The sequence below is a fragment of the Mastigoproctus giganteus genome, chromosome 12, assembly GCF_048544385.1.
Source record: "Mastigoproctus giganteus isolate SK-2022 chromosome 12, ASM4854438v1, whole genome shotgun sequence".
Lineage (NCBI taxonomy): Eukaryota > Metazoa > Arthropoda > Arachnida > Uropygi > Thelyphonidae > Mastigoproctus > Mastigoproctus giganteus.
This window is the reverse complement of record NC_143586.1, coordinates 20,889,442-20,961,530: the sequence shown is the minus strand read 5'-3', so window position 1 is coordinate 20,961,530 and position 72,089 is coordinate 20,889,442. Positions and strand designations below refer to the sequence as shown.

Below are 72,089 nucleotides of genomic sequence, written 5' to 3'. Positions count from 1 at the left end.
CTCTCTCTCTGCTATATTCTTTGTATTGTGACCTATTCCCTGGAATATATTAACTAAAATAGTTATTTTAGTTGGTGTATGTTTTATTGGTAATTTTATATAAATTGTGTAACATTTTATTAAACCCAAAACTATTTGCCATTAGCAACAAAAAATACAAAGAAATTTCTAAAGTTCAAACAAACAGTATAAGAGAAGAAAAAAGTCTACTTAGTGAAATATGCAATGCATTATACAAGCAAGGCACTGTTATGATCTTTCTTCTCAGCTTAATGAATTTTAATGCAAGACTACTGTAATAGTCTGTCTAAAGTTAATGTCCACATTAAACTAAGAAATCCTGATATGAAGACAGTATTGCACAAATGAAAATTAATATCAAAACAATAAAGAATGTTTTAGGAGTTTAAAAAAATAGTAATCTTATTACAAAATGACATCATAATATAACTCTTAAAATCTCAGATGCAACAAAATTAAAATTAAATAACTGTACACAAATTAAAAGACAATGAAACAAGCACTGCAAATCTCTAATATCTAAGCCAACAATTCTGTACATATAAATTCTTAATGATCTTCAATATAGAAAATAAATAATTCAAATTGCCTGAACTGCTGTTAAACAATGTTATATACATACATATAAAAAGTGAAGGCCAAATTAGCACTTATTTGATCAGGATATTATCAAAATGATTCTACAAAGCAAAAATTTTACTCAGTATAATATTGTACCATTCTTACAGTAATTAGATTTGTCTAGAAGATTTTTTGTTTGGGGTACTGTATGATTTGTGATATAGCCAGGAGGAAGATGAGATAAGTTTACACATGAAAAATTAGAATTAGACTGTGGTTGTGGAGGTGGGTTATGATTTGATTTCTTACAACCAGAATGTGAAGAATCTGATTTTTCATTCTGCAAAATTATCTCCAGCTCTTGGAAGTCAAGTAAACGGTGAATATCTTTGTCTTTCCTCAGAATGGTATTGGGTAGCTTCCTCAACTTTATTACCTATAAAAGAAATCATGAAAACAATCAATTGTTCTAACTTTTAGTCATTATTTATTCTGAATATGTAAAATAAAGGAAAATTTAAAACAGAAGGAACATTAAAATTTCTACTTATTTCTTGAATGTTAACTTGAATATTAGACAACCACCTGGCACCAAACAGATACTTATCCACATCATTACCTCTCTATATAGGTCACAATGCAAAGGAGATTCAGGAAGATTCAGTGGGAGTAAAATTAATTGTTATACCACAAAAATATACAACAAACATTCTTGAATGAACCGATGGAGAAATCATTACATAAGGAAATGCCTTTCTTACTTTGTTCCATGAGGAATAAAGTTGGAAAAGTACAATATAATTCCTTAAACCTCTATCATTATGTCCAAAATTTTGGGAAAGAAGGCATGTGGTACATTTTGCATAGCAGCCAACTTTTTACTTTAAAAAAACTTCAGACATTTGTAAGCAGGAAGAAAACAGTTTTTTTTTTTTTTGAAAAAAGTAGGTGGATTTTTAAAGGCCACACACAGCACTAGAAATTAAATTTCATGGACAATATACACATCTTATATTCAAATTCAGCCATAGGACTGTTTACTCAAATACAGCATGCTTTTAAACATTAGCTTACCTAACATTTTTTCTGTTTGTGGATTTCTGTTTGGATATTCTATTAGACATCAAGTGACTCTGACTGCAGACTTTGACCTCTTAAAAAATGTCAAATCAATATTTTGTTCATAACAATGGCCCCCTGTCTAGACTTGGGTGTCAGGAGCATTTCCAAAGCTTCACCAAAAAGAGATGTGAACTCTGCTTTTTGTTTTTCTAACCTGGCTGAATATTCTCTCACATTCAGCACTGCAATAGGCAATTGTTAAAATGCCAAGCATGACTTCAGTTAACTTGTTATATTTCAAGCTTACTTGTGCACTTGTCAGTTCCCTACAAAGGACCACTGTATGTTTATGCACCTTGGCAATGTCTAAGTCAGAATCATCCTTCTGGTTCTGCTGTGATAATCAGTTTCCAAAATGGAAGTGGGAGATTTGAAAAAGATTGGTAAAATAAATTTGTGCATAACATTCTTCAACGTGTCTATGAGTAGTGTTCTTAGTAAATGGCTGTGAGCAGTGGCGGATTCAGGGTAGTGGCATGTGCCCCCCTGTCATTTTTCAGAGAATGTACACCAATCGTTTAAATTCACTTCAGCTACAAAAAAAAAATTTTTTTTTTTTTCTTCATTGTTAACATAGGATTTTATCTATTTTTGTATTGTGACTCAGCTATTTTCAAGTGGCTATAGTTGGCAACACTGATGCCATTCTAGTTTGAGGTGTCATGGAGTTTGGTCGTGTGTAATGTTTACTTCAAAGTAATTCAGCCTATTGCTGCCAATCACGTTATGTTTGAGTGTCATATTTGTTTTGTTCTGTGCATTATTTTGTGCCTTGTTTGTATACAAACAAGGCACAAAATGGTGGCCCCCCCCATAATGGAGCAATCATTTAGGGTTCTACTTTTAAGTAAAAAATTTGTTAATTAAAAACTACTTCATTAATTACCAGCACTCAGAACTGCTCACCTTTTTTGGATCCACCTGTAGTTCATCACAACAAATCTTCAGAAGGCTGGAAAATGTCAACTCTTTATAAGGAACTTCAACCTCAATAAAATCAGGATCAGGATTCTGGGCAACACGTACCTTTACTACCAGTTCTGTTATTCAAATAAGTATGAACAAATAATTTAAAATCAAACAGAATAAAAGCAATATTCTGGGATATAAACAGAAATCAGTAATAACAGATTTGTATCATATCTCAATTCTTTGTCTTGCAGTATTAATTTCTTTAAAGGAAACTGGTTTTTACTAATCACTAGTCATTCATCAATTTCATTTTAATTTATGGTATTCTCTCATAATAAGAAATTTCAAAGGAGCAAGGGGATTAATAAACACACACACAATTATCATTAAGTACCACTTCACGAGACCAACAGAGCAAAAATGCATGTGCCTAATAGGAGTAGCTACCCAGCTTAAATTCTGATATGGGCATTTTATTAACTCTGGAATGTTTGCACCTAGTATATATGCACAAGCAAATAGCCCCGAATACTGTTAGGACTATTTGCTTGTGCCTTCTTTAACTGTAGTTCTAGAGAACCTTAAATTAATTTAACTCTCAAAAATTTACCAATTTTGGAATACATTTATAAAACAGTAAGAAAGAATTTGGGGACATGCATATACTCATACGTTGCGTTATTCTCATTATTATTTATTGTAATCAGTTATTATGTATACAATCATTTACATATAAAAATTAAAAAAATCTCCATATCAAGGAGGATATGAAGTTATATTCACTGGATGTGACTTCACTATACACTAATGTAAATGTACCTTACGCCTTAGACATAGTCTGGGCCTACTTAAACGATGATAATATAAAAATTAATAACACCAGACTCCCCAAAGACAGAATATTCGAACTAACAAAACTATTAGTAAATGCAAATTACATTCTCTTTCAAGAAAAAATATACAGACAGATTTTCGGCCTCCCAATGGGCCTAAACATCAGTGGACTCATTGCCGAACTATACTTAGACAAATTAGAAAAGATCCATCTTGATCCATTTATACCACAGATCACATATTACGGAAGATATCTGGATGACGTCCTAATTATCACAGATCATTTGACCATAAACAATATTCTTCAGGTTTTCAATAACATCCATCAGAGATTAAAATTTGAATTAGAAATTGAAGCAGAAACCCACTCCATAAACTTCCTTAATTTTACTATACACAGATTAGAACAAAAACTAAATTTCAGCATATATAGAAAACCTACTAATAAGGGGATGCTTTTGCATTTCCACAGTTATCCACCTAATAAGGGGATGCAGTTTGCATTTCCACCCAAATTTCTCTAACCACTGAAATAAATGAATTAACTACAAGATTCTCAAACAGGGGTTACCCGCTAACCTATATAAACAAAATCAAAACAATAGCCCGTGATAAAATAAATAACAACAACCTGGCAACAAACATTGCACAAAAATCTGACGAGACCAAAATACATTTCATCACAATTCCATATGTCGCGCACTGGTACAATAAACTTAATCAAATATGCAAGGGAACCGACATGAAAATCACAGCAAAACCCATGAACAAATTATACACATTCTTCAGAAATCGACCTTCAAACACCACATTCCAATCACAGCATGACCTCGTATACAGCATCCCATGCAAAAATTGCAATGCTGTCTATGTAGGATCTACCATGGGAGTGGCACAGCTTGGAGCAAAACAACACAAAGCTTCTGTGCGGGCGGGTCGTTCAAATGCATCGGAACTTTCGTTCCACGCAATAAATGAACGACATTCATTCAGCTTTAATGAAACAAAAATTATAAATATTCAACACAACTATCACAAACTACTTATTGCAGAAACCTTAGAGATGAAACTACATGAAACTTCAATCAATATCCGTAGGCCATTCCTATTGTCCGACGATTGGTCACTTATACGCATGCGTGAAGGACAAACACTACAACATAAGACAAAAGTTTCGAATTAATTGCGAGTTGCTCCGTTCCTGTGAACACGACGCCCGAAAAGTTCTAGTCCGACTTAAGGAATGTAGAGAATAATCCCCCCCCCCCCCATATCCAATTTTATTAGAACCCTAAATCAAACTCTCAAGTCCGTTATAGGACCGAAAGAAATAAATCGGTCTATATTTATTAAACAGTTTAGACCTCAAAATCTAATTTTATGCCAATCCAAGTAATGGTTTCCATGCTGCCAGAAGTATGGTGTTTGTAGACAGCAGCCATGAGCGCTCATTGTTGAGACCGCATGGTTTGAACACTATGGTTCTGACAGTGGGGAAGATGTCCCACCTACTTAAAAAAAATAGATATCGCCATCCTCAAGAATTATTAGTGAGTTGGACTAGGAGAGTTGGAAAAGAAGCTTCCTATATCTAAAATAAAGGTAATCCCTGTTGATTTATAATATAAAAATTAGGGATAATGAAAATTGGCCACCTGTCTATCTTGTATAAAGTTAACATTATTGTGACATTATTTGCTTATACATCTCTAACATTACTTACAAACCAGAGACTCACTAAATTGTATAAACAAATGGGAGAGTTCCTTGTTATAGCTTTAAATCTGTTTAAACATCTCAGCAAATCTGTGACATAAGGTATGCAGAAGTTTATGTGCACATCAGTATGCTTAATCCTTTCATGAGTATATTTGTTGATTTATGTTTGCATGTGTGAGCTCCACAGAGTACATATGCAAATTACGTTTTGAAGTTGCTTAAAACTGTGTCCATTAATGTCTTGAAATTTTTCTTTTTTTCATGAAAATTTTCCAGCTGCCAACGCTTATCTGTATTTCCAGATAATTTTGGACACAGTTCAAAATAGGTGGCAACAAGAAAACAGCTTTGAAAATCAAAGGAGGAGATAGCACCTATTAACCTCAGTTGTACAAATGGGCTAACAAAAGCCAAAATTCTCTGGAATTCAGAGCAGAAGTTAATGATAGGAGTATCAAGTATGCACGTAAAAAATCTGGAAAAGCACCTTTCGGGTGCTTTTCAAGAAAATGCTATGGAAAGTCTATGAGATGTAAAGGTATATAGTTATTAGAATCAAGTGTAGGATAATCTTATTGTATAAATATGTGCAGTAGTTATGTATAGCCAGAAAAAGGCTGTTGATGAATAAAGCAGTGCTTTTCTCAAAGTTTTTCTATCAGTTATTTATTTTTTTTTACTTTTATAAATATTACTTTGAATTTTACTTTATACACTAGTAGCAATGTATATAGTTATAGCTCTAATTATGTATCCAATATGGAGAACCCATACATCAAATGTATCTGTCTTTCTCCACATGAGATTTAAAGTCACAAAGAAACTTTCTAAATAATTTATTAAAGTAAATTAATAAATAGTAGCAATAGCTTAATTTTGTCATCAAAATAAACTAAATTATTTAGTTTATTTTGATGACATATTGATTTTATGTTAATTGGTAACAGTACTTACTAAACCAGTATGACGACCAGATGACATACTGGATTTATAATCAGTATTATAAAGCATACCCAAACATGTAATATGACTACAAGGTAATTGTTTTTTTTAAATGGAATTAATTTTAAAAATTAAGTTTCCAAATTAAAAATATTTTATTATCAGAAACATTTAATTAGTAATTCCAACTGAAACTATTATTTCAGTTCACAAAGTGATATAGAGTCCACACAGTCATGAGGATTTGAAAATTAAAGAATTAAAGGAAGCCCTTGAGAAAATTGACCAAACACTTGAGTATTTTTGTGAGAATGACCCTCTGCATGATCATGCAGCAAAAGTTAAGTGTGAAGTTAAAGACATAACTAAATACTAAGACGATTTTATCTGAAAAAATACTGCAAAAAAAAAAAAAAAAAAAAAAAACACTATATTTATTCTTTATTCATAAAACTGAAAAATAGCGTACCTTCAATAAACTTTACTTAACCTTACATTGTTCAATATATTATAATAAAAAATTTCTAATAAAATAACTGTCTCATTTTTCAATTCCTTCAATCCATTTTTTTACTATGTAAAAGTACATAATACACATTACAAAATTTTGGTCCCTGTTTTAAGTGGATCCTGTTTAAGTGGAATTTTCTGAATCCAATTATCCTCAGATAATGAGGACTCTCCCCTGGATATTATATTTTCAAACAGGATTTCTACTCAGTTAAAATATTGAACATTTATGTGGGATGTTACAAATTTCAATAACAAAAAACTTCTATCACTTACCATGGTCCTGAAAGCTTTGTCTAAGAGCAGAATATTGCCTTAACTCAGGATAGCGATAATCACAAGAGCCATTATCTCCAGCATCCACTCTATAACCTAATGGAGGATGAGCTAAATAGTGAGGAGTTATGGGTAAATTAGATGAATTACACTCACTACCTGGTGATGGACCTAAAAAGATAATTTGGGATGCAACAAATATTTGTACACAGAATGAAAAATTTATCTTAATAATACTATAACACAATAGTTACTTGACTAAATTACTTGAATATCAGACTGATAATTTAATTCAATTAGGTAAAAAATAATATATAAAAAATAAACTTTAATATTAACTAGGATTATAACGACTTGTTTCTTCAGAGAAGGAAATGAATGAATTTATCTCGTTCTACTTGCTCTTGCAATCCAAATAATGCCAGACTTACCACTAGTTGTGTCCAATCTAATGACAAAACAAAGGTGGATAATTATTTCTGTTAATTTAGATTTTAATCAAAACTAAAGAAACAAAAATAAAATTACAGCACTGGGCAAATAATGGAAAATTAATGGGTGGTGGGTGAGCAGTATTCTGAAAAGATAAGTAATTATTGCTTTTGACTGTTTATAAAAACTAAATTTTTGCTCCTAAAATTAAATTTAAGTTAAATTCAAGTGCAAAATAAAATTATAAAAACGTTTTTTACAAAGTGTTATTCATTGTGCTGTATAGCCCATCAACAGTATCATAATGAGAAGTCAAGGAACTGATGCTGTTTTGATAACACTTGGAGATAGAAATCCTGCATCCATTCTGTTATCACCTCTTATAGCTTTTTCTCTCACGCACATGCACACACAATACTGGAATATAATCTTTAATAATTATAAATTTTAGCTCTATGCTGATAATCTTTATTATCTACAAGGCCTTCAAAGTAATATGCTTTAATTATAACCAACCCACATATGTGGGAGAAATAGATAAATTATGAAGCTAAGAGTTTTTTTTTTCCCCCCATTAAATAACGGATGCTACATAAATTCAAACTGAGGAAGGATGGTTGCAGAAGTTTGCTTTCGGCCAGCAGGTGGTTGATTGTTGGAACTTCCATCTGTTGTTGTGGAAGTTGATAGCTTAAATATATTCAAGGAAGAACTAGACAAAATATTGGAGGGAATGAATAGGTGAAAAGGGAAGTGTGTGTTTTTTTTTTTTTTGCTAGTGTTATATAAGCTTGCTTTTTAGCATCATTTGCAACTATAATTCTATATAAGCTTTGCTTCTTTGTATCAGTCTGATACTAAAGTTTATAGCAGATAATTTTGAGTGCACTGTTCACATGACCTATATGAAATTTCAGTTGTTTAATATCAACTGCTGCTGAGATATTTAAATTTGCCCTGCCAATGTTTTAATACTTCTTTTCTAATGCAGTAATAAAAGGGAAAAAATAAATAAGTGTAGAATGCTCAAATGATGCATTCCATAATAAATCCCACAATCTCTTCTATTTTTTTTCTCTCTCTTTTCCTCATAAGACACACACGTAGACTTAGATCCATTTTTAATTCTTTACTTCCTTGCCAATGTTTGATACTTCCTTTATCTTTAAATAATGTATAATACAATAACAAAAAAAAAAAGTAGTGCATAATGCTCAAATGATACATTCTACAGTAAACATTTCACAACTTCCTCACAGTTTGCTCTCTCTCTCTCATAAGACACACATGCAGACTTAGATCCATTTTTAATTCTTTATAGAAATAATAATAATAAAAAGATATATATATATACCTCCCAACATCTTCAAGATATCTTCATTTTCTGCTAGTGTTGCTGGTGTTTCTCCTCTTGCTGAAGTTAGCATTTTATCTGCACCGTGATTCAAAAGATACTTTACAATGTTAGGGTGCCCCCTTTTGGCAGCCCAGTGAAGAGCAGTCCTGGAAATTAAAAATAAATAAATCATGCTCCATAAACTAGTTGGGCACAGTTTGTGAAAATAATGCTACACTGAATTATGCATCTCTGGCATCTAGTATGCATGTTGCAAGATCAAGCCCATATGTTGCCCACTGTTAACCATGGTGATAGTATACTGGCTGTCAAATACAGCTACAGTGAAGATGTCAGCTCCTGTAGCTGGCTTAGTAGTTATTAGGGGTCAAGTATGGTCCAGTGTTGTGTGGGCACATCAGCTGTAATACAGCAGTTATGATAAAGTCGGAAATGCCTTTGGTCTCTTGGGGGTCATAGTGGAGGATAAATGGATTTTTTTTTTTTTTTTAATTAGGATAAATGAGATGGGCAGCAGTCATGAACACACACACAGTTAACATTCTGTTTAGAAATAATGATGCTTAGAAGATTCTAGAGAGAAATGGACATCGATGAGTTAAGAACAGAGACTTTATATGTTTGTGAAATGAATATGCATGAAGTGAATTAAGCATATAACAAATCTGATAAAAAAAAAATATATATACCTCTAATATATATTCATTGTTTTTGTGTCAAGGCAACTATGGTGTCAATACACAGCATCTGTAAATTGCATATATTCTATTGTCAGTTTTTCCTGGTTTCTGAGAGCATCCTGAATTCAGAGGAGCTTCCTATAGAATGTAAGTGTGCAAATGTCTCCCCTATTCACAAGGTGGAGAGGGGATCAATGGGTGAGCAATTATAGAAGTGTAAGCTTGACTTTCTGTTCCAGGGAAAATAATGGAATCATTGTTTAACACATTCGCTGCCCAAATGCAAAATTGTTGCATTTGGGCAGCGAATCAGTGTGCTGAGCAATATCAGCACACTGATTGAACCATGAACTAGTACATTACAGCTGAGATTTTGCTTAGCATAAATCGCACTGTTCAGAGAACGTTATAAAAATTATATACTTGGTTAACAGTTTCATATCATGCTTATGTTGAAGTTATTTTATCTAGTTTAGTATTTTCCACAAGAAGAAAAAGGAAAATATTTTGACGATTATGCTTGCTGAATTTTAATTCTTTAGTTTCAGAAAAACAAAACATCATCCACAGTGTGTCTATTGATAAAATTTGTGTAAAAAGTATTTTCCTATAAAATTTTACCCTAAAGTGTTGTGTTGTTATAATGAATCCACAGCCTGGGACATCAGGACTGAAAAGGAACAGGGATGGACAGTATGTTGAAGCTGATGACATTGAATCAGCTCTTTATAATATGACATCTGATACTGAAAAAGAATTCTATTCAAGTGATGCAGATTCAAAATCTCATTCAACTGCATCTGTTGATGTTAGCAGTGCCTACTTGTTCCAGCGCCCAAGAGGGGCGCGCGCGCACACACACACGCGGCAGCAAACATGTTAAAGGAGTATTGGGGGGAACTTTATGCAAATCATTTCGATATTATATACACTGCCCTACCATTAATATCTGGACACCCTTCCACTGATAGTTAGTCACATATCTTAGGGCTTATTAGGGGCCAAGCTCTAAAATAGCTTAGAGCTTGGCCCCTTAGAAATATAAAATGCTCATATACCTTTGAGGAGACAGTAGTACGATTACAAATGCAAAATTCCATGATCCACAGAGTCAGACTTGTAGCAGGAAATTATAATAGAGTGCCACATAAGCAATTGGCATCTTCAACTTCAATGGTAATGAAGATACCTAGGATTGAGACAAATATCAACACTTATACAATGTGCAGGAGATTGAATAACGCGGCTTATCATGGTCATGCAGCTGTCCACAAGCCACTAATCACCTTCACAATGCCAGACACTGTGGTGAAAGACCTGCCATTCTTCGACCACAAATTAGTGCAAAGCTGTGCTTCGGAATGATTAATCACGGTCTACATGGTCTACTAGTCTGGTGTTCATGCCCTGGCATGGTAGATGCCTGGACAAAGCTATTTGCTGAATCATATGATGAAGTTTGGTAGAGCATAATGGTCTAGGGCTGATTTTCATGGTTTGGTCCGAGACCATTGCTTCTTTTGGATAAAACCACAAATGCTAAGGTCTGTCTAGGCATCCTGGACAATAATGCTTTACCTATGTTGTGGCAGTATTGTCGGGGAAGGCCTAAATCTGTATTGGCTGGACAATGTGCTCACATGCTGACAGACTTGTTTGAGGACATGAGTATTGAACAGTTGGACTGGTGAGCTCAGAGCTCAATCCTATAAAGAACCTTGGGATGAATTGAATTGTCAGGTGCATGTGAGGGGAGAGTGCCCCTCCACCAAAAAAACTGAGCTGGTCACTGCTTTGAAGGCTGAAAATATCACAGAACATTTACAAAAACTGGTGGAGTTCCACAGAGACTAGAGGATGTAATAAAGGCTAAAGGTTTCAGGATATATTTTCTTGTAAATACAGGATATTTGTAAATATGCAGGTGTGAAGATATTAATGGTTAGGTAGCGTATTCAGATTTGAGTAAAGCTTTGAACACTATTGCACGTGAAAGACTGCTGCAAATATTGGAGCAGAGTGGCATTAGGAGCAAGTTACTGCTAGGGATAAAGAGATAATCGTGGGGTACAAGACAGAGAGGGTGGTTTTAAATGGACACTGCTCTTCTTGGATTAAGTGTCTACTAATTAGCATTAGTAGAGGCACATGATGCAAGAAAGCAAGCTTATGAAGTATCAGCCAAAAAAAAAAAAAAAACCACTCCCATTGCACCCCTCCGTTCGTTCCAAATACCTGTCCAGCTCAGCCTTAAATTTATTTAGGCTATCAACTTCCACAACAAAGGATGGAAGTCTGTTCCACCAACCAACTACCCGCTGGCTAAAGGCAAACTTCAACACATCCATCCTACATCTGTCTTTCCTCAATTTGAATTTATGCCCTCTCAGATGATTATTCTGAGCAAGAGGTAGAATCCCATCAGCATTGAGCATGCCCAAACCATTCAAGGCTTTATTCACCACAATCAGATCACCTCGCAAGTGCCTAGTCTCCAGACACTGTAATTCGCAAATTTAAGCCTTTCTTCGTAAGAGCAACCCTTTGTTCCATTTACTAATCTTGTAGCCCTTCTCTGTACTCGTTCCAACAGCTCTATATCCTTCTTAAAATGAGGCCTCCAGACCTGTATACAGTATTCAAGGTGTGGCCTGACCATCGCCTTATGCAAGGGGATAATTACCTCCTTATCCCTGCTAGAAAAATTCCTGTATATCATTGACAAGACACTATGAGCTACTCTTGTAGACCGTCTGCACTGCTCAGAAAACTTCATATCTGCCTGCACAATTACCCTCAGGTCCTTTTTGTTCTCTACCACTGTCAGTGTAGTACCACAGAGTTGATAGTCACTCTGGGGTTACTGCTTCCGTATGTAGTACTTTACATTTGTCGATGTTAAACTTCATTTGCCACCTCTCGGCCCATCTGCTCAACTTTTCTAGATCCTGTTGCAGCAGCATACTGTCATTAGTGTCCTTAACAACCCTGCAACCTTCATATCGTCTACAAACTTGGACATTAAGCTTGATATACCATCATCAGTATCATTTATAAATACAGAAAACAACAATGGACCCAACACTGAACCCTGAGGGACTCCACTAATAACATTAGTCCATGATGAGCAGTGTCCATTGATTACCACTCTGTCTTCTCCCACTCAACCATCCCTTTATCCATAGCAGCAATTTGCCTCCAATGCCACACTGCTCCAATTTGTTCAGCAGTCTTCCATGTGCAACAGTATCAAAAGCCTTTCTAAGATCCAAATATGATATCAAAGTTATTCCCTGCATCCAGTTCCTTTGTGAATCAAATTGGTCAGGCAAGACTTTCCCTTAATAAAACCATGCTGTGTCCGAGCTATAACTGAAGTCTTGTCTAGATGATCCTGCAGTGTTTCTTTAACCAATGCCTCCATTAATTTCTCTGGAACAGAAGTTAAACTAATAACAGGTCTATAATTACTTATGCCACCCTTTGATCCTTCTTTGTGAATTGGGGTCACATTTGCACATCTCCAGTCCATGGGTACCTCCCCTGAGTCCAAAGAAGCTCTCATAATTATGGCTAAGGGTTTGCTTACTTCCTTTGCTGCCTCCTTTAATATAACTGGATAGATCCTGTCCACCTCGGGTGCCTTTTTTATGTTTAACTTCAACAATTTTCCCTCCACTTTCCTCTCAGTTATTACAAAATCATCTAGCTCACTGCCAGAGTTTAACTCACCTCTGGCATTCCTCTCCCTAAATAACTCCTCATGGGTGAATGCAGATGCAAAATACTCATTTAGTGTGTTTGCCACCTGAGCAGGATCATCAACAGTTGAATCATCAATATCCAGTGGACAATCTGATTCATCCCTTTCCTTCTAGAGTTTACATAAGCAAAGAACTCTTTGTTGTTTTTCTTTGCATCCTTTACCAAGGATTTCTCATAATCTGCCTTTGCCTGCCTAATCTCCTTTGTGACTCATAGGCTTCCATGTCACCCATTAATTTATATGTATCCCATGCATTTTTATATAATATAATAAATATAATACTTATATAATATTATAAGTGGGATTCATACTAATTACAGTGTTTATTAACAATAAGGCATACCAAGCTTATTGTCTAAGTTTTCAGATAATACAAAGGTTGGCACAATAGTTAATGACAAGAATGAAAGTGTACTGCTGCAACAAGACCTAAAAAAATTTGGCAGATGGGAGTGAGAAGTGATAATTGAGGTTTAACATTGATAAATATTAGGTACTACACACGGACAACAATAATTCCAGAACATACAAACTGGGTGGTATCACATTCAAAGTAGTGGAGAAGAAAAGAGATCTAGGGGCAACTGTACAGTCTGACATGAAGTTATTTTGAGCAGTGCAGAAAGGCTATTAGGACAACTCATGGGTTTCGTCAATAATATACAGGAATTTTGCCAGTGGAGACAAGGAAGTGATTATGCCATTATATAAGGCAATGGTCAGGCCATGTCTCGAGTACTGCATACAGGTTTGGCAGTCTCATTATATGGCCTCTACATGTTATCCTATGGATGCTAAAATCTGATTTAACTGGACAGGTCCCAGCTTCAATGAGCGACCTCCAAATAGGTGGCCAAACTTGGCTTACATGGCATCAGATAAGAGGAATTAAACACTGGAAGAGACTCAATCCTACTGGTCTATACCAAATGCCACATGGACAAATTGCAGTCTCTGCACGCAGCACCTTATTGGCAACCTGATCCAGCTCCCTTGCCTGGCTCACCTTTTCCACCCCTCCCTGGCAGGTGAGGGAGGTGACAGTTCTGCTGTCTCCCCCCCCTGCCACCCCCATTCTTACTCTTTGGTGGGGCATGAGCATGCCCTACTGTAAACTGGAGCTGTCTTCCCTATCAGCTCCATGTCTCTGCCTTCCTTCCCCCCCTCAGTCTTCAGTCTCCTCCCCACTCTACCTGAACTCAAGTGAATGTGCACACAATCTAAAATCACTTTGCCCACAACTTTTGGCCTCCCATTCCTAGTGCCTCCCTGCCATGCAAGCACATAAAAAAAAAATTTTTTTTTTTTTTTTTAGATCCTAGCCACTGAAATCTCAGGAAATTAGGTGGCAGGACCTCCCAGAGTAAATCTTAGTCTACTGGTGTTTCCTAGTCTGCTTCCACGGGGCGAAAGTGGGGCAACGTTGGGCCTCAGTAGGGGTCCAGCGGCTAAACGACCAGATGAACAATGGTACATGACACCACACATGTATAATCTCCACACACTTTTGAATCTCTGGCATTTCCAGTAAACTGGCACACACATTTGTTATTTGGTTTGGGTTTTTTTTTTTTTTTTAAGGAGCATTAGCAACTAAGGCCATATTGCTCCGGGATATGCGGTGGTCATTCCCTGACCTTTCCGCATCTTCCATATTTGGTAGTGACGGGCTCGAACCCTGGTCTAATCAAGAAGCGTGTGCTATGCACTACTGCTACTGCTCCTTCCCACCTGGCTACGGAGGCGCCTGGCACACCCATCACAATGCAAGCAACACGGAGACAGGGGAAACCCCTGGTGCCACTTGACACCAAACACACTTTACAAGAAGTATATGAATCTCTGGCAATGAGTGCAGAGAAGGGATACCAGCTTAGTCAGGAACACAGAAGGTTGTCTTCTGTGTTCCTGACTAAGCTGGAACACAGAAGACAATATGAAAGACTGCAGTTCAGCAAACTGCAGTGCTTGGAAACTAGGCACTTGTGAGGAGACCTGATCGAGATGTTTAGAGCTTTGAATAGATTGAATAAACTTAAAGATGGTATTCTAACTCTTTCTCAAAAAAGCACAAAAGGGGTCTTCAATTAGGCCTCTGGGGTTGGGAAAGTTCTGACTCATAATAACTGCAATGGAATACACCAACCATATATGACTGAAACTTTATTAACATAAATTAAAATAGAATAATAATAAATTAAGATGGAATAAAAATTTTGTTGTAAAATAAAATACACTGACAACTGTAGAGTTAAAAGCAATAAAATGATATTTCGTTCAGGTTCACCTCGGAGGTGGAAATAGATGTACCCTCCCTTTTCTTGATGTGTTGGTTTGTAGGGATGACTCCCCAGACTAAAAAGAGAGTGGAAATCTATAGGAAATCTATGTGCTGGGGACAATACACACATAACTGCACAAGCTAACAGTCTTAAGAACAGTGTAATTAGGGTGCTATTGTATAGAGCTGAGTCCCACTGTAGCACCTTTAAGCTTTCCTCTAGGAAGGACGGAGCTGGTCTTTTCTGGTGCTATTTTTAGATTGTTTATTTTGACCCACTCCTGTAGGGTTTGCAGTGCTTTGTTTGCTTGCTTTTCCAGATTTGCTCTTGTGTCCGCTGCTGTGGATAAGATGAAATCGTCAGCAAAGGCCTGTGTTTCCACATCGCCCAGGTCCTTGCAGAGAAAGTCATCTAGAACAATGTTCCACAGGAGTGGCCCCAGAGCCGATCCCTGGGGGCAGCCCCTGCGGACAAGACGGGTGAGGCTAGCATAAGGATCTGCACTTCCCTGTTCGTGAGATAGGATTTTAGGCTGTCAAAGATTTTGTGGCAAAGATGCAGCACGGAGCCTTGCCAGGACGCTCGGCCACCAGAGGGTGTAAAGTCCACTGCAATCACTAGAAAATACTTGTTGGCACATTGCGTGGCTTTGTTGAGAAGATCCAGAATTGCATCTGTGGTTGAAGAACCCTGTTTAAAGCCATAGTGTTTTGGAGTGCTCAGTTTTGCTTCTGTGTAGTAATGTTCAATTCTTTTGTGAAATAGCCTTTCATAAATCTTGCTAACTGTCAATAATAGGGCTATCGGTCTATACGATGTTGGTAACTCTGGTTTTGTTGCTTTTTGATATCAATTTTAGTATAGCTGTTTTCCATTGAGTTGGGAAGTGGCCTTGTGCCAAGCAGCAGTTATAGAGTCGCAGGAGTTGGGGAACATATTCTGCTGTCTTTTTAATCATTTCTGGTTCGATTAGATCTGAACCTGGACATCGCTTGTTTTTTGTTCTGCTTGTAGCCTCTTGTATCTCTTCAAGAGTGAATGGTGGTTCTCTTTGAGTGTTTGCATATTGCACGTTTGTTTGGCATATTTCTGTCTGCTCCAATGTCATCTCTGTTGGCGGTTCCTGTATGATTGTTGCAAGGTTACAGAGTCTTTCCACGTTGTGGTCATTTTGCCTTGCGGGGTTTTGGTTGCCGTTGTCACTTCACCTTTGGGAAGCCTGCTGGTTGTGATTTTGTACACCACCCCCCAGGGGTAAGTATTTCCTGTTGTTTGGACAAAATTATGCCAACTTTCCCTTTTGCTCTTTTTGATTTTGTCTGTGTACTGGTTTCTGAGTTGACAATATCGGTTTCTCAATTCCGCAACTTTCGCTGCTGGCCACGTTCTTCTTGCCCTTTGGAATTCTTTTCATTTCGCTTGTACTATCTTTCTGTCTTTGGAGCTCTGGTGTCCACCATGGTGTTGCTCTAGTGTTGGATATATGGTTGGTGTATTCCATTGCAGTTATTATGAGTAAGCACACACGAGAACTGGGAAAGGATGGCTGCAAGTTAGATATGCAAAAATTTGCTTTAGCCAGAGTAATTGTGGGAACAAATTATCATCAGGTGTTATGGAAGCGGGTGGTTTGAATAAATTTAAGGAGCGGGTTGCATTGGGGGGGGGTAATGCAGTACAAGCTTTCTTTCTTACATCAGTTGCCAGTATTAACTACTACTACTAATAATAATTCACAGAAGATTTGGCATATTACCAAATCCCTCCCCATGTAACTTCTCTCACCCTGTTGAGAAAAGTTACCAGAGAGGGTTGGGAGGAAATTGCTTGATTCTCTTTCCTCCTTAGGAGAAAGTTCTGATTTTTTAGTCTTTTGCCAACTTAGAGATTTTGTTGCTCACCTTCTCCCACTGTATGCAAATATACTGATCTCCCCAATATTGCTCTGGGAGGGAAAAGTTAAAATCCTAGCCTTGTTCATATTCTGTTTGAGAAGCTGTCTGGGTATTGGTTCATCAAAAACCAGGATCCCATCAACTGCACTAGAAATGTACCTACCCTTCCAAATAGATGGCCACTTCTCTTTATAGAAGCCCATAGTGGAATAACCCAACACCTATTAACAAAAAGCAAAGCAATGCAATGCTCTTCACACAACTCAGAGTTCTATTAGGCTGACATCTAAGAAGTGCAACAACTTTTCAATAAAGAAGAAAAATGGGATCTTTAGTACTCTGCCAGATTCCAAAACCACAATCCATTCCTATGAAAGAGAGCCATTTCACAATGAGTAATTTTCTCATTGTGAAATAGTTCTATTTACTTTGAAGATCAATTTTTGTATTATCACAATGTCATGTTATATTTTAGCTAAAAAGACTAAAGCACTTTCTCTAATATAATTTTATAATTCAAATTATATTAAATTTTATTAATCTGGAATGCTGAGAGAGCCGTTCCTCAGTCTTAGGACTTTGATGTCTTGCAAGACTTCTATTTGCCCATATTATAGTTTGAATTTAATGTGGCACAGATTCAACTAAAGTATCTAGTGTAATTTTAATCCACTGCTATAATCATAATTTCTATAGTTCTTTCAGCGCGATGAGAGTAACAGACAGTACACTTGTACATCATGTTCTAGTACATCTTACAGATTTTCACTGGAGTTAAATATCAGGAGATTTGAGGATGAGCTCATCATCATGTTTGTGAACCACTCATGAAAAGAACCACATGAAAGTGAACGCCTCCGTCAAGGTAAAAATAAAGCACCACAGGGTGTACATATGACCTGATACATTTCTTTAACATGTTCACAGATTCTGATGCATAAATGTCAAACGACTTTGCAGTCATTATGCATATGAGCATTCAAGAGTATTAAAAGTGCTGTGCCATTATAATCATTCTTAAGTGGTCAACACATGAGTAAAGGCATATGAAAAACTGCTCAACTGTGTCAGCACATTGAGTGAACTCTGAGCTATTAGCACCAATGCTTCATTTTTGTTTATAGCTTGGTTTGTTTGTTTGTTATTTGGTTCTTAGGAGCATTAGCAACTAAGGCCATATTGCTCCGGGATATGCGGTGGTCATTCCCTGACCTTTCCGCATCCTCCGTATTTGGTGGGTACGGGCTCGAACCCCGGTCTAATCAAGAAGCGTGTGCTATGCACTACTGCTCCTGCCCACCTGGCTACGGAGGCGCCTTTATATACATGGAATAAATTTCTGATAAAATTTTGAGTTTGTTCTGATATAAAGCTCAACCCAATGTTTTCACTTTTATCTATGAATTCCAGACTAACTTTTTGACCATTACTTAAGAATTTTTGTAAATAATGTAAAATTTGTAAATGATGGGAGTTTCGGAATACTGTTATTTCCAGCATTCCAAAAATAGCACAGTGAATGCATTCTCTTGAATATGGGTGGAAGCAAATGTCTTAAATAATTGGCAGCCTTTTGTTCTTTCAAACATATCACTTGACACAAATTATGCTATGGGAACTTTCCCCCTCTTGAAAACTGATAATAGGAGTGAATCCACTGCCTCATGCTTTAGCCCTGCATCTGCACAAAGAAGTATATAAAGCAATTTCAGCTGACCACAAATACTTATTTTCAACAATGTTAACTCAAATACTACTGGAATCTATTTCCAGTTTCTAGCAGAAATCAGTAGTTTACAAACAGGGTAACAACTGATGAACCCTATACCAAGATATCACAGTTCACTACATACTATTTAAACACACACATGGTTGCTCTCCACCTAGACTGAAAGTGTACAGCAATTTCTTGATTAGATCACACCAGTGATCTAATCTCACATCCAAGTTCTGCAGACTTCCAATAACATCCTCTCAATGCCACAGTTACTTATTATAGAAACAGATATCCAATTTCCACCCACTTTTTACAAATATTATTCAAATATTACAAATTCCATAGTTTGAACAATACTGTAATTACAATTCTTGCTATTGTAGTCAAGCTTCTAACACAATAAATGACTTCTAGAAGACAAATATTGACATTTACTTTTGGTTGACTATACTATCAGTATTAAAGACATCACTATACCCCCAATTGGAAGGAAAGGAGGAAAAATGTATCACAACTGAAAGAACATTTCTCTCCCTCTCTGCCCCCCCCCCAATCTTTCCCACAAACTTGCTATTGTCTTCCATGAAGACAGGGGCATCAGGAAATTTTCTAGTGGGCTCCTCATTCCCTGTGAACAGCAGCAAGCTCTATTGAATATATAATTACACAAATTTTAAACTTATCTTATTCTTAAATTTATTAAAAAAATACTGCCAAAAACAGATATAAATTTATTAGAACTGTTCATTTTTTAGGAATTTCTAGCACATCTATTTTGGTTTGTTATGTCTTATGTCTACACATGTATATTGTGTAGACACAGGTCAGTTTGCATGTTGCAGAGCTGAAAAACCTGAGGCTGCTCTATCATCTTATAAAGAAATGAAAAAGAAAAGTAAGTTGTTTTCAATCACTATTATTGGTAAATCTCTACCCCCAATGAATCAAGCACTCTTCATCTATCACCTCAGTATCTAGCTCTTCCATCAGCAAATCACTCCTACTATCTCCCAACATGTCAAGCCTATTGTATGATCTTATTTGGATTACTGATAAGTTAATCGTGTACGTATTTTTATAGATATCATTTACATTATTAATTTTTTTATATTATTTGCAGATATCATCTTTTAAGGGCACAAAGGGTGATATTGTTGTACATGTTGGCACTAATGATATTAAGAGTAGGAAATGAGCGGAATTACTTAACAGGTACAAGTCAATGCTAAAAACAAGCCATGAGTTACGGTTGAATTTGAAAGTGTCTGTAATTGGAGATAGGAGGGAGTATATGATGAGAGCCTTGTCGATCAATTCGGCCTTGGAGAGATTGTGCAAGGCTCAAGGGGTAAAATTTTTCTCAGCCTGGTCTGTGCTTGTTAACAGGAGAGACTGCTTCTACAGGGATGGGATACACATAAATAGAAAGGGTGCAAGAATAATTGCTGATGCTATCAAGGCAGAGTTAGGTGGGTCGGAAAACTGCTAGCTTGGGGGGATACATGGACTAATAGATAAACAGTAGCAGCTGGCAGAGGTGAAAGCGATTCTTGCACTGCTCCTATTGAAATGCAATTGAGCAGCAGCCTGGAAAGCAAGGCAATAGAATGTAATCTGCAAAGTCAGATTACGAGAAATCTTTGGCAACTTTCCAGGACTGCTGGGAGTCATAGTGGAACGAGTAAATACTGGGCTGTGTTAGGGTAACTGAGTAGAAACAGGTGCACGTATACTAGCATGTACACCAATTCTAGGAGTATAGTTAATAAATTCGATGAGCCTGAAGTGCTAGTTAAGACATCAAAGGCAGATATTGTTGGGATATCAGAGACATGGTGTCACACAGACATAAGCAGTACAGAATTGGAATTTGAGTACAATGTGTACAGACAGGACAGGGAGGGGTTATGCTGTTAGTTAAAAAACACAAAATCTAAGGAAGTGCATCAAATTGATGTTGGTGGACAATGCAATGCTGAGTCTGTTTAGTGTGACATAAGCACTGGGACAAGGAGACACAATATCTCCGAAGCTGTTTACTGCTGCCCTTGAGGAAGCTTTCAGAAGATTAGACTGGTCGCAGAAAGGAGTCAATGTGAACGGAGAGTACCTAAACCATTTACGATTTGCAGATGACATTGTGGTCATAAGCCACGATCCCAAAGAATTAGAGGAAAATCTTAATCAGTTATGCGCAGTTAGTAAGGATTTTGGACTAAAGATGAATATGGCTAAAACAAAAGTAATGATGAACAAGTATGCCACGGAAAGGGAAATAATGATTGAAGGAGCAGTAATTGAAAAGGTGGAGTCATATACTTATCTGGGACAAGTTATTAGCTGTAATAATGATAAATGGCTGGAAGTCAAGAGAAGAATAAATTTTGGATGGATAGCATTCAGGAAATATAGTCACATACTGAAGAGCAATATCCCAGTTTGTCTGAAACGTAAAATAATGAATCAATGTATACTCCCCACCATGACTTATGGAAGTGAAACTTGGGCACTCACCAAAAGAATGGAAGAGAAGCTAAGAACTACACAGCGAAGAATGGAACGAATTATATTGGGAATTAGAATGTTAGATAAGAAGAGAAACACATGGATTAGGCAGCAAACTCAAGTAAAGGACATTCTTATCAAAACTAAAGAACTAAAATGGTCTTGGGCAGGACACATAGCTCGAAGACATGATGACAGATGGACTAAGAAAATAACAGAATGGTACCCAAGAGGAGCTAGAAGAAAACCTGGAAGACAAAGGCGGAGATGGATAGATGAAATTCATGAGTTTTTGAGCAGTAAATGGATGGCCAGTGCTCAAAACAGAAGGAACTGGAAAGTTGCTGGAGAGGCCTTCATCCTGCAGTGGATTGAAAATGGCTGCTGATGATGATGATGATGAAGCACTGGGAAAGGAAAAATGAGAGTAGGTGTGTGTTATGGGCCTAATGAATCTGATGAGTATAAGGAGAAATTGTGCACAGAAATAGTGGGCCAGTAAATCAGAGTGTCTTATAATGGGGGGATTTCAATTTCCCAGAGATTGACTGGAATTTGTGGGTTGGTCACTCACACACTAGCAAGGCTTTTGTGAATTTATTGGATGACTATTTTCTACAGCAGCACATACAGGAGGCAACTAGAGGGAGTAATACTCTTGATCTGATTATCAGTAATGATTCTTCATGCATTAAGAATCTGCAGATAAAGGAACCACTAGGTGGCAGTGATCACAGTGTACTGAAGTGGGATTTACTCAAACAGGTAACTACCATCACGGTAAAGGGAAGGGTTTCTGCTTTCGTAAAGGCAACTACGGAGGTCTGAGACAATATTTAAATCCTATATGGTGGGACCAACTGATGATGTTACCAACAGAAAATTCAAAATGGGAAGAATTCAAAGAATTAATCTTGGAAGCTACAAGGCTTTTCATACCAACTAAGAAATATTGTTCAAGATTTAGGCCTAAATGGATGTCAGATGAACTAATTAGACATGTGACAGAGAAGAAAAATGCATGGGATACATATAAAATAACAGGTGACACAGAAGCCTATGATAGATATGTTTGTTGTTTGGTTTTTAGGAGCATTAGCAACTAAGGCCATATTGCTCCAGGGATATTCACTGACCTTTCCGCATCCTCTGTATTTGGTGGTCACGGGTTCGAACCCCGGTCTAATCAAGAAGCGTGTGCTACATGATAGTACATAAATGAGAGCTTACATATGCTCAATTTTTCCTACGTTCTATTAATATTTAAATTTACTCTGGAAACAGAACAAGAAGAAACAATCTATAAATTTTCTAAACTTTACACTTAAGAGGGAGGGCGGAAATATTAATTTCAGTATTTATCGTAAGCCCACGAATACAGGGATGTTCTTACACTATAGTAGCTATCACCCATACTCATATAAACCAGTTCTTAAATGCATTCAAATATTCTTCCACACAACGTGGACTACAGATAGAAATAGAACTGACAAATAGGTTCTTAAATAGAGGATACCCGATTACCTCTATCAACAGCATTAAATTAGAAGCAGAAGACAAAATAATCAATAACAGACATAATGACAGGATTAGTAAAAAATATTTTATTTCAATGCCATATGTTGAACACTGGTACAGACAAATTATCAACCTCTTTAGAGGTACTGAAATGCAAATAGTAGCAAAACCGGTCCGTAAATTATATGCCACACTTAAAAATCACACAGTATTATCAACTTCCGGACTAAAAGATGACCTTGTCTACCACATTTCTTGCAAGGATTGTGATTTGTCTTACACTGGATACACTAGATGTATTTTAAACTAGAGGGTTAGGCAACATGAGGCATCAGTTCGTGCATCATGTGCAAACGCATCAGAACTAGCATTCCATGCGATAAATGAAAACCATACATTCCTGTTTAATGAAGCCAAAATTTTAAGTATTCAACATAATTATACAAAGCTATTGATTGCCGAGACTTTACAAATGAAAATACAAAAAAACTATCAATGTTCGTCATCCATTTTTCATATCTGATTCGTGGACCTTCGAACACATGCATACCAAAGACTAATCTCCTATTTACAAGATTCCCAACATACCCCTGTTTCATTAGTTTCACTCTACCCTGTGAACAGGACAACAGTCGAAAAGTCTTAGTCCGCTTAAGGGTGGAATCTTTAAAATTATTTTGTCTCATCGTATTTTAAATAGTAATTTATTGATATTCCAGTGAGGAATTTTAATTGCACAGTTTTATTGAACTTTCATCTTATTTTAATAGCATTTTATTCGTATTGTAATTTTGCGTTTATGACTAAATGTCTTCCTTCCCTAAAGGTTGCATGGGGGGGGTTTAATATTTCTGGGGTTGGCGTGGGGTTCTCCGCTGGGGTGTTGGACTGTCCATGTGTCAATAGTGAGGAACACATTATGAGTTTTAAATTATTTTAATTATGTAAATTTGTTTTAAGTATCATTTTGTATAAGGAGATTTGGGAAAGAAGAAATTCTACGCACTGAATAAAAGGTAATTCCTTGTTTATTTCTTATATCTATCTTATACATGATAGATATAAGCTGGTCTGAAACCAAGTCACAAAGAGATTAGGCAGGCAAAGGCAGATTATGAGAAATCTTTGGCAAAGGATGCAAAGAAAAACAGTAAAGAGTTCTTTACTTATGTAAACTCTAGAAGGAAAGGGATGAATCAGATTGGTCCAGTGGATATTGATGGTTCAACAGTTGAGGATCCTGCTCAGGTGGCTAACAAACTAAATGAGTATTTTGCATCTATATTCACACATGAGGAGTTATTCAGGGAGGGGAATGCCAGAGGTGTATTAAATTCAGGCAGTAAGCTAGATAATCTTGTAATAACTGAGAGTAAAGTAGAGGAGAAATTGTTGAAGATAAACATAAGAAAGGCACCTGGGGTGGATGGAATCTATCCAGTTATATTAAAGGAGGTGGCAAAGGAAGTAAGCAAACCCTTAGCTATAATTATGAGAGCTTCCTTGCACTCAGGGAGCAAGGATTATGAGAGCTTCCTTGCACTCACGGAGGGAGAAGTACCGATGGACTGGAGATGTGCAAATGTGACCCCAATCCACAAAGGAGGATCAAAGGAAGACAGGTAATTATAGACCTGTTAGTTTAACTTCTGATCCAGGAAAATTAATGGAGACACTGGTTAAAGAAGCAATGCAGGATCATCTAGACAAGACTTCAGTTATAGCTCGGACACAGCATGGGTTTGTTAAGGGAAAGTCTTGCCTGACCAATTTGATTCACAAAAGAACTGGATGCAGGGAATAACTTTGATATACATTTGGATCTTAGAAAGGCTTTCAATACTCTTGCACATGAAGAATACTGAACAGATTGGAGCAGTGTAGCACTGGAGGCAAATTGCTGCTATGGATAAAAGTATGGTTGAGTGGGAGAAGACAAAAATGGTAATCAATGGACACTGCTCTTTGTGGACTAATGCTATTAGTGGAGTTCCTCAGGGTTCAGAGTTGGGTCCCCTGTTGTTTTCTGTATTTATAAATGATATCGATGATAGTATATCAGGCTTAATTTATATAATATCGGTGTATAGATACACCATAGACAACTCTTAAGAAACTACGAAGTGGTTGTTGTAGGCATCATTTGCTCTGTTTCTCATATTGTGCTCTGCCTTCACGAGTTGCCATGATATTGCACTACCTCGATTAAGTATCATCATCAGCCATTTTCAATCCACTGCAGGATGAAGGCCTCTCCAGCAACTTTCCAGTTCCTTCTGTTTTGAACACTGGCCATCCATTTACTACCCAAAAACTCATGAATTTCATCTATCCATCTCCGCCTTTATCTTCCAGGTTTTCTTCTAGCTTCTCTTGGGTACCATTCTGTTATTTTCTTAGTCCAAATGTCATCATGTCTTCGAGCTATGTGTCCTGCCCAAGACCATTTTAGTTCTTTAGTTTTGATAAGAATGTCCTTTACTTGAGTTTGCTGCCTAATCCATGTGTTTCTCTTCTTATCTAACAGTCTGATTCCCAATATAATTTGTTCCATTCTTCGCTGTGTAGTTCTCAGCTTCTCTTCCATTCTTTTTTGTTGAGTGCCCAAGTTTCACTTCCATAAGTCATGGTGGGGAGTATACATTGGTTCAATATTTTACATTTCAGACAAACTGGAATATTGCTCTTCAGTATGTGACTATATTTCCTGAATGCTATCCATCCAAAATTTATTCTTCTCTTGACTTCCAGCCATTTATCATTATTATAGCTAATAACTTGTCCCAGATAAGTATATGACTCCACCTTTTCAATTACTGCTCCTTCAATCATTATTTCCCTTTCCATGGCATACTTGTTCATCATTACTTTCGTTTTAGCCATATTCATCTTTAGTCCAAAATCCTTACTAACTGTGCATAACTGATTAAGATTTTTCTCTAATTCTTTGGGATCGTGGCTTATGACCACAATGTCATCTGCAAATCGTAAATGGTTTAGGTACTCTCCGTTCACATTGACTCCTTTCTGCGACCAGTCTAATCTTCTGAAAGCTTCAAGGGCAGCAGTAAACAGCTTTGGAGATATTGTGTCTCCTTGTCAAACTCCTTTCTCGATTTTAAATTTCCTACTGTCTTTGTCTAGTCTAATAAAGGAGGTAGCACTGTCTTATATTTTCTTCAAAATCATAATATATGGAGTATCTATGCCTTGTCTTTCCAGTGCCCGGAACATTGCCATATGCTGTATGGAGTCAAATGCCTTTTCATAATCCACAAATGCCAGGCATAATGGTGTTTTTATATTCATTTGCTTTCTCCATTAGCTGTGATATTATGTGAAGGTGATCCAAAGTTGAGAATCCTGTCCTAAAGCCAGCTTGCTCTTTACGTTGATTCTCATCAACTATTCTTTCTAATCTGTTAGTAATGACCCTTGTGAACAACTTGTAGATGTGGGATAACAAGCTAATTGGTCTCTAATTTCCAATTTCTGATTTATCTCCTTTCTTATGCAGCAGAACTATGATTGCATTATTCCATTCCGTAGGCATCAACACCTTTTCTAATGCATTTTGTGAAGAGTCTTGCCAGTTTTTGTGTCATGTCTCTTTCTCCTAATTTTAACAGCTCTATGGTGACTTCATCTTCCCCTGAGGCTTTCTGATTCTTCATTTTCTTCAATGCATGTTCTAGCTCATCAGGAAGGATATCAGGTATGTTGTGTTACTAATTTGCGATCCATCTTCCCCACTGCTGGCATCATTCCCTCACTCCTTGTATAATTCTCTATAGTAGTCTTCTGCTATTTGAATTATGCCTTCTCTGCTGTTTATAAGTACACCATCGCTATTCTTCAGTTTCAGTATCATTTGTCTTTCTGTATTACTGCTCATGGCTGCTAATTTAAATCCTTTGTTTTCCCTTAATGCTTGTTCTACTTTTCTTGTGTTAAATTTTCTTATGTTCTCTCTGAGTCTCTTTCTAATGGCTTTGCATAACTCGGTATATTCAATTTTCTCCTTGTCAGTGTTTTTCTTGCTCTTCATTGTTCGTCTTAGGTTCATCATGACATGTGATTCTTGACTAATTTTTTCTTCTTTGGATTTATTTTTACCAATAGGTTTCTTGGGCTTTATCGCTTAAAAAAGTTGTAGTATTCCTCGTCAATATCTTGGTCCTGAGCAGTCTGCAGAAGCTCAAACTTGTTCTTAAGTTGCAGTACATACTGCTTTTTCTCCTCCTCTGTTATCTCAAAGACCTTTGTATTATTTACTCGAGTCAGTTTTTTCCTTTCCTTTCCAACATCTATATCAAGTGTACATCTTACCATTCTGTGATCACTTCCAACATTTACCTTATTCAGGACGGTAACATCATTCACAATATATCTTCTGTTAGTGAGGATGATTTCATTAGTTTTTAATCCATTTGGACTCTTCCATGTCCACTTTCTGTTCACCCTTTTCTTGAAAAAGGTGTTCATTACTGACAGTCCTTGAGATTCTGCAAATTCCACAAGTCTTTCACCAATTCCAAAATTTCTTATAATTCCTCTTTCTGTGCTGTTTTGCCTTTTTCCAACCTTAGCATTGAAGTCCCCCATAATAATCATGTAGTGGGTTTTTGCTCATCTAGAAGACTCAATTTCGGTGTACATTTCTTCAACCTCTTCCTCATCATGGCTCGATGTTGGTGCATAAATCAACAACTACGAAGTAGTTGTTGTAGGCATCATTTGCTCTGTTGCAAATGATGCAACAACTACTTCGTAGTTTCTTAAGAGTTGTCTATGGTGTATCTATACACCGATATTATATAGATAATAAACTCTTAACGTATTATGCCTTGTGCATTCAGTTATTTTAATTATTGTCATATACACCTTTTGGCATCTCTTATATTGTGTGATTATCTTCACAACTGGGTCGTCATGTCTGCAATACCAGGGTACCTGCCCATCCACTGATGATAAGCCAATAGCCTTGAAATGGTGTCGTCGGGGTGGTGGCGCTCACCGAGAATAAGTAACAATAGTCTTCTCTATTAGTGAAGCGTTACTTATTCGAGGTAGTGCAATGTCATGGCAACTCATCATGAAGGCAGAGCACAATATGAGAAATAGAGCAAATGATGCCTACAACTACTTCGTAGTTTCTTAAGATTGTCTATGGTGTATCTATATACTGATATTATAGAGATAATAAACTCTTAACGTATTATGCCTTGTGCATTTAGTTATTTTAAATCAGGCATAATGTCCACATTTGCAGATGATACGAAGGTTGGCAGGGTTGTTAATGACACTAATGACAGTATGCTGCAACAGGATCTAGAAAAGTTGAGCAGATGAGCTGAGAGGTGGCAAATTAAGTTTAACATTGACAAATGTAAAGTACTACATATGGGAAGCAGTAACCCCAGAGTGACGTATCAACTCTGTGGTACAACACTGACAATGGTAGAGAATGAAAAGGACCTGGGGGTAATTATGCAAGCAGATATGAAGTTTTCTGAGCAGTGCAGATGGTTTGCAGGAGTAGCTCATGGTGTCTTGTCAATGATATACAGGAATTTTTCTAGCAAGGATAAGGAGGTTTGTCTGTTTGTTATTTGGTTTTTAGGAGCATTAGCAACTAAGGCCATATTGCTCCGGGATATGCGGTAGTCATTCCCTGACCTTTCCACATCCTCCGTATTTGGTGGGATGGGCTCGAACCCCGGTCTAATCAAGGAGCGTGTGCTATGCACTGCTGCTCCTTCCCGCCTGGCTACGGAGTCGCCTGGATAAGGAGGTGATTATCCCCTTGTATAAGGCAATGGTCAAGCCACACCTTGAATAATGTACACAGGTCTGGAGGCCTCGTTTTAGGAAGGATATAAAGCTGTTGGAACAAGTACAGAGAAGGGCAACAAGATTAGTGAATGGAACGAAGGGTTGCTCTTACGGAGAAAGGCTTAAGTTTTGCAATTACCGTGTCTGGAGACTAGGCACCTGTGAGGTGATCTGATTGAGGTGTATAAAGCCTTGAATGGTTTGAGCATGTTCAATGCTAATGTGAATCTTCCTCTTGCTTAGAATAATTGCCTGAGAGGACATAAATTCAAATTGAGGAAAGATGGTTGTAGGATAGATGTGCGGAAGTTTGCCTTTAGCCAGCGGGTGGTCGATTGCTGGAACAAACTTCCATCTGTCGTAGAAGTTGATAGCTTAAATAGATTCAAAGCAGAACTTGACCAACATTTGGAGGGAGTGGATGGGTAAAATAAGGGATTTTTTTTTTTTTTTTGTTGGCTGATGCTATATAAGCTTGCTTTCTTGCATCATGTGCCTTTGCTAATGCTAATCTGAATATTTGCCATTCTTTTATTCCTGTGCCTGAGCCCCGCAATTATTGAGAGATCACTGTATTTAAAAAAAAGTTTGAGGGATCCCTCAAACTTTTTTTTAATTACATCTCATAACTACTATTCTTGCCTTGGACATACTGTAATAAGAGAGTCCCAGAACAGCACATTTTGGGCCTTACTCTGTAAAATAACTCATTACTTTTCAAAAAGAATAATTATTGACTCCTCTAATGCCAAAAATCTCGAAACACAGATTTTACTACACCTTCAAATACTCAGTTACTCAGTTTATAACTTCTGTCCATAAGGTTTGCTGTGCATTCTTGTTTGTTTGGCCATGGAACTTTTGCATTTAAAAAGAAAAGATATTAAAATTAAATTGAACTGATACACAAAAAACATTTCATAGTGATATTTAAATATTATAAAGCACATCCAAAATTTAAACAACTTTCTAGAAAATATAAAAATGCTCACTCTGAAACGTATAGCGAAATGTGTTTTACAGATGAATATGCGACCCGTATTTCAAAACCATTAAAAATTTACTCTGGGAAAAATTTTAACTCAATTGTTTTTAGGGTAATTCCTCATTATACGTGTTCAATATGCGACCTATATTTCAGAACCATTAAAAATTTACTCTGGGAAAGTTTTGAAACACTTAGATTGTTTTTAGGGCAATTTCTCATTATAAATAGCTTTTCGTTTTGTCGGTGACTCGTAATAAACAATGCGATAATTCAAACATCGGGTACTTTACAATTTTTTGCTTTATTTTTAAGAAGGCGAAAAGAAATGACTAATGAAATTTTCTCTTTTCCATATATATATATAATAGTTCCAGTATGACTCCCATGGTGAAAAAATGCGAGCTGAACACGCCCACTCAGTTTTAACTCGTCCAAGATGTGTACTCAAGCATTTGAACATAGGTGATGAGTTATCAAGTCTTCTTCTTCTTCTTGTCTTTTTAATCGGTTATTAAGGAGTTGTAAACTGCAATGAAGTTCGGACTGTATCACAAAATGTCATTCACACTGATAGCTAACAAAACTTATAGACACGTCCACGGCATGTTTATATTTCGGTGAAAACATTGTACACCCAAACAATTCTTCCTGTTTTCATTCACCCTCGAGCCAAACGAATATAGAGGGCGAAATAATTAGTCACTTTACGTTTAGCCAATGTGCACGAAATTCAAACATTTACTTACCATCCATTTATTTCATGTTGAGAATTAATATTAACACCTCTTTCCACAAGTTTCCTCGCTGCTTCTTCATCACCAACACAGGAAGCCTCACGAAGTTTCTCCTCTGACGATTTACTTGTATCCATTCCCAACAATAAAACACCCATTCACCTAACCAAAAATAATATACCAAAGACGATCGGACACTTTGATTTTCTTTCCCCGGAAGAGGGCGCTACATTCGTTCCGTTATCATTAGGAGTGAGAACAGTGTGCAAAAGGCCTGAGATCCAATCCCCATCTCAGTGATTCAAGAGCATTTTTTATTTTTATTTTGTTCTTTTTATTTATTTTTTACAACCTGGCTGAGTTAGTCTGTCCTATGCGAGGTTTGGGTAATCTTTTATTTTCCTTCGGTTGTTTTTCGTCTAGAGCCACAGAGAAGTAAGATATGTGGTCTACCTCGTGGCACAGCGAAACGGCGCAAAGTGAAATATTTACACTTTTCCACTACGAAGGGCAAGATTGCCAAACGACATTGACTAAAAAATATTACTTTCTGTATATAGTCCCCACAGCGGGTGGAAAAGGCCCGAGTTCTAATCATGTCGATGACACGAGGAACTTTAATGGGCTTTTTTCACTCCGTGGTTGAGTTAGTCGGTCTCAGGCGTAGATTAGCATTAGCATTAGCAGAGGCATATGATGCAAGAAAGCAAGCTTATTCAGCATCAGCCAAAAAAAAAAAAAAAAAAAAAACCCACTCCCATTTCACCCCTCCGTTCGCTCGAAATACCTGTCCAGTTGAGCTTTAAATTTGTTTAGGCTATCAACTTCAACAACAAGTGATGGAAGTCGGTTCCACCAACCAACCACCCGCTGGCCAAAGGCAAATTTCCGCACATCTGTCCGACATCCGTCCTTCCTCAATTTGAATTTATGCCCTCTGAGGTGATTATTCTGAGAAAGATGAAGAATCCCATTGGCATTGAGCATGCTCAAACCATTCAAAGCCTTATACACCTCTATCAGATCACCTAGCCGGTGCCTAGTCTCCAGACTCTGTAATTTGCAAAACATAAGCCTTTCTTCGTAAGAGCAACCCTTTGTTCCATTTACTAATTTTGTTGCCCTTCTCTGTACCCGTTCCAGCAGCTCTACATCCTTCTTGAAATGAGGCCTCCAGACCTGTATACAGTACTCAAGATGTGGCCTTACCATTGCCTTATACAAGGGAATAATCACCTCCTTATCCCTGCTAGAAAAATTCCTGTATATCATTGACAAGACACCATGAGCTACTCTTGCAGCTCGTCTGCACTGCTCAGAGAACTTCATATCTGCCTGCACAATTACCCCCAGGTCCTTTTCATTCTCCACCACTGTCAGTGTAGTATCGCAGAGTTGATACGTTGCTCTGGGGTTACTGTTTCCCATATGCAGCACTTTACATTTGTCGATGTTAAACCTCATTTGCCACCTCTCAGCCCATCTGTTCAACCTTTCCAGATCCTGTTGCAGCAGCATAGCGTCAGTATTGTCCTTAACGACCCTGCCAACCTTTGTATCATCGGCAAACTTGGACATTAAACTTGATATCCCATCATCAATATCATTCATAAACACCGAAAACAACAATGGACCCAACACTAAACCTTGAGGAACTCCACTAATTACATTAGTCCACGTTGAGCAGTGTCCATTGATTACCACTCTCTGTCTTCTGCCACTCAACCATCCCCTTATCCATAGCAGCAATTTGCCTCCAATGCCACACTGCTCCAATTTGTGCAGCAGTCTTCCATGTGCAACAGTATCAAAAGCCTTTCTAAGATCCAAATATATAATATCAAAGTTATTCCCTGCATCCAGCTCTTATGTGACTACATCATAGTATCCAATCAAATTGGTCAGGCAAGACCTGCCCTTAACAAAACCATGCTGCGTCTGAGCTATAACTGAATTCTTGTCTAGATGATCCTGCAGTGCTTCTTTAACCAGTGCCTCCATTAATTTACCTGGAACAGAAGTTAAACTAACAGGTCTATAATTACTTGTGTCAGCCTTTGATCCTCCTTTGTGAATTGGGGTTACATTTGCACATCTCCAGTCTATGGGTACCTCCCCTGAGTCCAAAGAAGCTCTCATAATTATGGCTAGGGGTTTGCATACTTCCTTTGCTGCCTCCTTTAATATAACTGGATAGATCCCATCCACCCCAGGTGCCTTTTTTATGTTTATCCTCAACAATCTCTCCTCCACTTTCCTCTCAGTTATTACAAAATCATCCAGCTCACTGCCAATGTTTACTTTACCTACATCATTCTCCTTCCTGAATAACTCCTCATGCGTGAATGTAGATGCAAAATAGTCGTTTAGATTGTTAGCCACCTGCGCAGGATCCTCAACCGTTGAACCATCAATATCCAGTGGACCAATCTGATTTATCCCTTTCCTTTTCGAGTTCAAGTATGTAAAGAACTCTTTTCTGTTTTTCTTTGCATCCTTTGCCAAGGATTTTTCATAGTCTGCCTTTGCCTGCCTAATCTCCTTTGTGACTTGGTTACAGACCAACTTATATCTATCATAGGCTTCCATGTCACCCATTAATTTGTATGTATCCCATGCATTTTTCTTCTCTGCCACATGTCTCATTAGTTCATCTGACAACCATTTAGGCCTAAACCTTGAACAATATTTCTTAGTTGGTATGTAAAGCCTGGTAGCCTCCAAGATTAGTTCCTTGAATGCTTCCCATTTTGAGTTTGTTGTTGGTAACATCATCAGTTGGTCCCACTGTATAGAATTTAAATACTGTCTCAGACCATCATAGTCGCCTTTACGAAAACAAAAACCCTTCCCTTTACCTCTGATGGTAGTTTCCTCCTTGAGTAAATCCCACTTCAACACACTGTGATCACTGCCACCTAGTGGTTCATTTATCTGCAGGTTCTTAATGCATGAAGAATCACTACTGATAATCAGATCAAGAGTATTGCTCCCTCTTGTTGCCTAACGAACATGCTGATGTAGAAAACAATCATCCAATAAATCCACAAAAGCCTTGCTAGTGTGCGAGTGACCAACCCACAAATTCCAGTCAATATCTGGGAAATTAAAGTCCCCCATTATAAGACTCTCTGATTTACTGGCCCACTCTATTTCCCTGTACAATATCTTATTATACTCATCAGAGTCATTAGGCCTATAGCACACTCCTACTCTCAATTTTGATTTCCCTATGCTTATGTCACACCAAACTTACTCGACGCTGCCCTGTCCATCGATGTCGACTGGCTTCACTTCCTTGGACTTGCAAGGTTTCTCCCCCCCCCAGAAATTGGGGTTTTTCGTCCAGCAAACAGACAAATCTTTTAAGGGCACAAAAGGTGATATAGTTGTAAACCTTGGCACTAATGATATTGAGAGTAGGAGACCGGCAGAATTACTTAACAAGTACACGTCACTGTGGAAAAAAAAAAAAAAGCCGCGAATTAGGGTTGAGTTTGAAAGTGTCTGCAATTCTGCCAGACACGATAGGAGGGAGTGTATCATGAGAGTCTTGTGGATAAATTCGGCCAAGGAGAGATTGTGCAAGGCTCAAGGGGTAGAATTTTTTTCAGCCTGGTCTTTACTCGTTAACAGGAGGCACTGCTTCTACAGGGATGGGACACACTTAAATAGAAAGGGTGCAAGAATTTTGCTGATGCTATCGAGGCAATGTTAGGTGGGTCGGAAAACTGCTAACTTGGGGGGATACAAGGACTAATAGATTAACAGTAGCCACTAGCAGAGATGAAAGTGATTCTTGCACTGCTGACGAGGAGTCTGCTGACGAGGCGACTAGTGACGGTCGTGTTCCAAGCCGCTAAGTGGATTTTTCTTATTTATTGATTTGAAATTATTGTTTTTCTAAAACTTTTGATTTAAATTTAGTAGTATAACATTATTTTGTGATTTTTTGATTAATTTGGTGTATTTATTCTTTACTCGGCCTTGTAAAAGTATCGGTAAGGGTTTCCACGTGTTCCTAACTACCGCTACCGTTAGTAACTTTCCCGCCATTGTGATACCGTACTAGATATACCGTAGGTTATATACCGTACTAGATAGCGTTAGTTGAACTTCGTTAGCAGTTAAATTGTACGTTTAAATAAATACATATAACGACTTAGATTACAAACGTAATATAATTAATAAATTAATAGAATCATGACTCAGACCAGAGCAGCAAAGCAAAAGGCTCAAGCTAATGGAAGTGCTGTGGCTCAGAGAAGAACTGAGGGGGGCAGTTGTCCTCTGACTCACAGCCTTATAAAATGCACTGTTTGCTTGATGTTTGCAGAGCAATCGGGTACGGGACATGATACTGCCAAGGGGGATGTCTTTGTGTGTGCGCGATGCAAGGAGTGTATCGATATCAGGCAACAACTCGGCGTTCTTATGGGCCTATATGAGAGCTTGAAGGACAGGGTGGATGCCCTCGAAGAAACTAAATTGAGGGGCCCATCAAGCTCTCAGCTGCCCACATCAACGCCAGAGCTTGCACTTGGGCATCGCGTGACACAGAGACAACCCCCAAGGCAGAATGCGCTGGTCCCGAAGGAACTAGTAGTTGTTGGTGACTCTATTGTCAGGGAAACGGGGAACATGCTTTGTAAAAAGGATAGGTGGAACAGGACCAGGGTATGTCTGCCAGGGGCAAAGGTTGATGACGTTGTAGAGCGAATATCATCTTTTAAGGGCACAAAAGGTGATATAGTTGTACACGTTGGCACTAATAATATTAAGAGTAGGAGACCGGCAGAATTACTTAACAAGTACAGGTCACTGTTGAACAAAAGCCGAGAATTAGGGTTGAATTTGAAAGTAATTGCAATTCTGCCCAGACACGATAGGAGGGAGTATATGATGAGAGCCTTGTCGATCAATTCGGCCCTGGAAAGATTGTACAAGGCTCAAGGGGTAGAATTTTTTTCAGCCTGGACTGTACTTGTTAACAGGAGAGATTGCTTCTACAGGGATGGGATACATTTAAATAGAAAGGGTGCAAGAATATTTGCTGATGCTATCGAAGCAGTGTTAGATGGGTCGGAAAACTGCTAGCTTGGGGGGAGACAAAGACCAATAGATTGACAGTAGCCACTGGCAGAGGTGAAAGAGATTCTTGCACTGCTTCTATTAGAATGAGCAGAAGCCTGAAAAACAAGATGCATGGTATTTCGGAGACTGCTGGGAGCCATTGCGGTACAAGTAAACACATGGGTTGTGTTAGGGTAGCTAAGAATAGAAACAGGTGCAGGTATACTTGCGTGTACACCAATGCTAGGAGTTTAGTAAATAAATTTGATGAATTTGAGGTATTGCTCAAAACATCGAAGGCAGATATTGTTGGGATATCAGAGACGTGGTGTCACACAGATATAAGGGATGCGGAACTGCAATTTGGGGAGTACAACTTCTACAGAAAGGATAGACAGGATAGGAAGGGGGGAGGTGTTATGCTATTAGTTAAGAAACACATAAAAACCAAGGAAGTGAAGCCAGTCGACATCGCTGGACAGTGCAGTGTGGAGTCAGTTTGGTGTGACATAAACATTGGGAGATCAAAATTGAGAGTAGGAGTGTGCTATAGGCCTAATGACTCTGATGAGTATAATAAGGAACTGTACAAGGAAATAGAGTGGGCCAGTAAATCAGAGTGTCTTATAATGGGAGATTTTAATTTCCCAGATATTGACTGGATTTTGGGGGCTGGTTACTCACACACTAGCAGGGCTTTTGTGGATTTATTGGATGATTGTTTTCTACATCAGCATGTTCGGGAGGCAACTAGAGGGAGTAATACTCTTGATTTGATTATCAGCAGTGATTCTTCATGCATCAAGAATCTGCTGATAAATGAACCACTAGGTGGCAGTGATCACAATGTGCTGAAGTGGGATTTACTCAAAGAGGTAACTACCATTAGGGGTAAAGGGAAGGGTTATTGCTTCCGTAAAGGCGACTACGATGGACTGAGACAGTATTTAAATTCTATACAGTGGGACCAACTGATGATGTTACCAACAGCAAATTCAAAATGGGAAGCATTCAAAGAACTTATCTTGGAAGCTACTAGGCTTTACATACCAACTAAGAAATATTGTTCAAGGTTTAGGCCAAAATGGATGTCAGATGAACTAATGAGGCATATGGCAGAGAAGAAAAATGCATGGGATACATACAAATTAACACATGACACAGAAGCCTATAATAGATACAACTTGATATGCAACCAAGTTACAAAGGAGGTTAGGCAGGCCAAGGCAGATTACGAGAAATCCTTGGCAAGGGATGCAAAGAAAAACAGCAAAGAGTTCTTTACTTATGTAAACTCTAGAAGGAAGGGGATGAATCAGATTGGTCCACTTGATATTGATGGGTGAAGTGTTGATGATCCTGCTCAGGTAGCTAACAAACTAAATGAATATTTTGCATCGACATTCACACATGAGGAGTTATTCAGCGAGGGGAATGCCAGAGGTGTATTCAACTCTAGCAGTAAGCTACGGAATCATGAAATAACTGGGAGTAAAGTGGCAGAGAAACTGTTGAAGAAAACACAAGAAAGGCACCCGGGGTGGATGGGATCTATCCAGTTATATTAAAGGAGGCAGCAAAGGAAGTAAGCAAACCCTTAGCCATAATTATGAGAGCTTCCTTGGACTCAGGGGAGGTAGCCATAGACTGGAAATGTGCAAATGTGACCCCAATTCACAAAGGAGCATCAAAGGCTGACACAAGTAATTATAGACCTGTTAGCTTAACTTCTGTTCCAGGAAAATTAATGGAGGCACTGGTTAAAGAAGCACTGCAGGATCATTTAGACAAGACTTCAGTTATAGCTCAGACACAGCATGGTTTTGTTAAGGGGAAGTCTTGCCTGACCAACTTGATTGTATACTATGATGCAGTCACAAAAGACCTGGATGCAGGGAATAACTTTGATATTATATACTTGGATCTTAGAAAGGCTTTTGATACTGTTGCACATGGAAGACTGCTACACAAATTGGAGCAGTGTGACATTGGAGGCAAATTGCTGCTATGGATAAAGGGGTAGTTGAGGGGGAGAAGACAGAGAGAGAGTGGTAATCAATGGACACTGCTCATCGTGGACTGATGTTATTAGTGGAGTCCCTCAGGGCTCAGTGTTGGGTCCATTATTGTTTTCTGTATTTATAAATGATATTGATGATGGTATATCGGGCTTAATGTCCAAGTTTCCAGATGATACAAAGGTTGGCAGGATTGTCAAGGACACTACTGACACTATGCTTCTGCAACAGGATCTGGAAAGGTTGAGCAGATGGGCTGAGAGGTGGCAAATGAAGTTTAACATTGACAAATGTAAAGTACTACACATGGGAAACAGCAACCCCAGAGCAACGTATCAACTCTGTGGTACAACACTGACAGTGGTAGAGAATGAAAGGGACTTGGGGGTGGTTGTGTAGGCAGATATGAAGTTCTCTGAGCAGTGCAGACGGGCTGCAAGAGTAGCTCATGGAGTATTGTCAATGATATACAGCAATTTTCCCAGCAGGGATAAGGAGGTGATTATTCCATTGTATAAGGCGATGGTCAGGCCACACCTAGAGTACTGTATACAGGTCTGGAGGCCTCATTTCAAGAAGGATGTAGAGCTGCTGGAACGAGTACAGAGAAGGGCAACAAGATTAGTGAATGGAACAAAGGGGTGCTCTTACGAAGAAAGGCTTAAGTTTTGCAAATTACAGTGTCTGGAGACTAGGCACCAGCGAGGTGATCTGATAGAGGTGTATAAAGCCTTGAATGGTTTAAGCATGCTCAATGCTGATGGGATTCTTCCTCTAGCTCAGAAAAATCACCTGAGAGGGCATAAATTCAAATTGAGGAAAGACAGATGTAGGATAGACGTGCGGAAATTTGCCTTTAGCCAGCGGGTGGTTGGTTGGTGGAACAGACCTCCATCCCTTGTGGTGGAGGTTGATAGCCTAAATAAGTTTAAGGCTCAGTTGGACAGGTATTTCGAACGAACAGAGGGGTGAAGTGGAAGTGGTTATTTTTATTTATGTTACTTTCTTTTTTTTTTTTTGGCTGATGCTGCATAAGCTTGCTTTCTTGCATCAAATGCCTCTACTAATGCTAATGCTTCTATTGGAATGAGCAGAAACCTGAAAAACAAGATGCAGGATATTTCAGAGACTGCTGGAAGTCACTGCGGTACAAGTAAACACATGGGATGTGTTACGGCAGCTAAGAATAAGAACAGGTGCCTGTATACTTGCATGTACATCAATGTTAGGCGTTTGGTAAATAACTTTGATGATTTTGAGGTATTGCTCAAAAGATCAAAGGCAGATATTGTTGGGATATCTGAGACGTGGTGTCATACAGATCTAAGGAATGCAGAATTGGAATTTGGGGAGTACAACGTCTCCAGGAAGGGAGGAGGGCAGGGGTTATGCTATTAGTTAAGAAACACATAAAATCTAAGGAAGTGAAGCTAGTCGACATCGCTGAACAGTGCAGTGTCGAGTCAGTTTGGCGTGACATTAGCATTGTTAGATCCAATTGACAGTAGGAGTGTGTTATAGGCCTAAAGAGTCTGATGTGTTTAGCAAGAAACTGTACAGGGAAACACAGTGGGCCAGTAAATCAGAGAGTCTTATAATGGGTGATTTTAATTTCCTAGATATTGACTGGAATTTGTGGGTTGGTCACTCACACACTAGCAAGGCTTTTATGTATTTATTGGATGATTGTTTTCTACATCAGCATGTTCGGGACACAAATAGAGGGAGTAATACTCTTGGTCTGATTATCAGTAGTGAGTCTTCATACATTAAGAATCTGAAGATCAAGGAACCACTAGGTGACAGTGATCACAGTATGCTGAAGTGGGATTTAGTCAAAGAGGTAACTACCATCAGGGGTATAGAGAAGGGTTTTTGCTTTCGTAAAGGCGACTACGATGGTCTGAGAGTGTATTTAAATTCTATACAATGGGACGAACTGATGATGTTACCAACAGCAAATTCAAAATGGGAAGCATTCAAACAACTTATCTTGGAAACTACTAGGCTCTACATACCAACTAAGAAATATTGTTCAAGGTTTCGGCCTAAATGGATGTCAGATGAACTAATGAGATATATGGCAGAGAAGAAAAATGCATGGGATCCATATAAATTAATGGGTGAAATGGAAGCCTATGATAGATATAAGCTGGTCGGTAACCAAGTCACAAAGAGATTAGGCAGGCAAAGGCAGATTATGAGAAATCTTTGGCAAAGGATGCAAAGAAAAACAGAAAAGAGTTCTTTACTTATGTAAACTCTAGAAGGAAAGTGATGAATCAGATTGGTCCAGTGGATATTGATGGTTCAACAGTTGAGGATCCTGCTCAGGTGGCTAACAAACTAAATGAGTATTTTGCATCTATATTCACACATGAGGAGTTATTCTGGGAGGGGATTTCCATAGGTGAGTTAAACTCTGGCAGTGAGCTAGATGATTTTGTAATAACAGAGAGAAAAGTGGAGGAGAAATTGTTGAAGTTAAACATAAAAAAGACACCCGGGGTGGACGGGATCTATCGAGTTATATTAAAGGAGGCAGCAAAGGAAGTAAGCAAATCCTTAGCCATAATTATGAGAGCTTCTTTGGACTCGGGGGAGGTATCCATGGACTGGAGATGTGCAAATGTGACCTCAATTCACAAAGGAGGATCAAAGGGCAACCAGTAATTATAGACCTGTTGGTTTAATTTCTGTTCCAGAGAAATTAATGGAGGCACTGGTTAAAGAAGCACTGCAGGATCATCTAGACAAGACTTCAGTTATAGCTCGGACACAGCATGGTTTTGTTAAGGGAAATTCTTGCCTGACCAATTTGATTGGATACTATGATGCAGTCACAAAAGAACTGGCACTGCTTGTATATATATCAAAGCAATTTTTTGGATCTTAAAAAGGCTTTTGATACTGTTGCACGTGGAAGACTCTGCACAAATTGGGGCAGTGTGACACTGGAGGCAAATTGCTGCTATGGATAAAGGGATGGTTGAGGGGGGAAGAGAGAGGGTGGTAATCAATGGATACTGCTTATCGTGGACTAATGTTATTAGTGGAGTCGCTCAGGGTTCAGTGTTGGGTCCATTATTGTTTTCTTTTCTGTATTTATAAATGGTGTTGATGATGGTATGTCAAGCTTAATGTCCAAGTTTGCAGACGATACAAAGGTTGGCAGGGTTGTTAAGGACCCTACTGACGCTATTCTGCTGCAACAGGATCTGGAAAGGTTGAGCAGATGGGCTGAGAGGTGGCAAATGAAGTTTAACATTGACAAATATAAAGTACTACATATGGGAAACAGTAACCCCAGGATAACGTATTAACTCTGTGGTACAACACTGGCAGTGGTAGAGAATGAAAAGGACCTGGGGATAATTGTGCAGGCAGATATGGAGTTTTCTGAGCAGTGCCGACGGACTGCAAATGTGTAGCTCGTGGTCTCTAATCAATGATATACAGGAATTTTTCTGGTATGGATAAGGAGGTGATTATACCCTTGTATAAGGCAATGGTCAGGCCACCCCTTGAGTACTGTATACAGGTCTGGAGGCCTCATTTCTAGAAGGATGTAGAGCTGCTGGAACGAGTACAGAGAAGGACAACAAGATTAGTATATGGAACAAAGGGTTGCTCTTACGAAGAAAGGCTTAATTTTTGGAAATTACAGTGTTTGGAGACTAGGCAACTGCGAGGTGATCTGATAAATGTGTATAAAGCCTTGAATGGTTTGTGCTCAATGCCGATGGGATTCTTCCTCTTGCTCAGAATAATCACCTGAGAGGGCATAAATTGAAAATTGAGGAAAGACAGATGTAGGATAAATGTGCGGAAAGTTAGCGGGTAGTTGGTTGGTGGAACAAACCTCCATCTCTTGTTGTTGAAGTTGGTAGTCTAAATAAATTTAAGGCACAGCTGGTCAGGTATTTCGAACGTACGGAGGGGTGAAATGGGAGTTGTTTTTTCTTTTTTTTTTTTTTTGGCTGATGCTGCATAGGCTTGCTTTCTTGCATCATATGCGTCTACTAATACTAATGCTAATGCTTAATCGAGTTGTTTTAAACTTAAAACTTTGAATTTTCTTTGCAGAAAACCCACTGTTCATACACACTCACGCATATATATATTTGATACTAGAGAGTTATCCGTAGGCCATTCCATTTGTCCGACGATTGGTCACTTATACGCATGCGTGAAGAACAAATACTACAACATAAGGAAAGAAAAAAAGTTTCGGATTAATTGTGAGTAACTCTCTTCCTGTGAACATGATGCCCCGAAAAGTTCTAGTCCAACTTAAGGAATGTAGAGAATAACCCCCAACCCCTGCCCCCCACCCCCTCCCCTTACCCAATTATTATACCCCTAAATTTAACTCAAAATTCCAGCCACAGGACCAAAAAGAAAAATCGATCCTTAATTATTAGCCCGTTTAGACCTCCAAAATCTAACTTTATGACAATGTTTTGCAAAATTGATATCGCCTTCCCCATGAATTATTAGCGAGTTGGAAAAGAAGCTTCCTATATCAAAAAATAAAGGTAAGCCCTGCTGATTCATAAAAAGCATATATATATGTACACACACACACACACACACGCGCGCATAAACATGTGCAGATAAATGTAGATATACAAGGTGTCTCAAAAATATTGGTACAAACGTTTAGGGGAGTTAGGTAACATCTAAAGGAATGTGAATCGCATAGGAACCCGTAACCGAAAACTTCACGGGAAAGTAGTAGCAGAGGCACAAGAAGCAGAAATAACACAAGACAGTAATCAGTGGCAAACATTTATTTGACATAATATTAACAATGGATGCATTTCATGATGTTACAACAGATGCTCGAATGTTGCACCATGAGACGCGATGCATGCATGACACCGACGCAGCATAGATTGGCGGACATGGTTGAACACACCTGGAGTTTCTTTGAGAGTAGCAGCAGCGCAGATAAGTCTCGCCACGAGACCCATTTCCGTCTCAACAGGCGATTCATACACAATAGATTTGAGGGCCCCCACTGAAAGAAATCAAGGCTCGATAAATCAGGTGAGCGTGGGTGGCCAGGCAACGGATCCACCACGGCCAATCCATCGACGCCCAAAACGTCTGTTTAAATGGTCACGAACACACCTTCCATAATGGGCAGGCGCCCCGTCATGGTGAAACCAAATGTTGCATCTCAACCCCAGGGGCTCACATCTGGTGAGTATGGGCCTGGCACTCCCAGGGTCCTGAGCTGGATATCATCATTCTTCTCTTTCTTGGTGATTTCCTTCTATTGCTCTCTCTCACTCTCTCACTGAGGGTAACTAAGAAATTGTTTTTTTTTTTTTTTTGGCTGGTGGAGCATGAGCCTCAGGCTTCCTTGCACCTTATGGCTAATAATGATAAAAAAAAATGATAAAAAATATTTGCTGGAACATCGGCAAGTAACCCTGGTAGAACTTGTTCTAAAAAGATCCGATATTTAGCGGAGTTCATGCGGGATGGTAACAGGTATGGGCCGACGAAGCAGTCACCGACCATACCTGCCCACACATTTATTGCGAAGCGATGTTGTGCCGCATGGGGGCGCACATCGTGTGGGTCGTCGTAAGCCCACCCATGAGCACTGTGCTGAGTGAATAAGCCTCATCTGTGAACAAAACATAAGCTGGAAAATTCAAGTCTTGAACACTTTCTTTGAGAAACCACTGCGCAATGCCACACGTGCAGGATGATCTTGTGGGAGCAGTTATTGATCCCTTTGGATATGAAAGGGGTGTAAGGAATCGTCGTTCCAGATACTGATGCGAACTTATGAACAGTGCCGTCTACCGACCTACGGCGACGTTTCCGGTTATGGGTTCTTATGCGATTCACATTCCTTTGGATGTTACCTACCTCCCCTAAACGTTTGTACCAATATTTTTGAGACACCCTGTACGTCTAAAGCATTGTTCTGGTCTGGAATCATTCCGTGTCTAATCCGTTAGGGTTAGACGCTGAATGATTAGATGATTTCGTAATCAATGGATTACCAATGGATTTCGTGTCAATGGATTACCAATGGATTTCGTGTCAATGGATTACCAACTTAGCATTTATGGCCCTCGTGCGTATCACAGTTGGTAGAATGGCCGTCCTGCCCAAACTAGGTGGAAAAAACCCGAGTTAAAGTCCCGTCGATGACGTGAACAATTTTTTGGGCCTTTTTCACAAAAAGGCCCAAAAAATTTTGGGCCTTTTTGTGAAAAGGCCCAAAACAGTCGCCAGAGACCCGACTGAGTTAGTCGGGTCTCTGGCGAGGATGTTACGATTTTTCTCCCTGAAACTCAGGTTTTCCGTCCAACAAACAGAAAATCGACCTCAGAACGCACTCAGTTAACAGACAATATACACGGAGCAATATGGCCTTAGTCGCCGATGTTCCTAAAATCCTATTACAACAACAGCATATAGTAGTACAGTAGTAGTAACGGAGGCATGTGATGCAATAAAGCAAGCGTATGGGCTTATGTAGCATCAGCAAAAAAATAAAATAAAACAGCCCGATCTCACACATTCATTCCCTCTAAAAGTTTGTCCATTTTCTGCTTGAATTTATGATGCTTATATGATGTGATAAAACTGGAGTCATTCGGTAGTTTTCAAATATTGCTCCAGTCCTCCATCCATAATTTTAAAGGATTGATATTTTTGTCCTATACCGTTAGGGTGCGTCATTTATTGTAAATTTGCTCATCCCTGCTGGGTGCGTTTGCACGTGTAATGTTGTTTCTGAGTATTAAATGACTTTCCACGTGTTTTCGAATTACCAGTTCTGTTTCTTCTGTTTTCAGCTGGAAACACTTGCTGGATTCGGCAACAAGAGGTCCGTTAGTACCTATCTGTAACGGGCTTTAAGGCCTCTTCAGCTGTTCTCTGCAAAGATCTCAGTCAGAGCTGAATGTAGAGATAGCTGGATCACTGAGAAGAAAAATCAGTATCTGACACTAAAAAAAAAAAAAAAAAGAACAAGCCACTTTAGTGTTTTTCTGTAAGTACGAAGTTTCAACAGTCACTGTAATGTAATTAGTGCATTCGATTTCTTAAAACGATCATAATTTTTTCAGTTATAAATTTTCTAAATTTTTCTCATTGAAATAATAATTATTAAAGGCCTAATTCTCTAATTATTATTAGTAAATAGGTACAGCTTTAGGGCGAAGTGAACAAGGAGATTGTCTTGTGCCCTGCGCTCCACTTGACAAAATAAAATAAAAAGAAATTTCGTATGGAACATGTCAGATGGAAATGTGATGCGAAATACACCCTGAAATGTTGAAGGGAAATAGAGAACCACATTTCATTGTTGGTACAGATTACCACAGCATTGGGCAGGACACATAGCTCGAAGACATGATGACAGATGGACTAAGAAAATAACAGAATGGTATCCAAGAGGAGCTAGAAGAAAACCTGGAAGACAAAGGCGGAGATGGATAGATGAAATTCATGAGTTTGTGGGTAGTAAATGGATGTCCAGTGCTCAAAACAGAAGCAACTGGAAAGTTGCTGGAGAGGCCTTCATCCTGCAGTGGATTGAAAATGGCTGATGATGATGATGATGATGATGACCACAGCATACTCAGCGATATATATTTAGTGAAGGAAAAGCATTTTTACCATTCAGATTTCGTAAATTGTTTACTTACGTTTCTCTCAGAATTCTGATTGTAGGCCTGCGTTGTAACCTAGTCAACACGTACATCGTCAAGTATCACTCGTTTGGAATGTTCTGGGTTCGATTCCCATCGGCGACTTTAAGAATTTCTAATGTTCTCTTCATTTGAGGTTGTAGTTAGTCGATCTGAGTATGAGGGTATAGAGTTTTTCAGCCTGTAAGACATGCAAATTTGCCCTTAAACACACACTTCTGCAGACAGTACACTTATGGTTATGAGCGCACACTTGGACTTTTAATACATATTTATAAAAATAAATATACTATAAAATATCAGTGTAAATACACCATAAATGAAAAAAGTTACCATTGTAGTGTAAAGGCATCGATTTAATTGTATCTCATATTGTGACTACCTTCACAATATGTTACCATGTATTGCACTACCTCGAATAAGTAACATTTCACTAATAGTGAAAACTATTGTTACTTATTCTCGGTGGGCCCCGTTTTGAAATATGGTATGGGATAAAGTTCTCAGTTATCCTCATACTATCCCTATTAGACTTAGAAAAGAGATAAAGATGTAGGAGTGGTAGAGGAAGGAAATGCCGTAGAAGGAAGAAAGGGACAGTTGCTCCTTCAACTCACACTCAAAGCTCATATATTCCTCGAATAGGCAACGCTTCCCCAGTAGAGAAGACTGTTGTTACCTATTCGAGGAAACTCAGTGGCCACCAGGCTCCCCCCAAACAGCACCATTTCAAGGCTTGTTGTCCTATCATTGGTGGGTGGGCAGGTACCCTGGTTGCAATCATTCCAACCCAGTTGTGAAGTTAATTCCACAATATGAGAGATGCCAGGTGTACAAAGTACACCTTCATATTATGCCTTGTGCATTAATATTTTAATATATAAAAATAAATATATATTTATTGTTGTATACAAAAATATATACAAAATTAATATTTATAAAAAAATAAAAAATATATATATAATACAATGTTTCTTTTTTCTTAATTTTCAAAGTTTTTATTAAAATAGGACAAACTTGTTTATGAATTTTTATTAAATTATTTTCTATTATGTATAAAAATCAAAAAACTTTAATGTTTAAGAAATATTCTTAATTATATTATTGCTTTGCAATAATATAAATTGAGGAGTATGAACTGTGACTTATAAATCAAACACCCATCATTCAGAAAGAGTGCTTGTGTGTTTTTGAGGTTATGTGATGGCAAGAAATAAGGAACTGAGTGTTGAAAAAGAATTGCTATTATAACCTTTATAAAGAAAGTTATTCCATAAGAAGTATTTGCAAAAAAACTAGAAGTTTCATTTAAAGGAGTATGTGCAACCAGTGGGAAGATAATAGATGAAAACAGAAGGCCCACTGGTTGCACATCGAGAATGTGCAACCAGTGGGCCTTCTGTTTTCATCTATTATCTTCCCACTGGTTGCACATTCTCGATGTCTATTGAGTTATGCGGATGATATCAAGATACTCACTCCCATCATCCCCGGTCAAGACCTAGATCTGGTAAAAGCGGAAATTAACAACACTCACACCGCAGTCACATGTTACCTCTGCCAGTTTGGGCTCAAGATCAACCCTGCTAAGTCTGAATTCATGGTGTATTAATGGACCATCTGAATTAATGGAGTACAAGCTACCATTTAGCAATTCAAGGAGTCTGGCAGTTTAAATGGCAAACCATGATCAAGATGGCGTCGTGTAACAATGGAAGCACAATATAAGATTATAGCACTGATTTCTAAGCAGTTGAAGACTTACTGCACCTAAAATCCAAGCTGAGTTCAATAGGAGCAGAGAAACTCCAGTGTTTAGATCCACTATTAAAGTTCATCTTAAAGAAAGCAGGACTTCATTGTCATGTAGAAATCCTGAAACCCTTAATTAAAACTAGAAAGGCAAAGGAAACAGTTAGCTTGGGCTAAGAGTCATCAATATTGGACAATTGAAGAGTGGAAAAACAAACTGTGCACAGATGAATACAAATGAAATTTTTGGATCCAAGCGTAGAGTTTATGTATAAGATGATTAACTGAAAAAAAAATGGTGCCACATTGTTTAGTGCCTACAGTCAAGCATGGTGATGGTCCATCATGATCTGGGTTCCTTCTGTTTTACTAGAGAGGGTGACATCATTAGAATTGAAGGAATTTTAAGAAAATAAAGCTATAAAAACATTCTTGAACATATTGCAACATCCTCTGGACTTCGAATTTGTGAAAGAAATTTTATGTTACAAGACAATGACTTGACTGTGCAGGGACTTCCGAGCAATTAAACAACAGTAGAGCTTTTATGGGACTGTCTAGTCTGTGAAGTCTGCCCTTTGCAAAGTTTATGGAAACCTTGTAGATCACTTGGAATAATGTTAGTTAAGATTATTATTAGACTATTATAGGCACTATTATAAAATTAATCACAAGCTACGTCTATATAAGGCAGTGATAAAATCTCATGGAGTATATTTTGATGAAAAATCAGTATAGTTGGTAACATTAATCATTTCAATATATTTTGCTGTAAATTTTTCAGTGCTTAATAAAAAATGTTAAAATACTTTATAATGTTTGATTTATTTATTTTTTTTTCAAATTACACCTTACATTGTCATAGCTATGAGTAGTTTCAAAAAAATTAATGAAAACTTGTCACATGCAGTGTTTCCAAACTTTTAGGTGGGAGTGTATATAATTTATGTACATATAATATATTTATATATTCTGTATATTTAATTATTTACTGTATATTTATGTGTGTGTGTGTGTGTGTGTGTTTATTTATGTACATTCTAAAATATTTGTTATTTATAGTGGTGAAAATTATTTTAACTTACTTATAAACTCAGGACTTTTTTTTTTTTTTCTGATAATTATGAGGTTTCTTGCTTAACACCATTATAATCTGTAAGAAAGGAATAATTTTAAGTGCCATAATTACTCAAATTTCTACTCAATTATATTAAGGGAGACAGCAAAGAAAATAAACAAATTCTTAGCCATAAGGGTTCATCCTTCGATTCAGGGGAGATCCCCACGGACTGGATGTGTGTGTGAATGTATCCCCAGTTTACAAAGGAGGATCAAAGGGTGACATAAGTAATTAAAGGCCTGTTAGTTTAATTTCTGTTCCAGGGAAAATAATCGAGTCACTGGTAAAAGAAGTAATGCAGGATCATCTAGACAAGGTTGCAATTATACTTCAGGCACAACATGGTCTTGTTAAAGGGAAATCTTGTCTAATCAGTTTGATTGAATATTACAATGTTGATGGATGCAAAAAATAATTTTGATATCATATACTTGGATTTCAGGAAAGCTTTTGATACTGTTGCACATAAAAGACTGTAGTACGAATTGGAGCAGTGTGTGGCATTAAGGGCAAGTTGCTTCTATGAATTAAGGAGTGGTTGAATGGGAGAACACAGTGAGTGGTAATCAATGGACATTGCACTTCCTGGACTAATGTTATTAATGGAGTCCCCCAGGGTTTGGTGTTGGGCCCATTATTGTGTTCTATATTTATCAATGAAGAAATTTATATCAAAAATTTAATAATTATAGTGATAAAAATCTTCAATTGCAATATTTTAGATAACTCCTAATTTGACATATGTAATATGCACCTTGAACATCAAAATGCTACATCCTAAATGCCATAATATCTCACTACTATACTTACAGGCCCCCCCCAAGGATGATACATAGTGGAATCAAAATTAATGATTCAAGTTGAGATATAAAGTCGAACGATGGTTCGACTGTTGATGATCCTGCTCAGACAGCTGATAATCTGAATGAGTATTTTGAATCTCCATTCACGCATGAGGAGTTATTAAGGGAGGAAAATGCAGGAAGTTTATCAAACTGGAACAGAGTGCTTAATGATTTTGTAATAGCTGAGAGCAAAGTGGAGGAGAAATTGTTGAAGTTAAACATATAAGAAAGGTACCTGGGGTGGATGGGATCTATCCAGTTATGTTAAAGGAGGTGGCAAAGGAAGTATGCAAATCCTTAGCCATAATTATGAGAGCATCCTTGGACTCTGTGGAAATACCCAAGAATTGGAGATGTGCAAATGTATCCCCACTTAACAAAGGGGAATCTAAGGGTGACACGAGTAATTACAGACCAGTTAGTTTAACTTCTTTTCCGGAGAAAATAATGGAGTCACTGTATGCATTTCAGGATCATCTAGACAAGACTGCAGTAATAATTCAGACACAGCATGGGTTTGTTAAGGGACAGTCTTGTTTGACAAATATGATTGGATACTATGATGTGGTTCCAAAGGAACTGGATGCAAAAAAATTATTTTGATATCATATACTTGGATTTCAGGAAAGCTTTTGATACTGTTGTGCATGGAAGACTACTGCACAAATTGGAGCAAGTTGCTAAATGGATAAAAGGGTGGTTGAGCGGGAGAAGACAGAGTTGTAATCAAGTTGAATGTTGCTCTTCGTGGACTAATGTTATTAGTGGAGTCCCCCAGAGTTCGGTGTTGGGCCCACTGTTGTTTTGTATATTAATCAATGAGATATTGATGTAGGTATTTCAGGCTTAATGTCGAAGTTTGCAGATGATACAAAGGTTGGCAGGGTTGTTAATGCAACGGTAATGGCAGTGTGCTAATGCCACAGGATCTAGAAACCTTGGGCAGATGGGCTGAGAAGTAGCAACTGAAGTTTAACATTGACAAATGCAAAGTACTGCATATGGGTAGAAGTAACCCCAGAAGAACGTACCATCTGCGTGGTACTACACTTAGGGTGGTAGAAAATGAAAAAGATGTGGGAGTAATTGTGCTGCCAGATATGAAGTTTTCTGAGCAATGCAGACAGGCTGCCAGAGCAGGTCATGGGGGTCTTGTCAATGATATACAGGAATTCTGCTAGCAGGGAAAAGGAGGTGATTATCCCTTTGTATAAGGCAATGGTCAGGCCATGCCTTGAGTATTGCATACATATGGGTTTGGCAAACCCAAGGTCCTGAGCTGGATATCATCATTCTTCTCTTTCTTGGTGATTCCTTTCTACTTCTCTCTCTCTCTCTCTCTCTCAGGGTAATTTGGGAATTTTTTTTTTTTTTGGCTGATGCAGCCTAAGCTTCAGGCTTCCTTTCACCATATGGCTCATGATAATAATAATAATAATGTCTGGAGGCCTCATTTTAGGAAGGATGTAGAGTTGCTTGAGCCTGTACAGAGAATGAGAACAAGATTGGTGAGGGGAACAAATGGGATCCTCTTACCGAGAAAGGCTTAAGTTCTGGAAATTGCAGTGGCTGGAGAGTAGGCACCTGTGAGTTGATCTGATTGTGGTATATAAGGCCATGAATGGGTTGAGCACGGTGAATTCTGATGGGATTCTTCCGCTTGCTCAGATTACAAACCTGAGGCGGCATAAATTCAAATTGAGGAAAGACAGTTGTAGAATAGATGCGTGGAAATTTGCCTTTAGACAGAGGGTGGTTAATTGCTAGAACAAACTTCCATCTGTCATTGTTGAAGTTGATATCGTAATAAATAATAAATTCAAGGAGGAACTGGACAAACTTTTAGAGGGAATGGATGTATGAAATTATTTTTTTTTTTCTTTTTGGCTGATGCTACATAAGCTTATACACTTGCTTTCTTGCATCACATGCCTCCATTACTATATGTAGGAACATGATAAATCACGAATCATTGAAATATAACTATGAGAAGTACCTTAGGTAGATAATTTATTGAATTCCTCTCGTATTCATGGAGTCCCGCAGTATTCAGTGTTGTGCCCATTGTTGTTGTTTTCTTTATTTATCAATAATATTTATGAAGGTATATCAGGCTTGTGTAAATATCCAGATGATACAAAGGTTGGTAGAATGGTTAATGATAGTAATCAGGGTGAACTGCTGCAACAAAATCTATGAAAATTGAATTGATAAGGAGAAATGGAAGTTGAAGTATGGGTAGCAGTAATCCCAGAGTAATTTTTCAACTCTGTGCTACTACACTCAGGGTACTGAAAAGTGAAAAAGACCTGGGGGTAAAAGTCAGATATGAAATTCTCTGAGTAGTGCAGATATGCTGCCAGGACAACTCATGGGGTTTTGTCAATGATATACAGAAATTTTGCTAGTAGGGATAAGTAGGTGATTACAGGGCTGGTTTTGGGCTGTTAACCGCCTGCGTGCTGCAGATATTTGGCCGCCCTATCAATGCGGATTGTGAGTAGATTCATAACCAACCCATAGGAGCCTACTAGTATGTTTTTATGACAGTTCCATATACACTGTACTGCCACTTTATAGGTACACCCCTGCTGTGCACACAAATGATTTGTCCCACAACATTGTAAGTCACATGACCACAGTTGTGGATATAAATGCAGCAGAACAACCTTTCTAGTATCAGTTAAGCGTACTAGCAAGAATGGGGAAAAGGAGTGATCTAACGGACTTCGAACGTGGCATGGTAGTAGGTGCAAGACGTGCTGGACAAAGCATCTCTGAAACGGAAGTTCTCCTGAACTTTTCACGCACCGCAGTTTCAATCACTGGTGTCAACTTTACTGCAGCGTTATAAAGATATGGGCTGCTGAATGTCTTTGAATGTTCATTTTCTTTGTTCTCATCCTCAGTTTTTTATCTCAAAATTTGGGTCATATCCACAATGTAAAAGTGGTACCAAGATTGCTGGGATACCATGATGGGAGATTATTGCTGGTTTCCTAAGAAGGAAAGCAAAATGGACTGTAAGAAAAACTCTCCATGTGGCAAATATTTCTAAGGAAATAGAATGTATGCAGTACATTATATGTTTCATTTTTTTTTTTTTTTTTTTTGATTTGGTAGTTGTTGGCGCATCGGCTTCTGTGGCCATATTGCACCTCCCAAGGTTTTTTTTTTTTTTGCAGTACTTTGATCCAAGCCCGAGGCGGGAATCGAACCCGCGACCTTTGGGTTGCCGGGCAGGTACTTTACCCACTCGGCTAGCCCGGTCGGCTATATGTTTCATAGAAGTATTTTAAAATGAATTAACACTCATTTTTAAGATAGCCTATGTATTATTGTATAATACTCGAATTGGTTCATTAAGATTTAAATATTTCAGTTTATCTTTCAGTGGAGATGTGATTAAGACATCATTTTGGTATTTTTTGAATCAGCAGATTAATTTACCCTAGAATCAGCAACTTTTGCTGTGGAGGTAGAATTAAAAAAATTTTTTTTTGTTATTATAACACATTTTCTGGCAGGTTAGGCAAAAGTTTCTCAATTGCCCATTTTTCAAAAATAAAAGAGTTCATTGTGATAATCTCCTGTAGTACCATTTATTTCATAGATCAAATTAGAATTATGAAAAAAATCCCCCCCCCCTACACATGCAAAATATAAGCCTTCTAGATGCTTCCTGATTCATTATCTCCTTTATGTTGCCAACATTCTCCACGTCAATGTGAACAATAGGTCTTTTCTTTCCTTATTTGTGAGATTTCCTATAAATACTTCCTTCTGTTAAGTATGTCATTTCTTTCCATTAAAATATTTCTTCTGTTTGAGATTTCTTCCAACAAAATCCCATCTTGTGAACAATTTTTCTTAAAATTTTTCTGTTTGTCAATTAAAATTTGTTTTAATACTGGGATTAATTTAGGTATAGTTGTGACTTTTTTATCATAAGTATGAAAATTGTGGATTCTTCATCTTATGATATCATGGTATCAAATTAGTCCCAAAAATAACTTAAGTTTTTTTTTTTTTTTATCTTGGGCTATAAGAAACTTGGAGAATGTTTACCTATTCTTGACTTTCAATCCTTTTTATGAGTCATTGTGAAAACCTTGTTGCTATGCTAGCATGCTTTGTTACTTACTTGATTGATGTATAATAATGAGAGTATTCTTAGATTGAGAAGTACCTGCAAATTGGAAAAGTGCAAATATATCTCCTGTTCAAGGGGTGGTTGAAGTGGTTAAGTGGGTAATTATAGACCTATATGTTTAACCTATGTGCTAGGGAAAATCATTGAATCAATAATTAAAGAAGTAATGCAAGATCATCTTGATAGGAGTGAAGCCACAAAGCAATCACAGTATTGGTTAAAGGGAGATCATGCCTCACCCATCTTATTAGCTGTTATGAGGTTGTTGCAAAGAAAATGGATGCAAAGAATAATTTTGACATCATATTCTTAGATTTTAGGAAAGTCTTTGGACATTAGGGCAAGTTAGTACTATGGATAAAAGGAAAGGTAGGAGACAAAGGGTATTTATATATGATGAGTGGAGTTCCTCAGAGGTCGGTATTGAGCCCCTTACTGCTTTTAATATTTATTAATGATATTATTATAGTTATTTCAAGTTTTATGTACATTTGCTGATGATACAAAGGTGGATACAGTGGTTATGACAGTAATCAAGCTATGCTGCTTCTAGAGAACCTAAACTAAACAGGCAGAGTGGAAACTGATAATTGAGGTTTAACAGTGATAAATATAAGGTTACTGCATTCAGATAGCAGTAATCCCAGAATAACATACCAAACAAACTGAAGATAGTGGAGTATGAAAAAGATCTAGGGATAATTGTTCAGTAGAAAGCTCATGGGCTTCTGTCAACAATGTATAGCAGGGGTCAGCAACTTGTGGCTCTTTAACTTTTAGCCCACATGAAGAACAATTTGAAATGAGTTAGAGGACTTAAAAATCAAGGACACGTGGAGTGCAAGACTAAAATGCCTTAAAACATAAATTGAGGATTTGGAGAGGCAAAAGGCTACCCTTGCAATTCTACACAAATGGATGGCGATAGATGAGTTAAAAAAGCAAGACCAAATTGTGTTCGATACAGGGAATAGCTTACCAAATACATATATAAATTTGAAAATACGTGTGTTTGGACTTCTCTCAATTTTTGGTTTGACAAATTTCTGTGGGCAAGTATTTTTGAACATGAACTATATTAAAAATAAATTCAAGAAACCGTCTGAACAATGCAAGTCTCTCAGCATGTTTAAAGATGAAAATTATATTATACTCGCCTGATGTTGAGAGACTCGCTCAAGGAGTTCAGCAGCAAAAGTCACATTAATTCTTACCTAATTGGATGTGTGTCACATTTTTTCATTATTAATAAATAATATTTCAAAATATATATTTTTTAAAACACCTTCCCACTCCATTTCTTAAAAAACTCTCCCACCCTCCCCTTCCTCCCAGCTGAGCTGAGGTGCGGCTCTTTGGATTCTCTGTATTTTAATTAGATCAAAAATGGCTCTTCACTCAAAAAAGGCTGCTGACCCATGATATATATAGGAACTTTGCCAACAGAAACAAAAAGGTGATCATCTCATTATATACTGCAATGCTTAGGCAGCATCTGGAATACTGCTTACATGTGTGGAGGTCTCATTTTAGCAAGGACATAGATCTTTTGGAAAGGGTGTAGAGAAGAGCATCAAGATTAGTGGAGCACAAAAAGGATATTCTTACCAAGAAAGACTGCGATTCTGTAAATTGCAGTCTGTGGAAATTAAGTATCTGCATGATGATCTAATTAAAGTGTATAAGGCATTCAAAGGGTTAAGTAAATGAAATGCTGATGGCATCATTATTCTTTCTCAGATTTAGCACACAAGAGGGCATAAATTTAAATTGGAAAAGGATGATTTCAGAACAGATATGTGGAAATTTACATTCAAAAGAGTAATCAATCATTAGAATAAACTGCTGTCTAGTGTTTGTTGCAGAGGTGGATAGTCTAAATACATTTAAGGAAATGTTGGACAATTATTGGTAGGAATGAACAAATTAAGGTGTGTGTGTTGTATAAGCTTTGCTTCTTTGCATCATATTTCCTATAATGCTTTACAGTATTGAAAAAATCTGGAATTTGTGAAATGATTATGGAGTTAATTGAACTTTCAATCATCAGACCAACTCATTTCAGAACACCGAAATGAGCAGATGGTATTATTAACTGCATAGGAACTGAAACATGATTTTAAAAAATAGGTATTAAATTAGAAGAAAATAGGACAACAGAAAGAGAGTCACTTTTGTGGTATTCCTGTGACAGCTGAATAAACAGTCACCAAATTAACAAGAAAAAAAATGTTAAATTTTAAATTTAGTATCATATATGCAATAAAGCATTTGCAGTAAATTTAAAAATGGTGTTAATTTAACTGAATCAAAAGCTCTGTTATATCTGTAAATATGACATGTGAATCCTCACCTAAATCCCTCATACAGTAGATATTGGCCACCAATTGATTCAAGCACAATACAGTCAGTTCTGCTATAACGCGCATTTTTGTAAAAATCAAGAATCACGAATATGCTCCAATGTGACTGATGTTGTTAGGGGAACAATGCGAGTATAACGCAATTTTCATGTTGGCTTATGTGCGATTTTGTCTGTGAGTAATACCAGATGAATGCAAAACCCGGCACCAAGCTGAATGTAGAGACCTGCACAGCAATACATACAAGTTTATGAAAGGTTAAAAAAGTAAAATGTGTGACAGCTATATTTCCCATTTACTGTAGTTGTATTTTGTCAGAGATACACTGTTGTCATTGGCTATATTCACAAGATAACAGATGATATTGTGAGCCGACTCATGTTTTCAGGAGCTCACATTTTTCTGTTCGAACAGAAATTTCATGAGGCATGAGCAGAGTAGCACATTTCTGGAGGTCACTACAATAAAAACACATATCGCTATATAACTAAACTATTTAACTCCCTTAAAGGTCATTTTTATAATGGAAATTGTATTAGTTTTATATAAATTTATATCAAATAAGTATAACACAAAAATCACTTTTAACTAAAGGATGCAAAAACAAAACACACAGCCAACACGTTTACAAATGCTACTATTGGCTGAGAGGAAGGGCTACGCAGTCCCACTGGAGAACGCACTACACTTTCATCATTATCATATGTTCCGTTATAAGAATCAATTTTGAACGCCTTTGTGATACTTTTCTGGAGGTCACGACCATAAAACAATTTGCACTTCTGTTAGTGCAAATCTATTATAAACTGGTAGTAAACTCCATCTTATTGCATTTGTGATAATACCGATAACTGGAATTGCATAGGTTTTTATGTCATTAGGGTGAAATGTGTTTCCCTTTCCACGAACTCTTCAATCATATAAAAAAAACATAAATAAATTTTCAGAATCATCCCTTCGTTCCTATTTTTTAAACTATATTTACTGTAATATTTATTTATTTATTGGAAATTTAAGATGTTTAAACCTGTGTTAGCAATTTTATTGGGTGTATAACTTTTTTTTAGTGTTTTACTTACCAGACTGAACATTTTATTATTATTTATTATTTATTTTTTTTTTGAGTGCTCTGCCCCATCCCTATTTTTCCAAATAAGCCCTGTGTTGTTTTTATTGCATGAAATACCATAACGCAGAAATTTTTAGAAATGCATGTACCACATTATAGCAGAACTGACCGTACTGTCGATATTTCTTAAACCCATAATGAATAAAAACGAGGACTGAATAAAGAAATTTGATTTATATGAAGTTACTAACAAAAGCTACCCTCTGTCTGATGAGGGTCCAGTGAAGTCAAAACAAATATGGGTAATAGCAGAGCTTTCAATTTTTAATGACTAACAAATTGGGCTTGTTATGCAGTGTTATCCAATTAAAAATTATATTAATAATTTTAATTCAACTCATGGATAATGATGTTGATTTTGAAGCGTGTTCAAGCCAGCTCAAGCATTTTACTGTCTCTAGATAATATTAGTATTAGCCATGTAGTACAAGAAAGCCATGGGCTTTTGCTGCTCTGGCCAAAAAAGAAAAAAAACAAAAAGAAGCAAATAAGAAAATGCAAATTATGCACTTCCCTCCTCACACAGGTAATTATCCAGTTGAACTTTGTCAACCTTTCAGCCTCAACTACTTGCAGAGGCAACTTGTTGGCTAAAATAAAACTTCCTACAATATAGTTTAAACCTTTTCCCCTGTAATTTGAATTTATGGCCTCTAGTTCTAGAATTCTTTATAACAGTGACAATTCTGCCATCATTTATTTTACTAACTCCTCTCAGAGCCTTACAAACCTTAATCAGATCTCCTCTAAGGTGCCAGGTTGCCAAGCTATGTAGCCTATATAATCAAAGTCTTTCCTCAAACAGTTGCCCCTTTGCCATTCTCACCATGCAATTGTCCATCTTTGGACCTTTCAAGAAGCACAGTCTTTTTTTTTCAGATTAGTTTGCCATACTTAGATACAGTATTCCAAATGTGGCATTACAATTGCCTTATATGGTAGGATTATGACTTCCCTATCTCTACAGGATATTGTTCGATAAATCATCAACAGACAGCATGGGCTTTCGTGGACACCTGTTTACACTTCTCAGAAAATTTCATATCTTTTTATATCATAACTCCCAGATCCCTTTCTTCCTCAACTGTTTTTAATTCAACACCACCAAGTATACGCCGATGAGCCAAAACATTATGACCAGTGAGTTATGCAAATCGAAGCAACTGCAGGTTGAACTATGGTGTGGGTCGGGACACAGTATAAAAAACACCTGATATTGAGCTCTGTTAATCAGTGTTACTCTTGTTCTTTAGATTGGAAAGGCAGCGGACTTAAGCGAGTTTGACAAAGGCCAAATGATGTTCTGCTGGGATACTCTGGGTCCAGTCGTCCATGTGCGAGGCACTCTAATGGCCAGACGACTGGGTCAGAGCATATCCGAAAGGCACGGCTGGTGGGATGCTCACGGTCAGCCATGGTTAGTACCTACCAAAAGTGGTCTGAGGAGGGGAAACCCACAAATTGCCGGCGAGGTGTTGGATGACCATGGCTCATCGATGTTCAAGGTGAGTGAAGGCTCTCCCGGATGGTATGTGGCAACAGAAGGGCGACTGTGGCGCAATGTGCCAGTAATTGGAATGCTGGTGACGGGAGTAATGTGTCACAACATGCAGTACATCGAACCCTGCTGAAAATGGGGCTGTGTAGCCGCAGGCTGCTCCGAGTGCCCATGCTAATCACGGTTCACCGGCGACAGCTCTTAGAATGGGCATGCGAGCATCGAAACTGGAGTAATTGGAAGAAAGTTGTCTGGTCCGATAAATCACGTTTCCTTTTGCACCATGTATGTGGATGGCCGGGTTCGTGTGCATTGTTTACTTGGGAAAATGATGACACCTGGATGCACCGTGGGATGAAAACAAGCCGGTGGCGGTGGTGTCATGCTTTGGGTGATGTTCTGCTGGGATACTCTGGGTCCAGTCGTCCATGTGCGAGGCACTCTAATGTCCACCACCTACATAAACATCATTGCTGACTGACCAGGTACACCCTTTCATGGCAATAGTCGTACCCTCTGGTGGTGCAGTCTTTCAGCAGGATAATGCTCCATGCCACACTGCTCGGATTGTTCGAGACTGGTTCGCAAAACATGATGGAGACTTCCAGGTCTTCCTCATGGGCTGCAAATAATTACTTCAAACCATGTTCCTGGCCTCCAAATTCCCCAGACATCAATCCCATTGAGCATCTGTGGTTTGTGTTGGAACAGAAACTCTGATCCGCGGTGTCTCAACCACGGACCTTACAGGAGTTAAAGGATCTGCTGGTTATGTGTTAGTACCAGATACCACAAGACACATTTAGAAATCATGTAGCGTCCATGCCTTGCTGGGTACGAGCTGTTTTGGCTGTATGTGGAGGACCAACGTCATATTAGGTAGGTAGTCATAATGTTTTGGCTCATCAGTGTATAAGTTTTGGGGGTTGCTATTCCCCAAGTGTAAGACATTTATGAAAATCCGAAACAACAGTGGTCCAAGAACCAATCCTTGGGGATCCCACTTCCAACTTTATACCAATCTGAAGAATATTCATTAATCACAACCTTCTGCTCTGCAGCCACCCATCTTAGAATTTTTCCAGTATCCATATTTTTCCAGTATCCATTTTTCCATTAATCCCAACATGTTCCAGCTTTGCAATAACCTCTCATGAGGGTCTGAATTAAATTCCCTGCTAAAATCCAAATAAATTTTGTTGAAATTGTTCCCTACATCCAGCTCATTAGTAACTATGTCAAAATAGCGTACTAAGTTAGTTAACCATGATTTTCCCCTAACAAAACCATGTGTGTTGTTCAGAATGCTATTTCTTCTGAATGTCTCTGGATTCCACTCTTAATCATTGCCTCTAAGATTTTCCCTACCACTGAAGTCAATAACTGGTCTGTAGTTACCCACTTCAATATTAGAACCATCTTTATGTATTGCTGATGCGTTGGCACTTTTCCAATCCAAATCTCTCCCAAGTGCAGTAATGCCCTCATGATTAACCTCACTTTGGTTTAATACACCCTGGCCATCTCCCTCAAAATTTCTGCATATGTGCCATCAACTTCAAGAGCCTTGTTTGCCTTTATGTTAAAAAGTTTTTCTAATAAATAGTCATTAGCAATTTCAAAATCATTATTTTCATTTGGCTTAAACTCATTGCACAGCCTCTCTTCAGCGAAGGGTCTTTCTTCATTAAAGACCAATGCAAAGTACCTCTTCGACTCATCAGCTGAGTTATCTAAGACTAAGACTTTTCCCCACCCAGTACACAAGGGTTCAGTTGGATTCATTTTCTTCTTCTTTGTATTTAATCATTTTCTTCTTAAAGAAGAAGAAAATGATTCATTTTCTTCTTCTTTCCTCTTAGCCAGTGTTTTCTCATACTCAGCTTTGGCCTCCCTAACTTTATCTGTGATACTGTTAAACTTGTAGCTGTTACAGGCTTCCATACTTTTCATTGTTTTGTAACTTTCCCATGATGTCTTTTTCTACTCTGTTAGACTGGCCAGCACTGTATTGCCCCATCCCGGCATCCTCCTTACACTATATTTTTTTATGGCTTCTGTGATTGTTGCTTTATTCCATGATTTTAATGTATTTGCCTTCCCTCTACAGTCTACCCAATTAATAGATGCCATGGTGCTTTAAACTGTTACAGTCCCTTTTTTTGAAATTAAAACCCCCGTGCCTTTACCTCTAACTACTGCATCATCTTTCTTCATCTTCCAGTGATTCTCATACTTTAAGCCCTGCAATGTAATCTGATTCCTAGATGCAATAAAGCTATCTCAGTGTATGTTGTATATAATGCAATAAAGTGCTTATTATCAAATTAGTTTTAAGCTTGTTAAACAATGCTGAAAGTGGATGTTTGTTTTAAACCTATCCATTCTGATAATTGTTTCACAGATTTTCATGGGCTGCAAATAATTACCTCCAGTTCTCATTCAGTATTTACACCTTAGGCTGCAGCATTTATCAATATGGCATCCAGTAAGCACACCTCTTTGATGTTCCATAAGTTTCACACTTGACCATAGTTCCCTCAAATTTTTTTCCTCAGTCTGGACTGTGAGTATCACTCTGCACACTTAACTTACACAGTTACATGGCTGATTAAATGATATTATAATCATTAATAATAGTAATAATTCCATGTGACTTTTTTACATTCTTTTACATGTGCATTGGAAAATAAAAAATTTAATAACATAACTATGACTATTAGATTCAAAAGATTTTGAAAATATAAAATTAATTTTATGACACCATTCTTGACAGTTTTAACAAATTTTATAAACTGCAAAGTGAACAACAGGAAAATAATCCTTATATGCCCTCCATACATCCTTTAATGGCAGTATGACAGTGATCTCTTATCATTGAGGGTTAGGAGGTACATTTTCTCTTCAAAATAATTTCTTTGAATAATACCATATGTGCTGTGGTTCCTTGAAGTTTTCTTGCACATGTGGTTCTAACAAATATAATACATTTTTTGTATCCAGTAATAGAAATATGTGAAACTTTTATGAGGAGTTTCTAACAGGCTGGGACCTAGTGCAGCTTTGTTAAACTGCATTCCAAAATGTAGTGTACACTCAAATTTAGCATGCAGGCATACAGCTTGGGGGAAACCCTGATTATGACTCATATTAGATAGATGTGAGGTGCTCCTGCACGTGTGCAGCTATTCTTGCTTTTCAAACATCTTTCAACACTTTATTAGTGTCAAAGGAGTGTCCAGATACTTTCAAGAATATTTTGTAAATGCATGTTTATGTATAAAAAGAAGTATATAGATGAAATATAAATTTTTTTGAATTCAAAAATGACTGAATTTTTAATATTTGGTAATCAAAGTTTAAATAGATTTTATACAATAATGTTATAAATTTTGATGCTTTAAGACCAGTCATCATCATCATCATCAGCCACTTTCAATCCACTGCAGGATGAAGGCCTCTCCAGCAACTTTCCAGTTCCTTCTGTTTTGAGCACTGGCCATCCATTTACTACTCAAAAACTCATGAATTTCATCTATCCATCTCTGCCTTTGTCTTCCAGGTTTTCTTCTAGCTCCTCTTGGGTACCATTCTGTTATTTTCTTAGTCCATCTGTCATCATGTCTTCGAGCTATGTGTCCTGCCCAAGACCATTTTAGTTCTTTAGTTTTGATAAGAATGTCCTTTACTTGAGTTTGCTGCCTAATCCATGTGTTTCTCTTCTTATCTAACAGTCTGATTCCCAATATAATTCGTTCCATTCTTCGCTGTGTAGTTCTTAGCTTCTCTTCCATTCTTTTGGTGAGTGCCCAAGTTTCACTTCCATAGGTCATGGTGGGGAGTATACATTGATTCATTATATTACGTTTCAGACAAACTGGGATATTGCTCTTCAGTATGTGACTATATTTCCTGAATGCTATCCATCCAAAATTTATTCTTCTCTTGACTTCCAGCCATTTATCATTATTACAGCTAATAACTTGTCCCAGATAAGTATATGACTCCACCTTTTCAATTACTGCTCCTTCAATCATTATTTCCCTTTCCGTGGCATACTTGTTCATCATTACTTTTGTTTTAGCCATATTCATCTTTAGTCCAAAATCCTTACTAACTGTGCATAACTGATTAAGATTTTCCTCTAATTCTTTGGGATCGTGGCTTATGACCACAATGTCATCTGCAAATCGTAAATGGTTTAGGTACTCTCCGTTCACATTGACTCCTTTCTGCGACCAGTCTAATTTTCTGAAAGCTTCCTCAAGGGCAGCAGTAAACAGCTTCGGAGATATTGTGTCTCCTTGTCGAACTCCTTTCTCGATTTTAAATTTGCTACTGTCTTTGTCTAGTCTAATAAAGTATGTAGCACTCTCATATATTTTCTTCAAAATCATAATATATGGAGTATCTATGCCTTGTCTTTCCAGTGCTCGAAACATTGCCTTATGCTGTACGGAGTCAAATGTCTTTTCATAATCCAAAAATGCCAGGCATAATGGTGTTTTATATTCATTTGCTTTCTCCATTAGCTGTGATATTACGTGAAGGTGATCCATAGTTGAGAATCCTGTCCTAAAGCCAGCTTGCTCTTTAGTTTGATTCTCATCAAGTATTCTTTCTAATCTGTTAGTAATGACCCTTGTGAACAACTTGTAGATGTGGGATAACAAGCTAATTGGTCTATAATTTCCAATTTCTGATTTATCTCCTTTCTTATGCAGCAAAACTATGATTGCATTATTCCACTGCTTAGGCATCGCACCTTTTCTAATGCACTTTGTGAAGAGCCTTGCCAGTTTTTGTGTTATGTCCCTTCCTCCCAATTTTAACAACTCTACAGTAACTTCATCTTCCCCCGGGGCTTTCCAATTCTTCATTTTCTTCAATGCATGTTCTACCTCATCAGGAAGAATATCGGGTATGTTGTATGTGTTGCTACTTTGCAATCCATCTTCCCCACTGCTGGTATCATTCCCTCGCTCCTTGTATAATTCTCTATAGTAGTCTTCTGCTATTTGGATTATGCCTTCTCTGCTGTTTATAAGTACACCATCGCTATTCTTCAGTTTCAGTATCATTGGTCTTTCTGTATTACTGCTCATGGCTGCTGATTTAAATCCTTTGTTTTCCCTTAATGCTTGTTCTACTTTTCTTGTGTTAAATTTTCTTATGTCCTCTCTGAGTCTCTTTCTAATGGCTTTGCATAACTCAGTATACTCAATTTTCTCCCTGTCAGTGTTTTTCTTGCTCTTCATTTGTCGTCTTTGGTTCATCATGACAAGTGTTTCTTGACTAATTTTTTCTTCTTTGGATTTCTGTTTCCCTATAGGTTTCTTGAGCTTTATCACTTTCAAAAAGTTGTAATATTCCTCGTCGATATCTTGGTCCTCAGCAGTCTGCAGAAGCTCATACTTGTTCTTAAGTTCCAGTACATACTGCTTTTTCTCCTCTTCTGTTATCTCAAAGACCTTTGTATTATTTACTCAAGTCAGTTTTTTCCTTTCCTTTCCTACATCTATATCAAGTGTACATCTTACCATTCTGTGATCACTTCCAACATTTACCTTATTCAGGACGGTAACATCAGTCACAATATATCTTCTGTTAGTGAGGATGAAGTCGATTTCATTAGTTGTTAATCCATTTGGACTCTTCCATGTCCACTTTCTGTTCACCCTTTTCTTGAAAAAAGTGTTCATTACTGACATTCCTTGAGATTCTGCAAATTCCACAAGTCTTTCACCTCTTTTATTTCTTTCACCAATTCCAAAATTTCCTATAGTTCCTCTTTCTGCACTGTTTTGCCTTTTTCCAACCTTAGCATTGAAGTCCCCCATAATAATAGTGTAGTGGGTTTTCTGCTCATCTAGAAGACTCTCAATTTCAGTGTACATTTCTTCAACCTCTTCATCATCATGGCTCGATGTTGGTGCATAAATCATTATAATCTTTAGCTTGTACCTCTTAGAAATCTTGAGTATTAGTCTTGACACCCTTGGTGATGTACTTTTGAATTCCAAAATGTTGTTTTTAAAATCTTTATGGACCAGAAACCCAACTCCACCTTCACTCCTTTCACTGTTTACATTGGTGTACAGCAGATTTCCACTTGATAAACTTATAAGTGATTCATTTCTTCTTCTTGTTTCAGCCAAACCGATGATATTCCAATTCACATTTTCTAATTCCTTTTCCAGCTCTAATATCCTGTCTTCACCGATGAGTGATCGTACGTTATAACAGGCCAAGTTCAATTTCCGTGCATGGCAGCCTGGTCGTACCCAGAGATTCTTAGCACCCTCTGCTTCCACTCTGATCCTCTCGCTGCCGTAAGAGGGAGAGTGAAAGCTGCTGGGGACTGAGGGCCATTTGTATTGTTGTGCTCTCATTGCTGGAGGGTTTGGTCTTTTCCTCTTCACGCTGACCAGGCGTCTTGAAGAGAACCACTCTACACGTTCGTTGCCACCTAAGTGACGTAACAGGGCTTACCATCGAGAAGGTGTGCATGAGTGGATTTTAGGGAGGCAGGCCAACCGGACTTCTCCTAAATCTTCTGTAATAGAGAGATATTGGATCCATCAGTGTTTTAGGCTGAGTGTCTGATAACACACAGGATACCTGTTCCCCTCTAAGCCCCTTAAGACCAGTAAATCTATCCAATCATAGTTATAGTTGTGCACTTTATTTGGGGTGTTTTGTAAATTCTGTGTACATACATCTCTATTGTTTTAATGATTAGCGTATGTTGTACATGAAATGTCTTTTGTTTTATAGTACATGTTCAGTATTATATAACTAACCTATTCCAGTTTTTTATGTTTCTTACTTAATTTTATATATTTTTTTAAAATTCATAATTTAAAATTTTAATGTTTCAGTCCAAAGAATCCCTTACCATGGATTTCAAGAAAAGAAAGCATAAAAAGAACTATTATATGCCACCTAGGAAGAAACGCAAGGGTGGTCTTCTGCTACCTGGAATGAAGGGCATTCTGATTACCTGTAACAGCAATGAAAGAGAATGTGTCAGAGAGGCCTATAATCTTCTGAATGAATATGCCGATAAACTCTATGGACCTGAAGATGTGAGTTGAAGTGAATATTGATTTTTTTGATGTACAAGGCAGGATCAAAAAGCCTAAATAAACAATTTTTTTTTATTTGAATTCATTTTTATTATAAAACATGAATTTATTAAATTTTTTTATTTGCATTTTTTGCAGCACACAAGTTGAAAAACACCGATTTAGAGGATTGATGTTCTTGTCTGTAGTTTGTAAAGATAACATCACATTTCATATCCTCTTACTATTGATCACAAATTTAAACTGTGATCCTGAATTATGATCACAAATTTAAACCAATAATTATGAAATCCCAACTATTTCTTCTTTCTGTCTGTTTATTGTTAAAAACTTGGGAACAAAGAATTTGCATAGTCTTTTCTCATTTGAAATATCACATATGATGGCTTGGCAACTACCATATGATATTTCAACTTGAGTGGTTGTGTCTTCACTACCCCAGACGATGATTTGAATGTAGGAGAAAATTACATCATTTGTTGACATTTAGGATCCTCGTTGATAATACATCCATCCATCCTTGAAATGCTTGTGCACTCAGATATTATATCTCTTGATAAGACCTTTTTTTCACCATATGCTTCAGTAATAATTTCTACAGATCCTGTTGGTGATTTCTCCTTCTTCAAAAAAAATTGTATAGATGTTCAGAAACTGACATTCTAAAAAAATTATGATACCAAATTTCTTGCTGTCAACAACAAATCAGTATAAGCCTTTGCACATGTATAACTAATATGTTACTTACCATTTACATAGATTATAAAATAAAAAGTGTTTTTAAGTTAGTTTTTTGAAAAGTTTCAGACCTAGAAATTTTTGATCTTACTTTGTATTTCTTAAATCCAATGATAAAAATCATCCAATGATTTAAATTTTAATTAAAGTTCAGCTTCAAATTCAGCAGTTAGAATTTTGTAGTGGTATATTAGTGTTATAGCATAAAATATATCTGTATATATATATATATATATATCTCTTATTTTTGCAGGTCCAGCTTAAAACAGCTTAAAATGAAATATGGAAGAATGGACAAGATTTAAAGTAGCCAACCCAAAGAAAAACATGGATGTTATGAAATTGAATCATTGGACCATTGTGAAATTTTTGACAAAAGAAGGGAATGGACAAAAAGTTAATCATAACCTCATGAAAGCTGTATATGTTTATGCTATCCCTTCTGAATACCAGATAAATTTTGGTTTAAGCAGCTTAAATAGGGTTGAGAATATATAGATAGAATACATAGAGCTCAAGACAACCAATGGAAGTGATAACTCCAAAAATATGCCCAAAAATTGAAGACTTGTTTATACAGGATAGACATATTATCTATAATTGCTAGAGAATGTAATATTTGAGGAGTCAGCACTGACCATCCTTTATGAACACTTGGCCATATCAAAGATCATTTCTTACTGGGTGTCACGAATGTTCGCACCTCTTCAGTGCAGGGCTCAAATTTGTGAGGAAAATTTACATATGCATGATTCGAATCCACAAGGATCTGTTTAAAAAATTGTAATCAGTGATGAAACATGGAACAACTTGGGTTACCACCATCCAAAAAATTTGGGACTCAACCCTGTTTGTTTGTTATTTGGTTTTTATGAGCATTAGCAACTAAGGCCATATTGCTCCGTGGATATGCGGTGGTCATTCCCTGACCTTTCCGCATCCTCCGTATTTGGTGGTCATGGGCTCGAACCCCGGTCTAATCAAGAAGCGTGTGCTATGCACTGCTGCTCCTGCCCACCTGGCTATGGAGACGCTCTAAACCCTCTGCCAGGAAGATGGCCACCATTTTTTTTGATGTGAAAGGAATTCTTTTCATAGACTACATGCTACATAAGAAAATAAGTCACTATAGATGCCTATGCTGCTGTTCTTGGTTGCAGGTGTCTTGCTTCTTCATAACAATGCTCCTGTACATAAGTCCTATAAAGCAGTTGCTGCTTTAAGAAATTGCAGATTCCCTTTACCCACTCTACAGCCCAGACCTGATCCCCCAGTGATTATCACCTTTTCACATATCTGAAGAAATACTTGTCTGAGCATCTGTCTTCAAATGATGATGATGATCTTAAGAAAGCTGTAAATGACTTTTTCAGACTATTGGATAATGACATTTTTTTTTTTTTTTTTTAATTCAAGTATTTTTCCCTTTTTCTTCAAAACTGAGGACGTATTAAAATCAAGAGGAAAAATATATTAAGAAAAAAAATTAAAGGAACTAGGCTGTTGTTATTTCTTTGTTCAGATTAAGATCACTAGAAGTAGATGACTCAGAAATTCTGTTATAGGGCATTTATCTGCATATATGTCTTCAAATATATTCTGACACATTTGTTTTTATGCCATATTTTTATTTTAAACCATTCATTAGGGAACCATATACTTAAAAGTGTTCTCTGCTCATTCTGGGACAGTTCATATCTGATATAGGGGAAAAAAGTATAAGTTGTATATATAATTATGTTAATTCAAAAATTTAATTATTCCAGATGCTAGAGAATGCAAAAGAAGCATATGATGTACAGCAGGAAGATGACGACGTTGAAAAACAGCTGCAAATGGAGCTAGATCTTATGAAAAATAATAATAAAGTGTTCCGAAGGTTCCAGCAAGTGAACACTAGAGTCAAAAATTGTATTTTCATTCAGGCACAGGTAATTTTTCTTTTTGATAGTAAAACGATACTGATTTAGGTAAAACAAAAAAAAGGAAAGTAGCCAGTAAAAAACAATGGACATAAATCTTCTAAAGTTAAAAGGCATCTTAATGCAGAAAACCTAATAATTAAATGACATTTTACTGCATTGGAAAATTGATTTACCATATTTTCTGAACCAAAGATGCACTTTTTTCCCCTGAAAAATGTTACTGTAACCCTGAGTTAGGCACACAAAAATTTGAAAAATTAGCAAATGATTAAAAAAAATTTTTTTTTTTGATAAAACCTTTATTTTCAATCTTTTCTGAACTCAGCTGTGAAAAATCCATGTTCTATATTAAAAACATATATTTTTAATAATTTTTGAAATTAAAACTCCCTTTAGATTTGTCAGTGAGCAAATACAAATTTAAGAATCGTGCACTTCAACAAATGCTGCAATTAGATGCCAGCCTATCAATAACAAGAGCACTTACTTATGAAATGTGAAGAGCTTGCATCAACAATTTGATTCCAAATGTTGCATCAATGTCACAAAGCCAGAGAGAATTATCAATTGGAGTAAAGCATGCAGCAGTCAAGCAAGCTTGTTATCAATAACCGTGCACGACAGATGGCTGTCAAGTACATGCATTTAATTAGGTTTAACTTAATTATGAATTTTTCCTAATTGTGTGATAATTAACAGAAATTTCTGGAACTTTCAGTGGAGAATTGAAAGAAAACATTTTTAAAAATACCTATTAGGTGTTTCACCTCCGTGAACAGAGTAGATAAAGCATCTACACTACAATAGTTATTGTAGTGTAGAAACACCCCTACTAAAGTGATTTATCATTTGAATTTAATATATATATATTTTTTTAATTTATTTTGTTTACAAGTAAGATGGGTGCTGCAAGCTGTAAACACATGAGGAAAATGAAGCTTGGTAATAAAACTTTTATATGAAGATTTCAACAATAATAGATAATCTTCAGCATGACAAATCATTTCTGGTCATTGCCAAACAGCAGCCTCCATTTTATTAGTATTAGAATAACAAAGGAAGTGGATTGTTTTTTGCATATGCATAAAAAATAAAATAAAAACTAGCTTATACTTGTACATTCTTATCACCAAAAAGTGCCTGTCCAATTATGCCCTGAGCTGTACCAAATGTGCCACCTCAGCCACCTTGGGTGTTAACTTATCTACAACGGGAACATAATACCTCTTTATTCATTTTACACTCCAATTTGGTTGTCAAATTCTCTACTCCACATATAAGCTGTTCCTCACAAGGACAACAATTGGTATTCATTAATAATTATAGTTTGCCCTTTAATCCCTTTCTACAAGTTTCTATGTCACTTTTTAGGTGAAGTCTCCCAATTCTTAAACAATACTTGAAGTTCAGTCTCGCTGCTATCTATAAATTAGTATTGACTTCCTTTTTCCTGCTTGTACTGAGTAACTTATTGAGAGGATACCACCTGCCTTCCTCACTGTCTGTTTATACTGCATCATAAACTTCATATTTGAGTGTATTGTGACCCCCACTTACCTTTTCCATTCAGATACATCTTTTCCCTTACTCCACTTAAGTTATTCCTGAGTTTCTGTTCCCCAGTGAAAGATCTTACCTTTAGTAGCATTAAACCTTATTTACTTGTTTCTGGCCACATCTGTAAAAGTTCTAAATCCTTTTGAAGCAGAATAATCTGATTTTAATTAGCTGCTCTCCTCAGCTGACCTTGACAGTTTCCCTTGTGCTCCCTCATCAATATCATTAAGGAAGATTAGAAACCAGAGAAAATTAGCACTGATCCTGAGAAACTCCACTTGTGCTAATTGGCTCTGAATGCCTATTTATGACTCTGCTTCCAATCACAGTTAAGCCAATCCCTGATATTTCCCTAGTTTGTCCAGTAATCCCTCTTGCCGACTGGGCTAGCCAGGTGGGTAAAGTGCCTGCCTGGCAACCCAAAGGTCACGGGTTCAAATCCCGCCTCGGGCTTGGATAAGACTAGTGTAAAAACCTTGGGAGGTGCATTATGGCCACAGAAGCCGATGCACCAACAACTAACAAAAAAAAAAAAAAAAAAAAAAGTAATCCCTCCCTAGGGTTACTGTATAAAATAAAGTTTAGGTATTTATGACCTTGTCATAGTTATTGCAACTATACTTGTCTACTGAAGAAACAGTTGCATGGCATCTGATAGGTGCCAGGAATTTATTATTATTATTTTTTTTTATAAATTCTGTTTAAAGTACACCAATGCTTTAGATTGCAATACTTTGGAAATGTGATTTTTTATTTATTTTAATTAAAAACTTGAAAATTCAAATATGTTTTTTATATGTTAATTTTAATGAAACAAATCTTTCATTAATTTTTAAAATTGAAAAGAAAATGTTACAGTCATAAATTATAAACATGAAACTAGTAGTCACTTCAATTTTCCAGATGCTTAATGGTTAATTTTCTAATAAACCATGAAGTGTGTGAAAATTCAAACTTCTGCATTCCATACTTTAGCTGAAATGTCTAGTATTGTAAAGGTGTATAGTATTGTTGGAATTATACACCTTTTGATAGCATGTATGTTAATCAGTACCATATATAAAACAATTACAATGTATTAAAAAATTATTGTTTTCAGGTTTCAGATCCCAATCATCTAGTATCTTCCATCTTTGAAGAAATAAAAAGTTCACAGCAAAGGAAAAGCAGGTATATTCTCCGCATGATTCCTGTGATGACAACTTGTAAAGCTTTTCTGGGGAACATGAGACGAGGGATCCTAAATTTGGTTGGATGTTATCCAAAACGTGAGGATGGAGATGATCATTTAGCATATATGATGGTTTATAAAGCACGCAACAATCGTCATCTTCTTCGTGATGAAGTATTTGGTGTTCTTAGAGACACCGTCCAAGAAAGAAGGCCAGCATGGTCAGCTAGAGTGAAAGATCCTGATATAGTTATTGCTATTGATATTGTGCAGTCAGTATGCTGCTTAAGCATTGTGAAAGATTTTTGGAATTACAGAAAATATAATCTTGCTGAAGTAGTTAATCCATCTTCACAGAAACCACCAATTAGATCAGAAAATGGAACAATTTCAGAAAGCAGTGGTGACACTTCATCAAATTCACCAGGAAAACTGAGCATTCAATTAAAAGACATAGATTCTGTTGCTCTTGAAGTAATCGGAGATGTTTCTAATGCAGCATCAAAAAAAGCACCATCTACATCTGATGGGTTGTTCTATACCTCAAGTGAACCAACAGTGTTTAATATAGTCAGAGTCAGAACAGAAGAGGATACCCACACAAAACAGGAATGCAGGCCTTTTTCAGGTGATGGGACTTGTGATTATGCTCAAGATGAGAATACTAATATTTTGTCTGAACAGATACCACTTAATACAAACAACAGAGTCAAAACAGAAGAAGAAATATATGAAAAACATGAGTGCAGACCTTACTCAGGTGATGGATCATGTGATTATGCCCAAGATCAGAATACCAAAGTTTTATCTGAACTAGCATCTAATACAAGCAGTGCCAAAGCAGAAGAGGAAATACATACAAAACAGGAATGCAACTCTTGTTTGTGTAATGATACTGAAGTTCAGAACGCAAATATTTTATCTGAAATATCTCCACTTAAAGTCCACACACTTCAGAAAGTTTCTGCAGAGAATGAAGCATATCAGCATTAAAATGGCTACTTTGCAAAAGCCTTATATTCTATGTTTGTCCAAAAAAATAAAGTTTCATTAGGGTAAATTTTAAATGGTTAATTTTATATGCTGATTAGTACTTGTGGAGTGAAAGCAAATAATTTTGTAATAACTGCTGTGATATGTCAAAAACATCATGTGTATTCTTAAAAATATCCAATTAAGAACAAAATAAATACCATACTTTAAATTTTAGAATTTGTTTTCATGTAATTTAGGTAAAAACTCGCTATAAAATAGATATAATAAACTTTTCATATTTTCAGGTTTCTGAAAAACTAAATAAATATTTTGCATCCACATTAACACATGAAGAAGTTTTTAGGGATGGGAACACAAGAAGAACATCAAGTT

At 37.3% G+C, this 72,089-nt stretch overlaps 2 protein-coding genes across 2 annotated transcripts; one reads left to right on the top strand and one right to left on the bottom strand.

The window, feature by feature from the left end:
* Nucleotides 1–721: 721 nt before the first annotated feature.
* Nucleotides 722–30,774, bottom strand: LOC150076767 (ankyrin repeat domain-containing protein 40-like). Its single transcript, XM_090386645.1, has 5 exons — nt 30,619–30,774; nt 8,684–8,832; nt 6,898–7,068; nt 2,611–2,744; nt 722–1,018 (listed from the first exon to the last, which is right to left on the bottom strand). Exons 1-5 carry the CDS (start codon nt 30,762–30,764, stop codon nt 722–724), a joined length of 897 nt encoding a protein of 298 aa, XP_090242771.1. The 5' UTR covers nt 30,765–30,774.
* Nucleotides 30,775–44,451: 13,677 nt separating this feature from the next.
* Nucleotides 44,452–71,714, top strand: LOC150076766 (THUMP domain-containing protein 1). Its single transcript, XM_090386644.1, has 4 exons — nt 44,452–44,721; nt 65,124–65,330; nt 67,835–67,999; nt 70,650–71,714. Exons 2-4 carry the CDS (start codon nt 65,142–65,144, stop codon nt 71,712–71,714), a joined length of 1,419 nt encoding a protein of 472 aa, XP_090242770.1. The 5' UTR covers nt 44,452–44,721; nt 65,124–65,141.
* The last annotated feature ends 375 nt before the right edge of the window (nt 71,715–72,089 follow it).

Coding starts and splice junctions, on each gene's coding strand:
- LOC150076767 (XM_090386645.1), bottom strand. CDS start 30,764: ATGGGTGTTTTATTGTTGGGAATGGATACAAGTAAATCGTCAGAGGAG. Junction 7,069..8,683: donor TATCTTGAAGATGTTGGGAG/GTATATATATAT, acceptor TTATCTTTTTAG/GTCCATCACCAGGTAGTGAG. Junction 2,745..6,897: donor ACAAAGCTTTCAGGACCATG/GTAAGTGATAGA, acceptor TTTGAATAACAG/AACTGGTAGTAAAGGTACGT.
- LOC150076766 (XM_090386644.1), top strand. CDS start 65,142: ATGGATTTCAAGAAAAGAAAGCATAAAAAGAACTATTATATGCCACCT. Junction 65,331..67,834: donor AACTCTATGGACCTGAAGAT/GTGAGTTGAAGT, acceptor TAATTATTCCAG/ATGCTAGAGAATGCAAAAGA. Junction 68,000..70,649: donor GTATTTTCATTCAGGCACAG/GTAATTTTTCTT, acceptor TATTGTTTTCAG/GTTTCAGATCCCAATCATCT.